Source organism: Protobothrops mucrosquamatus, unplaced genomic scaffold (genome assembly GCF_001527695.2).
Source record: "Protobothrops mucrosquamatus isolate PMUCROS unplaced genomic scaffold, P.Mucros_1.0 scaffold_177, whole genome shotgun sequence".
In the NCBI taxonomy this organism is placed as follows: domain Eukaryota; kingdom Metazoa; phylum Chordata; class Lepidosauria; order Squamata; family Viperidae; genus Protobothrops; species Protobothrops mucrosquamatus.
Window position 1 is genome coordinate 4237346 of NW_015386253.1, and position 72089 is coordinate 4309434.

Below are 72089 nucleotides of genomic sequence, written 5' to 3' on the forward strand. Positions count from 1 at the left end.
AGACACAAAGTCAGCTGGATGACCTTGGCTCAGTCACTTTCTCCCGGGCGCTAAGAAGGAAGCAATGACAAACTACTTCTGAAATCTTGCCACGAAAACTGCAGAGACTTCTCCAGGCAGTCACCAGGAGTAAACATTGGCTCAAAGGCACTACATGTATGTATGTAACTCAAAGTAATTCTTAAATGAAACATCAGGCCAAAGGCCATGAGAGGCATAGCATAGAACTAGGAACATCGTCTTGCCCAATTAATTACGAGCTTGAGTTCTCAGTGCGCAATATTGTTTAACTCCCAGAATTGATTAAATGAATTTACTTGCATTTATCATCTTATGAAAATTACAAAATCATGTGATAATAGATAAAATAGCTGTAATTGGTGGATTATGCCAAGGGATCCCGGGCATTATTTGTCAGCTGCAAGTCTGATCATATATCCAAGAAGAAAACAATTGCAACCAGTCTTGAATAATTATTATTTGAGATGTTTGTTGTTCTATTAAAGATCCTGAAACCTGAAGTTGCATTATCCTTCTGCTGATTTACAACAGGATATTCAATCTCATTAATTTTGATTTGGGAATATGGGCAATCTTTGCTTTTCTTTCTTTAAGAGAAATCTGTTGGGAAATCTATTATGGCCAGGCTGTATAGGGGTGTCAAAAAGTCAAGATAGCAGTTTCATGTCATCAAAGCCCAGCTTTTTAAAAAATGTGCATTGCTGAAATAACCCAAAGCTAAAAAATAGTACAACACGAGGCTCATGTGAGGCAGCTAAGCCTTGTATAAGGCATTTCATGCCAAAGCATCATCACAATTCTCCTTCTCAGGCAGTAATGCCATTGTCCTCAATGAGGTGCTTTGTGTGACCCAATGTCTTTCACTAAAGTGTTTCAATCTCTTCTGTGTAGTGAAGTTGCTGGACATCAGACTCAAGAGTGACACAAGTGAAGCAACACCATACTTCATTTCTTTTGCTGTTAGAAGGAAAGCAGCATTGCTTCATGAAGTATCTTTTGCACAAAGCTTTTGGACCCTTGCACAAGCCAAGTTTCCTTTTTTTACTATGTAGTATCCTTTTCTCCCAGGAGAGGCACTGTAGTTTTTACAGAGATTAGATTAGTGGTCAAGCCTCCACTGTGTTTTCTGATTAAAACACTTATTCATATTCTAAGGCACAGAATAGGAAAAACTTTAATAAGTACCGCAGTTGTCTGATCACTTCTAATGTTACTAGCCATTGTGGTCTGTAAACCATGAGATATAACTTAGTTTTGTGTACGAAATCACAAACTGAACTATGCTTACATTGGCTAAGACAGAATCAAACCATATTACCTCTTAAAATCTTATGTGAATCAAAAGATTGTGTAAGATGTAATCTGAATATTTGTTTTGATTTAGCATGTTATGTGAACAATGCCAGGATTATGGTAACTATTTCTGAAAGTTTAGCATGTCATATAAAGAACCATTGTGGCTAACTAATCAAATCACAGATTAACACAATGTGATTCCAAATCATTCCCCCAAACACAAATCAGAGATTCAGGTTTCCCAGTGTTAAAAGGGAAAAGAAGAAATATGAGTATTTTTTTTGTCTCTTTCTTACGTAACAGAGAAATCCTAAAGCGAATGTGCTAACTTTGTAACCATGCTACAGAAAAGGGAACTGACTTATGGTCATTTGATGAAGCCACCCTATCTGAGATGTAAATTGATATATAATACAGGTATATTCTTATACCTTCTATATTTCTATAAAAAAAGTAAATTCTTGGGGGAAATTCACATTTAAAACAGGCATGTTTCCTCTGAACTACTTTTGTACTTTCTCTGTTTCTATACCTTCTCAATTGGGTTTCCTTCCTACAAGTGCTTTTAAAATGTAGGCTTCATTGTTTATGAAACTGATAGGTTTATGGATACTACTTCCATCAATTCCAAAATTAGGACATGATTAAGTACCTTGGAGAACACCCTAGTTGTATTTATCGCAGTTACCATCACAACCACAAATAGCTGCCACTTAATGTAGGGTAATTCCATATGGAGGTTTCCTTGTCTTACAAATCAAAGATGTAGTGAACCTATTTCATCCTTTAATAGAAAAAATATTTTATATTGGCTTAATTCCTACATTACACTAAGCAATAAAATTGATTGTAGTTTAACTTGCTGTACTAATTAAGTCACTGTAGGCTGCAAACTGTGGTAAAATAAAGCATGGTTTAGTAGCATTACCACCAACTATGTTTGCCTGATATGCTGCATTATAAATCTCACTGTACTGCACAAAATTGTCCTTAACATGAATATCATAAGGTACATAATCTAAAGTGCAGCATACAGAGTAAAACCATGAAAGATGACAGTATTTTAATGGTTGAGCAACAAATTGAGACTGAACTCTCCTTTACAGATACAGTAGATACTCATATGGAAGGAGAAATGAAATTCTTCAATTTCAGAAGTTCAGTTCTCCATGATTTCAGGTAGAGGTTTGTCTGATCCTAGGTGGAAAATGGCCAGATTGAACCTACACCTTCTATATGAGAAATGCATTCTCAGCGACTGAGGTACACTTTGTGCTAGAGGACATAGGAGTGGAAAATGATATTTTGTGCCCCAATGACTTTCATGAGGCAAACAAATGTATAATATATCTCTAGGATGTATGGACAGACATGATGTAAAAAGGTAGAAAAGACACTCTAGATCAGGGGTGTCAAACTGCCGGCTCATGGGCTGGACGAATCACATGGAAGCCGCACCCACCCCATTGCTGGCAATGGCAAAACCAGCCCAATAAGTTGCGCAACGTCACGTGACTTCGCGAGTTTGACATGCCTGCTCTAGATCATGCTGAAAAATGTTTGCTGCAAAAGTATGAAGAAAAACGATACAAATGTTCTACAGAGTAAAGTATATGTACCAAATCCCCACAAAAGCCTAATGAGGGGTCTGGATTAAAAGTTTTCCAAAACAAATAGTGACCATGAATGCTTTCAAGGAACATGTGACCACAATTCAGTGCTAAAGCAATTATGCAACATTTTAACTAATTTTAATTCCCAACTTCATAATATTTTTATTTTTAACCCAGTGATCCTCTACATGGGGCTCCCTTTGAGGAGCACCCGGAGGCTTCAAATGGTCCAAAATGCGGCCGCGCGGGCGGTGTTGGGAGGGACTCGTCGCTCCCATGTGACACCGCTGCTGCGCGAGCTGCATTGGTTACCAGTGGCCTTCCGGGTGCGCTTTAAGGTATTAGTTACCACCTTTAAAGCGCTCCATGGCATAGGACCCNTTCCGGATCTCCTTACCTTCCGTCGCGCCCTCAAGACATGGCTCTTTCAGCAAGCGGACCTGACCTAGGGTGGATTTTATATTGGGTTTTAAATATTCGGAAGACGCAACATTAAAATTCGGTTTAATTCGGTTTTAAGGGGGGGATTGCATATATGTTAATGGTTTTAAATATGTTGTGCGCCGCCCTGAGTCCCTGTTGGGAGAAGGGCGGCATATAAATTAAATTAAATAAATAAAATAAATAAATAAATAAATATGTAATTTGGTAATTACTGTGTTATGGAGATTTGCATCATGCCTTGGCAAAGAAAGATAATAAATTGGTGTTAGCAGAAGTTGTGTTCCTTTAGAGAAGAGATGATACTTCTTTGATATCAAAGCAAAGGAAATGGTGGGAAGTTCCAATTCCCAAAGAGATACTGTACTACTAAAACTTGAGATCAGGGATCACAAGTAAGGAGCACAATGTAAAGATCCAATTCTAATGGTAGAACAGAAAGAAAACAAGCCAATACTTCCTAGTCAGCCCACTTTATTTTGGATCTTCTGAATGATGAAATACATCTATTAGATCACTATTATGGTCTAATTAAGAGATACCTTAACAGCAAAAATGGGATTGTCATGTAATTATCCAATATTTTCACTTCTGTTACCATATGATTTTAGGCAGCCATTCTAACATTATATAACAATTCAGAAGTTTATAAGCCAGTTGTGTATATGCCAGATAGAAGAACCAACAATGAATTTCTTTTTATAATTTTGGTAACAAATAATAAGGCATGTGGATGAAAGTAAATTGAAAAAATTATAAGCAAAAGAACTGATCCATGGTAACAGAAACTGATTATGTCATAATGTTGCACAGAGATTTCCTGCATGGACTGGTGATATCACAGGAGCCCAGTTAAAGTGAGACTATCTCTGAAATTGTTTTGAAAACAGTTACCAAGTAATCATCCCAACAATATATTGTGCAAGTACATTCCACCCTATCAGTACCAACACTCTGTCTTCTTTGGTGCTATAAAATTAGTGTAAATGAAGTTGAATATAACTCTGATCAAAAAGAAAAGCATGAACTAATTAGCTATGAAGTATACTTGGTACCTAATATAATCAATAGAGCACCCCAAATTATGCCCTTTTTATCAATCAACTTTTAAATCATTCAAGAATAGATTGAAAATATTCAAATATTAAATTTAGTACCGGGTCAATGTATCATTCTAAGCCATTGTTTGGTTTTAAACATAGTTTCTTAATTAAATTACAGTGGCAGTGTTCATATCCTAAGCCATGGCTTCCTTAACCTGAGTATGATGGCTGACTGAAATGACAACTTATTAAGCTTTAAATCACAGTTTTCAAAACATACTGGCTGGATTTGTGCAGCTTTCTTCATACAAGTTCTTCTCCCCGCAATAAATAAAGAGGAAAAGGCACCTACCCTATTCTTCTAACCTCTTGTGAGTTATAAGTTTCAGAAAATGAAAATGAGGAATATAACTCAAGAAGAATAAAAGATTAGCTTTTCAGCCCACCGCCATGACCTGACTGAAACTTGGCTTTCTGCTAACTGATTTTAAGCCTGAATGAGCATTGTGATTTCATAGGATTGTGATAGGGAAAGCATAGCCCAGAGTGAACATAGCCACCTTTTCCCCTTACTCTTTTTCTGCCAGGCCTGCTTTTTTATGGCTGCTTCTCCCTCCCTCCCTCCCTCTCACTTCCTGCCTAGTGGGCTGCCAGCACAAGAGACAGTTTGTTTTGATCCAAGTCATAAATGATTACTAGGAGAATGATTCTGCAATTTGGTCAAGGGCCACATGGCCCAGATTTCCCATCTATTTGGGCCAAGAAAACATCAGGAGATTCCTATCACAGGTCTCTCGTCATGTCTAATCCAACTTTTTTTTTTTAATGGCACAAAGGCTAAGCCAATTGCAGTTTAGTCAATTAATCATAGTTAAGCAAATATTTAATGTAGTAAGAGAGTTCAGCCTTTGCAATATTTAAAAAATAAGTTGCCTGATGTAGGACATAATTTTGGCTCATTGTACTGGATGCAAGAAGTTGTAACACCAACATTAATGGAATATTTCAAACATAGCCTACTTACTTCCAATCACCTATTGCCAGAAAACTGAAGAGACTGAAGCCTGCTCTTATTACAACAGAAGTAGCCATCTTTTTTACTCATCCTCCTTTAACAATTTTTCCCCATTTCAAGTGGAAAGAACACTCTGAAGCATACACAAATTTAGCCTGGTCTAATGGGTTGAACCAAACCAGTATCAATGACTATACCACTTCATTTGCACATTAACATGTACTTTAGTTTGCGTCTTAATGCATTGTGTTATTTCAGCAAGTATGATCTATGCTTCAATGTGTTCTTTGAACATTGACAACTGACAACGGTTTACTTAAAATTGGGTTAATGAGTTGTGAGCTTAATGAGCTAAGTTTCCAAATGAGCGTGCCAAGTAAATACAATCCAATAATGTTAAATAGGAGATTTTCTAGCTTCATCCCAGCTTTATCAATCAAATGTCTTATTTTCCTGTCTGATCGCAGACGGCTTCTGTATTCAAGGAAGCATTTGCTTGTTCCTCCAATTTACAATATTTAGTTAGTTCAATGGCAGTGGAACCAGAATTGCTATCACTAAGTGATACAGTCATAAAGCATAATGTCACATGACCCTGTTATATAACAAGAGCAATTCTGGCTCTCCCAGCTAAAATTTTTAAGTGAGGATTACATGGGTTGTTAAGTGAGAACCTCATATAACTGGGACTTCTGATTCCTGCTTGTTTCCTCATTGTGTTTGTTTGATTGGAAGTTGCAATCATGTAGCTGCAATCATGTGATTCTAACCCTAGCTTTTGGGCCAGGCATCCAAAAGCTAGGTTCAGAATCACATGAAAATGGAAACACTGCAATCGTTAGAATTCTCAGAATATATTGTAAATCCTCTAGTTCAGAGAATTCCAACCTTTTGGGCACCAGGGACCACTTCCGTGGAGAGAGTTTTTTCTGCAGCCCGGAGGGTGTGTGGTTTTGTGTGCTGCCTGCATCTCATGGATGGGGCTTTGCTTGTTTGTGCAAACCAGTTGCTGGCTTGCCACGGCCTGGTACTGCTCCACGGACTGCGGGTTGGGGACCCCTGCTCTAGTTCAGTGCCATCACAAGGTAAGGAACACTTAATGTTTGTAAACTCAGGACCACATGTACAAAAATATTTTGTTCAGCAGCAGAGTATTTCAAAATGTATGAGCAAAATATATGTGTACGAACAGGTATCTTTCATGGGTATCTTAATTTTGGCATCCAATGTGCTTATCTAATATTAGAGTTCAGACTCTCTCTCTCTCTCTCTTCATTCTATCTATCATCTATTTCCTGCCTTTATTATTTTACAAATAACTCAAGATACAAACATATCCAATATACCTTCCTCCACCTATGTTCCCCACAACAATAACCCTTTGAGGTGTGTTGGGCTGAGATAGAGTGACTGGCCCAAAGTCACTTAGGTGGCTTTCATTTTGATGAGTTACAATTTATTTAACAATGAATTAAAAGAACTACTATTAGTTGTGATTGCACAACATATTACATCACAATTTAAGATTCACAACCCACAAAAGAGGCTCGTAATCAACAAACTAAACTACAGGCTTACTGACATACTATGTTTCTACAACTGTGACTACACTCACCGAGGTTTAACAAAAGTAATGTTTTGAGTTTAAAAATAATAATGAATTATAAACTAATTATACTGGCTAGGTACACACATTATGTTAGGCTAAGATGTAGTAAGCTAGTACTAGCTCACTGTTGTATCAACAAAGCTATCATGTGAAATCAAGACACTGCTTATATATGAGGCTAGCCACACTTCTGGAATCTGCCTGACAATAAACATTTTAAAGTCTTGCCAAGAAAAGCTTTATGATCCTGAATGATAAATCTGAAAATTGGTAGTTTAATCCAAAAATTATGGAATTGTACTTAAAATAAAAACAGAATCTTCAGGACTGTATCAATAGAAGAGGACTAGGCAAGTGCTAGGCTTATTTTCATGAATGTAAAATATGGATGTCCAACTTTTTGGCTTTCTTGGACTGCATTGAGTAAAGAGGAATTGTCTTGAACATATATAAAATACATAATATGGTAACTATTGCTAAAAATAATATAATAAAATTTTACAATCTTGTAAGGCTGCATTGCCAACTGTCCAGGGGCTACAGATTGGACATACCTGATATAAAACTTGGTTTAAACTGAATAATGTAAGAAAGTAATCTTGAACTTCAACTGTCCAACAACTTATTAGCAAAAGCTTATTTTTGAGGCTTTCGAAATTTGCTTTGGAGAAAAACTCTTGGCACACGTATGTTTTCTTTTTTGTTCGAAGTTTCTCGAAACACATATTCATTGACTATTTCCTCATATCCCTCAGACAGGAAAAGTTCTGCCAAAAACGCTATAGAAAAAGAAGGAAGAATATTTTTAAGAAACTTGTGTTAAAGTACAAAGATGAAATGATACAAATCCTGAATAGGCAGGTTATTCTTCTCAAAACAAAAAATGAGAAACAGTTTTGTTGATGGTTTTAAAAAAAGATATAGGCAGCAATGCAGAAAATGAAGCAACATCCAAAGTCAGATTTTCCTTCCATTTGCCCAAGAAAGCTGCTAAGTATGGATTGTTCCTTTATGATGTACTTAAGATATATCTTTTGAATAACAATCTATCATTAACTACCAATATAATTTTTTTTAATAAAGTAGTATTTGGGAAAACCTGGAGATTATTCAAGGCAGCAGGGCTCAGCTTTGAAGGTATCTCAATAGAAGTTTTTACTGAAATGTGGGCAACTGTCAAATCCCTTTGCCGCTGATTATAAAATAGAAATATCTTTAGTCGTTATAAATAAAATAAAATAACCCACTAGAGATATTTTTTATTTTATAACCCAGCCGCAAAGGGATTTTATTTCATCAGGATTTTATTTATTTATTAAATTTCTAGGCTACCCATCTCCCCTGCAAGGTGACTCTAGGCATCTTACAAATTATTATTATATGAGGCTGCCTTCACATTCCTTTCCTTCTGTCACTGTTTGACGGTCAGAGTCAATAACATTTTTATTTCTCTGAAAAGAAATGGGAGCAGGTTGAGCTACTTGGGGTTTCCCTAGGCACCTGCCCGGCCATGGTCAGCAAGAAGAAGCTTTTTAGTACAAATTAGTTTTTAGTATAATTTAGTCCACTGTTTCTCAATCTCAGCAACTTTCAGATATGTGGACTTCAAATCCCATTCGTCTGAGAGTTGGAATCAGCATATCTGAAATTTGCAAAGATTGAGAAACGCTGATTTAGTCAGACTCTCATTGCTTTCAAGAATACAAGGAAGTATTATCTTAGGAAGAAATCCTTAAATCCCAAATTGCTGAAATTGGATATAAAAGGAATGTTGGAGGACATACAGTTTCTTTAGGTTTATACTTTATAGTGACTATTATTAAATTTGGAGTTACACAAACTTACACTAGAAAAGGATTATATACATATCAAAATGAATGTTAACAGTTATTAAATAACATTCTGATGTTGAGGCTGCTATTTGCAGCTTTTTGATGTTTAAACATATCTAGCTTCCTTTATTGTTGAACAAATGATTTTTTTCCCCATCAGTATGCTTGTACTGTAGAAAACCTTTCAGTTCAAATACCTGGGGATTATTTATAGATTACTATAAATACACTGTATTTTTGTTCTGACAGATTTTTGTTTTGTAAACTTTTCCCGCTTTTCAGTATTTGTTGGGTGCTTCCCATGCTGATATCTATATTGTATAGTATCTTAATTAAGATCTCACCATCAGAAAAAAAGTATGACCTGGTTCCATCTTGTCGTACGTAGAAGTTTTCTCCCAGCTTGCAAGCAGATTTAAACCTCAGCATTGCATGGTCATGAAGGCCATAATCTCTGAATAGGACATATTTACCTGGTTTTAAAACCTAAGAACAATATGAAACATATTATACTCGACTTAATTAATACACACAAAACCATGTAATGATAAAAGTGGAACATTTTGTGCCACTTTAGCTCGGTCCTGTTAAGCAGATTTGACACAATTTCATTTCATTATAAAAGAGTTTTAAAATTTTGACTTTTACTCAAAATATCATTCCATGTTAATTATAATAACACTAGAAAATTAATTCCATAGTTGTCATAAAACACATTTCATAGCTTAAATCAGTTTCCATTATTTGCTTGAACCTGGGAATAACCACCTTAGTTTGCATTTAAGACATTCTGAGTCATATTCCTGGGAATTAATCCACTTTCTACTTATTACAAGATAGAAAAATACACCAAGTGTTGTTCCTGAAGCAAAGTATATGTAATCCTCAGTTAACGACTGCCCTATTTAGCAAGTGTTTGAAGTTAGACAGCACTGAAAAGTCACTTTTTGACCAGTCCTCGACCACTGCAGCATCCATGGTCACGTAATTGCCATTTGTCAGAGAGCTTCTGACAAGCAAGTCAACATGTAAACTGGCAGAAAAATCACATGTCACAATCACTGGATGTCTCGCTTAACTACCATATCACTTACTAATGTAATTGCCAGTCCAATTATAGTCATTAAGCAAGGTTCATCTGTATGAATTACCTTTCTATTAAATCTTATTTGGAAAAGACAAACCTGATACAGCATTCCTTTTACTTCAGACTATTTATAGCTTCCTTTAGTCCTCGCAGATAAATACACAAACAATAAAGACCATCTCTTTGAAAGTTGCTGCAAGTCTGAATCATACAAGGATTGCTGACATATAAAATGTATTGTGTAAATTAGAGCGCAGATTCTGTATTACATCTTTTCATAGCAGAAATACATGCTCATGGTAAAAACCATGTTATTATAGCCATGCAGACTTGCCTTATAAATATTGTGCAAAACTAAACACATCTTCTCAGGATGAATGGCAGAAAGTACAAATATTAACATAACCACATCCACCGACTCTAATGGTACATTTTCCACAAGATCATCTTTGGTCAGGTCACACAGGAATACTTTGCATCTTTTGGCATCATATAGAGAATTTTGCTGTGAAATGAACATATGGTACAACCTTATCTAAGTTTATATTTTGAAACCTGAAGCTAGCACAGTAAATCATACAGAAGGATAGAACACTGAATAATACAGAATAGCTTGGCTATCTTGGGAATTCTGGGAGCTGAAATCTGTCTACTTACAGTTGCCAAGTTTAGAAAATACTGGTTTAGATAGTGGATATTTTGAAACTGTTTATTATAATCTCCCTCAGTGTTGAACTGAAGACAACCAAGCAGAAAAGCAGGTAATTAAATATGAATCACAACCTTTCCCACGCTAGTATCTTTAGGTCACCTTTTCAGTTTCAGAAACTTTAAAATGCATGGACTTCAAATCCACACTTCTTAAAATTGCTGACATTATTTTGTTTATGTACATTCAGAAGAAATGTTTCACCTCGTTATAAAACAGAAAAAGCAGACCTGATTATTAATATTATACATAAAATTGTACATATGTATTTCTTCCAGCATTAGGGTATGGATCTTTTATTGTATTGTGTAATTGTTTTTACTATAGTGATTCAGCATCATAAGTGGTCTTACAAATTTTTAAAATAAGTAATTTAGATGCTGTTTCATAATCTTCTGAGTAATATTTAACCGCTAAGCATAAAACTCAAATTCCAGGCTAAGATAATTTAAACCAATTTAATGATATCAAAACAATGCCATTTTTGCTTTTTCATTTCTTTTTAAAGAAGCTTATATTTCAAATGTATGTATTCACTTAATGGAAGAAAAAAATGACAAATATTTTACAAACCTTTACATATTCCACTGCTCGGGGAGAGAAGTCACAGGCATAAGCAAAAACATTCAAATCTTCTTCTAGAAGTGGAAATAAACAGTTCCCAACACCACAACCGGCTTCTAGAATTGTCAATTTTTGATCTTCAAACTGAAGAGGTGAGAAAATAATAATTGTAATTGTCTGATCCTTTCAAATAGCATGAATTAATTTTTGGACTAACATCATTAGCTTTTAAAATCAAAGTTATTATAGCAAATCTCCATTTACTGGATCCCACACAATAGATTATTATCACCACAAAGATGTATTTCCAGATTAATGAACGAAAATAAAAGGTTTGATTGTACTCCCATTAAATAGTGGTTTTATGGCAAAGCAAGAAAACCTTCATTTAAAAGCAAATAAAACTAACACCGATTGTGATTCAAGTCATACAATTTATACAAATGTTGCATCTTAATACATACAACAGATGGAATCATCTTCTAGTGAATCAGAAGCATAAGATCAGTCAAAGATAGTTTCTTGAAATTAAAGATATAAAACAGAATTCATGATACTTTTTGTATTCTATATGAAAATGAGTTATAACTTAATTATGGAAGTTACTTTATCAAGAAACTGGACAAAATTGCCCAGAATCCATCTAATTCTTTTGCTATGTCGCTCTTGAATAGAGACCAACATTACCACTTAGCTGATCCTTACTGTTTCTGATAGTGACAAAATACTAAGAATATAGTTCAGGAACTCCATTTGTTCACTAAATGGATACTTGTTTCATACAGCACAACTCCACTCACATCTTTTGGGAATTGGGACCAGATTCACCTCTGGAAAAATGAATCATCTTCAATCAAATTGATTGAAAAAGATAAAATTGCAACTTTTCTGAATTCTACAATCATAATTCCACTCATGATTTATAATAATGATATCTCTTGTTGCTGCAGGTGTGAAGAGCATGGAGCCCTCTGGATGTTACTGAACGAGATCTCCCAACTATTCTATTTTGTGTGACAAATTGGTGAGGATGGTAGGATTTCCAATTTGTCAACAGCTGGAGAACTGATAGCTTCCCAATTCAGCTTTAGAAATTCAGGATACAATATATGTAGCAGTTCTCATCCAACATTATAGATTTTTATTATTTGATAGCATTTCCAGCTTAATGCTCTCTGAGAATCACAACTACATCCCCAGATGTCCAATTATAAATAATTTTCCTAAAATAAAGTTTAGTAGTCATCTTGATAGGAAAAGAATTATTCTCCATCATTGTAATTTTTTTCTATGTTTCTATTTTTACAGTCTTATATTGCAGATGATAGACATGGTCACTACTATTGTTTGGCATAAATCAAGCATCTTTAAATTAAGTTGTATCATTTTGTTTTATAATTCTATGACCTGTTATTTTTCCAAGGGTATGAATAATTAAATCCTAAAATATGTATATGTAGTAAAAGTTTCTTTGTAGAGCAAGGAACTGATTGTCAATATTAAAATTTCCATCTCAAATTTTATCATGGAATCTGCAAAACAAGCATACTGTACCAGTCTAGCCTGAATTTTACAGAATGCATAACATAATAAGATCAGCTTTCAATTCAGAGATTTTTCTATAGCAGTTCTTTATTGCCCTCTGGTGCCAGAAAATGTGAAACTCACTTTACGGCAGGCTTTTAATTCTTCAAACTCTCTTGTTGTCCAGTGTCTGTCCTTAAAAAAATTGGTACTGTTCCTTTTGTAGAATAGATCCCAGTTCTTTTGTGCTTCTTTCTCAAGTTTCTGCTTCTTGAAATCAGATACTAAGACCTGATTTTGAGCTAATTGTTTTGCTTCTTCAGGACCTAGAATTCTTGTCTTCTGCTCTGTTTTTTGGAAAGACTCATCTTCACAAGCAATTATTACCTCATCAGTATGTGGAATAGATGAGTGACTTTTCAGAATTTCCGATTTAATCATCTTAATTACTGGACATAGCAGATTCAAAGCTGCATTAATCCTTAATTAAATAATTGCCCATATCACATATCATGCAAGAACTAGATGCAAAAACACAATAAAGTAAGGTTACTATTTCGCAATTTTATCTGGGTATGTTGACAATAGATCATTTCTCTTACTTTCAACTTCTAAAAGCACACTTTAATTAATCTATTAAGAGCATGCTCTGCATGCACTGGCAGGTCACAAAGAGAAATAATGTAACCAGTTAACAGTTCTTCATTACAGTACATTACAGTACAGTACAAATATTAATTTGATTTTTATGGCACCTTAAGCCCAGATGTAATTTGACTTTAGTTTGATGTGTAAACCCAACCACAACTTAATTAATGCCACAATTTATTTGTTGGATGGGTTTATAACACACACTAACCCATTAGTCAATAACTGATTGCCCCAAAACCATAATAGAATTTATTCTTCCATTTACTCTTCCCTCAGTAAACCATATGATACATATAGCAAACCAAGAAGTAGGTTCAATAGCACAAAAAGCCATACCAGCTTAAGCTGGATTTGTAAAACATGCATAACAGAACCCTAAACTAAAAACATAGGCTGGATTGATGTTATAAATATTATTGGCTGGTTTATCATACAAATACAATTTTAGTGTAGTATTCAATCTTATTACAGAGCTATGAAGAGCTACGACTCTCCATCCTAATCACAATTTGAGACAATGGCTTGCTATGTACCACCAAATACCAGAAGGCTCAGTTTGATCATGGTTATTGGGAATTCTAGAACTGGTTTCAATTCACATAGAAGGGGTCAAGCTGCAGAAGAATGATCTAGACCAGTGTTTCTTAAACTTTTTTCTCTCAGGACTTCATATCATATTACTTTTAAAAATTATAGAGGATACCCAAACAGCTTTTATTTGTATGGGTTATATTTATCAATATTTATTAAAACAATGCCGCTACCACTTCTCGTAGCTGTTATTGTATTGTTTTTCAACATAGGCTGAGAATAATTTTGAATCTGAGGATGCCTGAGATGGCCTAGGGCAGGGATAGGCATGGCTGGCTCAGGAATTCTGGGAATTGAAGTCCACAAGAGCCAAGGTTGCCTACCCCTGGCCTAAAGGAACCGCCAGGGTCCACACATACTGATCTAAACAATCCTAAACTAGATAAACTATTAATCTGACTGCATTTGGTTGAGTTATTCTGGGCTCAGAAGCAGAGGCAGTCCTTCAAAGGGAGGCCTCTATGTTAGTTCTGGGTAGAGACTACCAGTCTAGACCAGGTCTTTTCAACCAGTGGTACGGGTGCCATCTGTGGTACATTGGCACCTGGCAGGTGGTACGTGACCATCCTAGAAAAGTAGCGGGGGAGGAGAATGAGCTGAACCGGTGGCAATACTGCACAAGCCTGAGCAAGAGATGGCTGGAGCTGCAAGGCTGTCAGGGCTCAGCGGAAGCGCCAGGATCAGTGCCGCTTTCCAGCTGATTGGCGCTTCGGGGCTGTCAGGACTCAGTGGAAGCACCAGGATCAGCGCCAGGCTCCAGCTGGAAAGCAGCACTGATCCTGGCGCTTCTGCTGAGCCCAGAAGAAGCGCCGATCAACTGGAATGTTGCAGCATCTCCAGGGTTTTGTGATTTACATTCAGATGCTTGGCAACTGATTCATATTTATGATGGTCACAGTGTCACAGGGTCATGTGAAGTGATCAAAACCTGTTGCAACCACCCAGCAGATGGGGGGAATAAAAACCAAACAACCCCCAACCCCACTGCCAATCCTCAACAGAAATGCTCACAACAATGAAAATCTCGGACAGGAGGAAGAGCGCCGCCAGGCAGATGTCTTGCTCGGCTGTGGCTTGGGGGGCACTTTTTTCAGGGCCATTGTAACTTTAAACAGTCACTAAGTGAACTGTTGTAAGTCAAGGACTATATCACTTTTTTCCTCTTTTTTTGGTCAAGTTTTTGACACCTTGCTAGGCGACTGGTGGTACTCGGATGTTGCCATATCCTAAAAGTGGTACAATGGGTGAAAACGTTGAAAAGCCCTGGTCCAGACTACAGGTACTCAACAATTTACATAGTTGAGCTGAAAATTTCTGTTGCTAAATGAGGCACTTACATTAGTTTTGCCCTGTTTTATTACTTTTCTTGCGACAATTATTAAGTGAGTCATTTCAGTCCTTAAGTTAGTAACATGGTTAAGGGAATCTGGGTTCCCCATTGATTTTGCTTGTCAGAAAGTTGCAAAAGGTGATCACATGACCCTGGAACACTGCAACCTTCATAAATATGAGTTGCCAAGTGTCTGAATTTTGCTCACATAACTGTGGGGATGCTGCAATGGTCGTAAGTGTAAAAAACAATAAGAAGTCACTTTTTTCAGTGCCATTTTAACTTCAAATGGTTACTAAAACGACTGTTTTAAGTCAAGGACTACAAATACCAACATTTTGAAAAAAGGCAATAACCAACCACTTACGTTCTGTAGCCAAAACAAGAATTCAAAGATCAATCTGAAGTTACCAAGAGACGAATTCTCCTGGTAGGAACCTTCACCTGTTTTTTGCTTAAAATCAATTAAATAGAAAAACTATTAATCTGACAGCACCTCAATACACCTTTTTACACTCCTGTTTTCCAAGAAAACAAAACATACAAGTATCCTAAGGTGATCGATTTTTGTTCAGCTCCGAGGAAGGGCGTATCAGGCAGAAAGATCCAATTAGGGATCTGGATTAAATTTCCGCGTCCTGAGGGTTGCTATCAATTCAAGAACCCTTTGCGGATCGGGCCAAATGCAACAGTCTCATGCGGTGGTAGGCTTTCCCTAGTGTTTTCTTTCTTTCTTTCTTTCTTTCTTTCTTTCTACCTACCTACCTACCTACCTGTTTGGGGCCGGTAAGGCCTCCCTCGTCCCGCCACCCGCACACCCTTCTTCCCCGTCAAAAGTTTCCCGGATCTCCCTGCCCAAAAACCACGAGGACGCCTTACGCTACTGCCAAGCCGCGTGGTCCCCTCTCGATCGGCTCCCCCGGACGGGGAGCGTTTTCCCAGTTGCACGCTGCTCCGATCCCGGAAGAGAAGGCGGCCAGGCGGGGCGGGGCGGCTGCGGGTGTTCTTGTTCTCGGCGGGCGCCGCAGTAGCCATGAACGGCGTGGCGAACCCGCTGCTGGACAAGGAGGAGCACCCTCTGCAGCTGGGCGAAAGCTTCGAGCGGCACCCTAAAGCCTCCTTCCACACCATTCGCTGTGAGTGCCCGGCAGAGGCGGCGCTTACGGGCCAGGCCGGCGACCCCCAAAGCATCGGCTTGATTAAGCTGGCTTGGCCCCGTGTCAAAAGAGGGCCCTAACCGCGCTAGCCTATGGCTGCCTAACCGAAAATTGAGTTCAGGGTGACTTACTCCCAGGTAAGTGGGTAGAGCAGCCTTCCCCAGCCTGGTCCACTCCTAAGGTTTGGATTACAACCTCCCATCATCCTCAGCCAAGCGGTAGCCGCGTGCTGGGGTTTACCTGGGAGCGCACTATGTTGGGGTAGGCATACCTACACTTCTGTGGGAGTAAGCCCAATTGAACTCGCTTTCTGATACAAGGTTGATTTTAGTATTTAGAGAATTGTTTGCTTGCTTGCTTGCTTATTAGATTTATGTCCTTGCCCATCTCGTCTAAAGGTGACTCTAGGCAGCTTACAATAAATAAAATAAATATTAACACTAACATTTATTTAAATTGATAAAGATGGGAAGGAAAGTTAACAGATGTACACAGGGAGGAGATGGGGGTCTTACCTCATTAACCGCCTCCAGAATGACACGTTGGAGCCCAGATCAGTTGTCAGAGCCAGGTTTTCAGGCCCTTTCCAAAGGCCAAAGGGATGGGTGCAGATCTCACCTGGGGGTGGGGCTAATGTTCTAGAGATTTTAATAGCTAATTTCCACAAAAAGGCTTAATAGGGTTGGATAGTTTGTGGATCCCTCTGTTGTGAGAATTGAGCCAATTGTATTCTTGTGGTAATGAGGCCACTATGTTAAACCACAATATGGTTGATTTAGAGCAGTGGTGGCGAACCTATGGCACGGGTGCCAGAGGCGGCACTCAGAGCCCTCTCTGTGGGCACGCGCGCATCGCCCCAGTCCTAGGCCTTCAGCTGGGTTTTATAAAACCTTTTCGCTTTAGGCCTCCACCACTGTGTGCAAAAAAAAAAAAAAAAAGGGTTCAATCAATCAGTCAATTTCAACTTCTTACGGGAAAAAAAAAGATCTTGCAAAGTTGGAATTGATTGATTGAACTTTTTAGTCCCACCCAGTCTGCCGTTACCACCGCAGCCACGCCCAGCCAATGGGCCACACCCATCTAATGAGCCACGCCCAGCCAGTGGGCCACACCCACCCGGCACCCAACGATGCATAAGTGGGTTTTGGGTTGCAGTTTGGGCACTCGGTCTCTAAAAGGTTCGCCATCACTGATTTAGAGTAATATATTTTAAAAAAACATACCCTTTCAAAACATTCTGGACAAATGTGTGATGTGAATGTAGCAGTTGTTTTTATTTACTTAGGTTTAGTGTGCTGTGTGACTCTAAGTTAGGGGTGTTAAACTGCCGGCCCGCCGGTTGCATCATGTGGAGGCTGCACCCACCCCAGCTCCCGCAATGGTGGCAATACATCACAACACAGTCACGTGACTCAGCAAGTTTGACACCCGTAATCTAAGTGATGTGGTTAATTGACAGTTTAGTATTATGCAAACCCAGGCAATTAGATTAAATCAGTTAACCATGATTGTTAGTTATGGATTAGCATTTTAGGCAAATCTAGCCCTACTTTATCTGTCCCTTCTGTAAAGAGTTTCACCTCTAGACATTTAGTTGCTGAGATTTTTCCTAACCAGAAAAATAAATGAGGAAAACTTCATTTCCTCAGTTTCCAAGCATAAAAGGAATTTATGCAATTTTCAGTTTCATTTTCCAATTCCTCACCAATAAGTTTGAAGCGTATGAGTGAGCTGCTCAGTTAAAAAGAAATGAAAACTAGCAACGAATACCACAAGCCAATCAGTTTTCCCTCCAGATGTTCAACAGAAGAGATTCAAAAAGTGGGACTCCTCCTATATCCCACCTTCTGAATTGCCAATGCCTCTATAGCAGTGGTGGCGAACCTTTTAGAGACCGAGTGCCCAAACTGCAACCCAAAACCCACTTATTTATCTCTGGGTGCCAGGTGGGCGTGCCCCACTAGGTGGGTGTGGCTGTGGTCATGGCAGACTGGGTGTGGCCAAGGTGGGTGTGGTCTCCCCGATGTTGCTCGGGGGAGAGACACCTGTGGGGGCCGGGCAGGGTTGGGGGAGATCCAGGGGCTCTCTGGCAGGTTTGGCGGTGGGCAGGAGGCTCGTCCTGCGGGGTGAGGCGAGGTAAGGCAGGGGTGCCATTGTCGCAGGGCAAGGCGAGGCAGGGGCTGGGGCGGCTGCTGCCTGACACCATCGGCCCACACACACAGAGGCCAGCGAGCACACGGGGGCTGACTGTCCGTCAGCAGCCACAGCCTGCCAGCCCCTCAACCGGCGCACTCGGGGGCTCCGCAGCCCACCACCAGCACTTCAGAGAAGCCGCTTCTGAGCTGGATGGCTGGCCAACAGCTGAGGAGGCGATGCAGTGGGTCGTGCCCAGGAAAAGGAGCGTATGCGAGGCCAGGAGGGATGGGACGGGGGGGGAGGGAAACCAGCCATGCTGGGATGCATCTGGGCACATGGCACCTTGGCAATTTAGCGGGCAGCTGGTTGAAGAGGGACGATTGCCATCTCCAGGGCATAGCACGCATGCCCACAGAGAGGGTTCTGAGTGCCACCTCTGGCACGTATGCCATAGGTTCGCCACCACTGCTCTATAGTGACAAAAATCATTTCAATTAATATTCCATGCAGAAAGGAGAAAAAATATTCTCTCTCACCACCATCTGTGGTTTAATTACATGTTAAGTACATACTTGCCATTTGTGCTGAAAATTCTTATGAGACAAACACCCCCCTGCTGTTGATGCTCAGTTTCTTCTATTTGTGTTAAAAGCCTCTGCTATCTATCTGTACAGAATCTGTAAACATGATTATAGATTGTAATGTACAGCAGACCATCCATCCAGTGATAGGCAGGGGCCATGCTTGAGGCCAAAGGTGAGTGAACTAAACATTTCATGAAGGCTGCTTATTGGACAGTTGTTTTATGGAGATCTTGAAACTGACCAGGAAGGAAGCATTTGCAAATCATTTCCATAATCATGCTTAAAAGGCCTGCAGTAATCTTAACTCCAGATGGTTTTTAATTTGCTTCTGTTCCTTCTCTAGCATACATTGAGCAAGAGTTTGCTTGCACCCAGAAAAAGTGTGGTGACATAAAAGCAAAGCCAATTTTAAAAAGCTGCCCACAAACTCCAGTACTGCAAAAAAGAAAGAAAGAAAGAAAGAAGGAAGGAAGGAAGGAAGGAAGGAAGGAAGGAAGGAAGGAAAAAAAGAAAGAAAGAAAGAAAGAAAGAAAGAAAGAGAAAGAAGCAAGCTTATTGTAGGGCTGAGTTAGAAGAGTTTTTAACTCAGCCCTACATAGCCCTGATTTCATTAGATCCATAATCCAGGATTTCTACAAAAGGTATATCTGGAGGGATCTTCAAACAAGAACTCAATTTCTGAGGCAGTTTACAATTATTTTGAGTATCATCACATAAGAAATATAACATGGCCCAGAGGACAGATTTTGCATAACAGGCAAATGACATATGTGGGCATTCATGTGTAATAAATACTCGCCTCTCTAATTATTCTATTAAAACCAAATTTTATTATATAATTATATAATTATATATTGCATAATGTCATGTCATATCCAGAGACTTGATTTGAAATAAGAATACCCATATATGTGCTGTCTTGAGCTCTCAGAGAAAATGTCAAGATAAAAATTATAAATACGTTTTAGGACATTGATTAATATCTGTTTGGAGCACCAGTAAAGAATTGTGCCTTTTGTGGTTGCTGTCAGTGCAAAATGTGCATCCAGTTGTCACCTCAGGCTGCAAATAGTAGACTGCATATTATGCTTATTATATATAATGGTGGTTGTATTACATCAAGTTACTATTAAAGGAATATGCCAGGCCTATGCTGACAATCATTCTTGGAATTATTGAAAAGACAAGGACTACAATAGAAACCTTTTGTTTCATAGCTAGAATCAGTGTTTGTTGCATTCTTAATAATTTTTTGTGCTCCCAAAGTAAGGTAGAGAGTATTATCTGAAAATAATAATTTCTAGAAAAAAGTTGGTTCAGTTGGCCACTTATAGAGTTGCCATTTAAAACAAAAACTGGCCTTATAAATGGACTTCAAAAAAAAAAAAGATGGGTCAAGAAAATTTTAAAAAATTAAGGCTTTTCATTTTTATTTTTTTATAGCAGATAATAGCTTTTTGAAAAAATGAAGTATGCTGTGTTAGAATTTTTTGTGTTATTGGCTAACAAAGAATGGCAGACCTAATTGCAGAAGAACATTATAATTTGGTAATTCAATTTAATTCCTGTCTGCACATTCACTCTACTAAGCTGGCTCCAAAATTATTTGAATGCCAATGAAAACAATAAAATAAAATTAAAGTAGTAATGAGATTGTTTCTAAATAAATACTCATCAAGCATCCTTTATAATCTGATGTATGTTTAATATCAGTTATTGTATCCTCTAGATGATTTTAAACCAGCATCTATAGATACGTCTTGTGAAGGCGAGCTTCAAGTTGGTAAAGGAGATGAAGTCACAATTACATTACCACATATTCCTGTAAGTTTCCCATATCTCACATAGCAGATTTGCTTTCTGTGTCAAGGTTCTTATAAGCTTTGCTCTGAACTTTTCATATGTAGCCAAGGGGAACATGATATATTTCATAAAAACAATTTGTGGGAACTCAGACTTGCTTAAGAAAACACCATTTTTAACAACTGTCTGTTGAATATGCTGTGCATGCTTTGAGAAAGATTGCAAAGAAATACTTTGGCCTGAGTATAAATACTATAGTCTATAAATAACTTTTTACTATATCATTGAAATAAGCACTTCTGATTTCCAGGCAAGCTTGAAGAAAGATGCTGCTGCATTAGTTTAATGCATCTTTATATAGGGCTTACAGTATTTTTTTCAGGTTTGTGTGGAATCTATATAAAGATTAGTGTGTGTGCTTGTGAGATTTGTAACACTCTGATGCTTCAGAGCATACACACCTGCAATAATCAACCTGAGACAAATATGTCTGAATCCTTTTTAGTTTCTGGCAACTTTCTATATAGATATTATATTTAAAATATTGGATCATTGTTTTCATTGCCTAATATTATTTTGACTATGTATGAATCCTAATGTGCATTGAAGGATTCATAAAATAATACTTCTGAATTCTCTAGAACTACAGTGAGGGAAAAAAGTATTTGATCCGCTGCTGATTTTGTACGTTTGCCCACTGACAAAAAATTGATCAGTCTATAATTTTAATGGTAGGTTTATTTTAACAGTGAGAGACAGAATAACAACACAAAATCCAGAAAAACGCATTTAAAAAAAGTTATAAATTGATTTGCATTTTAATGAGTGAAATAAGTATTTGACCCCTTCACAAAACATGACTTAGTACTTGTTGGCAAAATCCTTGTTGGCAGTCACAGAAGTCAGATGTTTCTTGTAGTTGGCCACCAGGTTTGCACACATCTCAGGAGGGATTTTATCCCACTCCTCTTTGCAGTTCCTCTCCAAGTCATTAAGGTTTCAAGGCTGACGTCTGGCAGCTTGAACCTTCAGCTCCCTCCACAGATTTTCTATGGGATTAAGGTCTGGAGACTGGCTAGGCTACTCCAGGACCTTAATGTACTTCTTCTTGAGCCACTCCTTTGTTGCCTTGGCCGTGTGTTTTGGGTCATTGCCATACTGGAATCCATGACCCATTTTCAATGCCCTGACTGAGGGAAGGAGGTTCTCACCCAAGATTTGACGGTACATGGCCCAGTCCATCGTCCCTTTGATGTGGTGAAGTTGTTCTGTCCCCTTAGCAGAAAAACACCCCCAAAGCATAATATTTCCACCTCCATGTTTGATGGTGGGGATGGTATTCTTGGGTCATAAGCAGCATTCCTCCTCCAAACACAGTGAGATGAGTTGATGCCAAAGAGCTCGATTTTGGTCTCATCTGACTACAACACTTTCACCCAGTTCTCTGAATCATTCAGATGTTCATTGGCAAACTTCAGGCCTGTACATGTGCTTCTTGAGCAGGAGGACTTAGCAGGCACTGCAGGATTTCAGTCCTTCATGGCGTAGAGTGTTACCTATTGTTTTCTTGGTGATTGTGGTCCCAGCTGCCTTGAGATCATTGACAAGATCCTCCCGTGTAGTTCTGGGATGATACCTCACTGCTCTCAAGATGATTGAAACTCCACGAGGTGAGATTTTGCATGGAGCCCCAGAGCAATGAAGATTGACAGTTATTTTGTGTTTCTTCCATTTGCGAATAATCGCACGAACTGTTGTCACCTTCTCACCAAGCTGCTTGACGATAGTCTTGTAACCCATTCTAGCCTTGTGTAGGCCTACAATCTTATCCCTGACATCCTTGGACAGCTCTTTGGTCTTGGCCAAGGTGGAGAGTTTGGAATCTGATTGATTGCTTCAGTGGACAGGCGTCCTTTATACAGGTAACAAGCTGAGATTAGGAGCACTCCCTTTAAGAGAGTGCTCCTAATCTCAGCTTGTTACCTGTATAAAAGACACCTGGGAGCCAGAAATCTTGCTGATTGATGGGGGATCAAATATTTATTTCACTCAATAAAATGCAAATCAATTTATAACTTTTTTGAAATGCATTTTTCTGGATTTTTTTGTTATTCTTTCTCTCACTGTTAAAATAAACCTACCACTAAAATTATAGACTGATCGTTTCTTTGATAGTAGGCAAATGTACAAAATCAGCAGAGGACCAAATAATTTTTCTCCTCGCTGTATGTTAAATTCTGTAAATCTATTGATATTGAATATAAATAATATTGATGATATATTTGTTCCAGATATTGAATCATAACTAAACTTTCTGTTTGATTTCTTTATAAATTATATTCTTAACTATAAATAAAATATTTTGTTGCATCGCCTATCTGCATAGCGATAGAATATTTAATATGGTGTTTATAGTCACAAAGTTAGCCATATCAGTCTGCTGTAGCAAAATCAGCAAATGTTTCTCTACTGGTTTATGACCATTGTCTCTTCTAATTTCAGATGTTTCTTCTTTGTAGCAGGCGTAGTATACAGACAATTTTTCTTTGGAAAATTAGCAAATGAATAAATCATTTTTGTAAATAGCAAGTTCTATATACTAATTTTGCCAAAGTATATATGATTTCTTTCTTGCATCTAAAAATATAGCAATGACTATCATAGAACAAAATGTTAAGAAAATACAGATTAAAGCATAATCTTCTGAGTTGGATTTGAGACATTGATTATGCTATTTATTATATCTGTTTTTCTTACATATGCATAACTACTTGTTTAGATTTAAATATATTTTTTACTTTTCTTGAATATCAGGGTTCTACGCCTCCAATGACTGTATTCAAAGGAAACAAAAGGCCTTACCAAAAAGATTGTGTACTTATTATCAACCATGATACTGGGGAATATGTGCTTGAAAAGCTAAGCAGCAGCATCCAAGTCAAAAAGACAAGGTAACACAGGCTCAAACATGTGAGGCCAATATGGATCAGCATATAGTATAATTCTTTCTGAAATAACTGTTCTTCTATCACCTGCTTTTATCTTGACTATATAAAATAATAAACATTAAATATCAGAATGGTGGAAAGAAAACTAGTCTAGTACATAGCCTGTAACCTCCATTCTTAAATGAAATGGCTATTCCAAGTATATCCAATATGCTTTCTCTCCATATTAGAACTTTAATCATCACTGATCTTATCAGTCATTAATAAAGTTAGCAGCAGGGATGACCTAGGTGATATTTTAAATTTTTAAAAATTAATTCTTGGGAAAGTTTAGCTAGTACTTAATTTTCCTTCTTCAGTTGAAAGAATGGGTATTTAGCAGTTCCATAAATGGTACATTGGTATTATTTATTTACACAATTCTAATTTAAGATTTATTAAGATCAGAGAAAATGAGAGAATAGAACTTAGATTTTATTTATTTGTTTGTCTGTTTATATTTCATATTTCTAAGCTGCCCATTTCTCTCAAAGACTGTACCAATCCTAATTCCATAATTCCCCCAAGCTATGAAGAAGGATTAGAATTGGAAGAACTCTGCATAGCCACAAAGGAGAAGCAATATGAGGGAACAGAAGTAGGAAAAGCGGACCCAATTACTCTTACAGAAATCTCCACACACACAAATTCACCACTAGTTGTATTTTAATTATAACTTGCAGAATAGCCAACAAAATCAACAATTTTGGAACAGGCAGGAGTTGGGCAGAGACAGCCTTATTAGATATATTAGCTATAAAGGTTCTTTGTCTGAAAGGGAGGACCCAAGATTATACTGGACTTCTTTCCTATATGAAAACAAGAGTAAGGGTTTCTTAAAATAAATAATGTGACTCAAAATAAATTAAGTTTATGATAAGGTATGGAAAGCAATTACATATTATACATGTTATCTGTTTTAATATTTCCTTTCAGAGCTGAAGGCAGCAGTAAAATCCAAGCACGGATAGAACAGCAATCTGCTCGAGCTGCACAATCTTCCACCCAGTTCAGAGCTCCAATAAAGCCTGCAGCTGGACCTAAAACATCCCCACTGAAAGACAATCCTTCACCAGAGCCTCAATTGGATGATATTAAGAGAGGTAGAACACTTATTATAGCCTGCCTACTATCTGAGATGGGAAGAAAATCTATTACTCCCCCCTGTAAGTTTTCTTCAGTATATTTTTCCAATGGCAGGAGTACAGCTTATAACATTCACCAGCCAGTCACCTCACAATTATACTAGTTGAAACCAAATGTAATTTAATTAAAATTACATTTAATTAAATTACATTTAATTTAATTAAAATTGCATTCTTTGACCAAGTGACAAAATTTGTGGATCAAAGGAATGCTGTGGATATAATTTACTTGGACTTCAGTAAGGCATTTGATAAAATAGATCACAACCTACTACTCGCTAAGATAGAAAAATGTGGGTTAGACAGCATCACCAAAAGATGGATTTGTCGCTGGCTGATCGGCCGTACTCAGCGTGTGGTCCTCAATGGAACTGCATCTACATGGAGGGGAGTGTGTAGTGGGGTGCCCCAGGGCTCTGTTCGGGGCCCAGTGCTCTTCAACATCTTCATCAATGATTTGGATGAGATGATAGATAGGGAACTCATCAGATTAGTAAACAACACCAAGCTGGCAGGAATAGCCAACACTCCAGAAGACAGGCTTAGGATACAGGAGGACCTGGACAGACTTGAACACTGGGCGCTATCTAACAAAATTAAATTCAATGATGAAAAAAGTAAGGTTCTACATTTAGGCAAGAAAAACCAAATGTACAGGTATAGTATAGGGGGTACCTTGCTCAATAGTAGTAACTGTGAGAGGGATCTCGGAGTCCTAGTGGATAATCACTTAAATATGAGCCAGCAGTGTGCTGCAGCTGCCAAAAAAGCCAATACAGTGCTAGGCTGCATTAACACAGGGATAGAATCAAGATCACGTGAAGTATTAATACCACTTTACAATGCCTTGGTAAGGCCACACTTGGAATACTGCATCCAGTTTTGGTCACCACGAAGTAAAAAAGATGCTGAGACTCTAGAAAGAGTACAGAGAAGAGCAACAAAGATGATTAGGGGACTGGAAGCTAAAACATATAAGGAACAGTTGCTGGAATTGGGTATGTCTAGTTTAACGAAAAGAAGGACGAGGGGGGACATGATAGCAGTGTTCCAATATCTCAGGGACTGCCACAAAGAAGAGGGAGTCAAGCTATTCTTCAAGGCGCCTGAAGGCAGGACAAGAAGCAACGGATGGAAACTGATCAAGGAGAGAAGCAACTTAGAACTAAGGAGAAACTTCCTGACAATTAGAACAATTAACCAATGGAACAACCTGCCTCCAGAAGCGGTGAATGCCCCAACACTGGAAGTTTTTAAGAAGAGACTGGACAGCCATTTGTCCGAAATGGTGTAGGGCAGTGGAGGCGAACCTATGGCATGCGTGCCAGAGGCGGCACGCAGAGCCCTCTCTGTGGGCACACAGGCCATGCCCTGGAGATGGCAACCGTCCCTCTTCAACCAGCTGCGCGCTAATTCACCAAGGTTCCACATGGCCGGATGCATCCCATGCACTCGCTGGCCTCTGTCTGGTCGATGGTGTCAGGCAGCCGCCGCCCCTGCCACACCTTGCCCTGTGACAATGGCACCCCCGCACTGCCTCGCCTCACTCCACAGGATGAGCCTCCTGCCCACCTCCCCACCTGGCAGAGACCCCCTGGATCTCCCCCAACCCTGCCTGGCCCCACAGGTGTCCCTTCCCATGAGCAACATCAAGGTGATCAAGCCCACCTTGGCCACTCCCATCCAATCTGCCAGGACCACCACAGCCATGCCCACCCAGCAGGCCACCCCCACCTAGCACCCGGCAAAAATAAGTGGGTTTTGGGTTGCAGTTTGGGCACTCGGTCTCTAAAAGGTTCGCCATCACTGGTGTAGGGTTCCTGCCTGAGCAGGGGGTTGGATTCAATGACCTCCAAGGTCCCTTCCAACATCATCATCATCATTATTATTATTATTACTACTACTACTACTACTACTACTACTACTACTACTACTACTACTACTATAAAACTGTTGCATCTTTTAAAACCATGGACTATCTGGGGTGGGCTAAATAATTGAGAGCCAGTGGGGCATTATATTTAAGTTAAAATTAGAATTTCAATCCTAGGGCAAAATCAACCATATAGAGAATTAGAATTGCAGGGGTGGGTGCTATCTAAATGACTTTGAATTTCTTAAGAAAACTCAGGCTATATTTTTTAATGAATAAATAAAATTTAAAAAATGACTCTCCTATTTTTACTCCAGAGCTAAGAGCTGAGGTTGAAATTATTGAGCAGATGAGTAGCAGTAGTGGCAGCAGTTCATCTGATTCTGAGAGTTCCTCTGGGAGCGGTGATGAAACTTCCAGCAGTGATGGGGGTGAAACTGCACATCCTTCTCCTTCTCAGCAGTGTAACAACAAGAATGTGGTTGCCAATGGTACTGGCAGGGCACAAGGCAACAATCAACTCATGAATACTCTCAGTAAGTATTTTCACTAAGTAGCTGTCATACAACATAAATGCAACCTGGAAATTACAAGAACTATAGACCAAGATTTCATGAGAGCATCATGCTTAGGAAGGCTGCTCTAAGTACAAGTTGCCCTCATTCCTGGGGGATAACAGTACTGAAATAACAAGATTTTTCATCTTCGGGAATTGGGGTTGAGTCTGTGGCTGACCTCCTCCCATAAGAGTTGTCTATGTACTGATCTTTATTTGCTCCTCTTTCATGCCCAATTGAAATGCATCCCATTGGGTCAGCTCAATCAGGAGGGCTCCATGTGGTTCCCTTTGGGTAACTAGCCTCTTTCAAGTGACTTACTGTGGGAACAGTCTGCAATCAGCACTAGCATTCAGAAGGCCCATAAGATGGTGATGCTGCCTACAACTTGCTTGCGTTAATTTCTGTCAGGCTACTGGATATTAATGCTGCCCACACACAACTTATGGAAATCAGTAATTCATAAATTATATGTGAACAGGATGAGCACATTCAAGAAGTTGTTCCACAGAGATCCTGCAAAAACTGCAGGCAGTGGAGAAGCCAGCATAAACCATATGGTATAAGAAGGGCAGCTCCCATCATCAGCCAGGAAAGCAATTTGAAAGGAGCTAAAAGTCAGAAAGAAGCTACTTAGAGCCTCACAATCAAGCTGCAACTAAGTGAAAAGGAAGAAGTGGTATAGGCATCTTGCTTAAGTGATATAATTCTTTCAAAAATATATTTTATGCATCCACAAAAGCTTGTCTGCTTTTTTGACATGTGTAACATTTGCACCTTTTTGCAAATACAAAAATATTTGTAGGCTTGGTTTCTATAATTGTGGATATAAGACTGCAGATAACAAGTGACATTTGGACTCACAGACACCCTTGTTTTCTGTTGAGTCCTTGCTGCTCTCTGAATTGGTTCTTTGCTTGCAGATGTTTCTTTACCTAGTTAAGTAATAGCAATAGCATTTAAACTTGTATACCATCATTTAGTGCTTTACAGCACTTTCTAGATAGTTTACAATATATTATTTGCATATTGCCCAAACAATCTGGATCCTCATTTTACCAACCTAGAAGAATGGAAGGCTCAGTCAGCCCCATCAGGCTCAAACTCCAGGCTGTGGGCAGAGTTTGCCTACAATATTTCATTTTAACCACTGCTCCGTTGGGACTCTTTCTCATAAGATCATCGGTTCCTTGACTAGGATATTATTTCTGCTTGATTGGAGAGAATGTGTTCTGGTCTTTTTGTTTCCTCCTTAGTTTTTATTTACCATCTCTCTTGAATTATTTGTAAATGTGATTCTCTGTATATATCTTTAATGGCTGATTTGTCTAAATGCTAAGCTTCCAGGAATTCCCTAGATATTTTGGATTTAGCTTGCTCTAGGATGCTCACAGTTTCTCAGTCAAAGCTATGATTGAATCTGTCCACATGACATTAAGGAGTATCTTTTAACTACTAGTTGGTCTTCATGGATGCACTCTGCTGGTCTTCTTGTTGGTCCATTATAATGGTTGTTATTTCTGCAAGCAAACAAGCAAACTCAACACCCAAGGACTTCACAATTCAACCTTAAGCTAAATGTATTCCCTTCTGTTGGAAATACTTATTTTTCTTTTCCAAGGTGTACTTTATTTTTCCCTTTATACACTTAATAGTTAATCTTTATGTCATGATTTTTTATAGATAGTAGTGACTTGCATTTTTCAGCATGACCTCATAACTTAGGGCAGTTGTTATTGGTCTGACTGATTCAGATCTAGTCTAAAGAAACTGATACTAACAGTACATGCAGTTGTTTTAGTTCATATTTGTTCAAAGTCCCATTACTGGATCAAGTCTGTGATGGAGCAAATAAAAAACCTAAAACTTTAGTTGTACACAAGTTTATTAAAGAAAATTATGAGCTTGTGATTTGCATAGGAATCATTGCAACATTTGGGCTTCTTATGAATCATGCCAAAGAACACTAGGAACAGAGAAATAATAGAACTCTGGTCTTAAATATACATACCAGAAACTAATCCACTTGGAGTAAACTCTTTAATGATCTTATAAAATTGCTGCCTATTTTTTCTCTCTATGTCTCTCATAGCTAACATTTCATAATTCATCAATGTAGAACTTAATTCAAAATTAAGACAATTCTCTTTTTTTTAACAACAGGAAATGACTTGCAGTTGAGTGAATCTGGGAGTGACAGCGATGATTAAATTAGGTTTGCTGCTTTTGTTTCCTGTTATATAAAAATGCAGATTTAATGAAGAGTAATACAAAAGTGGTAACTGACTTACTAGAACCCATCTATATAAATAGAATTGTTAACATTATGTGACCTGAAGAGAAATGTTCTTGGAACAGAACTGTCCTCTGTTTATTCTATGTATAAATTAAGTCTGTTGTAGTATAATTGTTTAACTTTTTTTCAGTAGGTGTGAATAATTTTAATCTAAAACTGAAATCTATCTTCAGACATGTAATATACCATCCTGTAAAAGATAATAATCTTGATGTATTCTAATCAGGTTCTTGCTTGAGTCCCTTGAAAATTTAAAGCAAAAGTTATTTATAAGGTAGATGTCAATCATTTAAAAAACAAATACATACTTGGATATTCAATGAGATATTAGAATAAGAATGATAGTACCTAGACTTCATAAGTTTAAGGCAGGAGCACAAAATTATACAAGTGGATATTTGTGGTGAATAAAAATTCCCTTGTGACAAGGAAAGTTTAATCATCTAGAAAAAAAAAACTATCTCACCCTGCTCCTATTTTTTTCAGGCTCTCTTGAAAATATTTTATACTATAAACACTTGGCAAAGGTATATATAAACAGGCTAGCTAACAGAGGTTCTCAAAGACTAGTTGTGAACTTAGCTCTAAGGATTTATTAGGGCTTTTTTTATTTTTGCAGGAAATTTATATAGTCATTTATGCACAAATGGCTATTTGTGTGCAAATAAAAAAAACAAACAAATGCCATATTATTACTTACGCAAATATTTCAGATTGTGCATATGTGTCTGCTATCCTAGTATTGAAGAAGCCAGTATTATTTAGTGCTCCATACTCCCAGGTACAATTAAATTAACGTTGCGTGTCTGAGATATATAACATTTCTTTGGATAGAAATGATAATTGTAAGATTTTCTTGTTTACTAATATTTAGTGCATATAGCATAGAATGATAAAGTCTGAAACTTCAGATGATATAAAAGAAATACTTTTTCATATTGATCTTGGAACAATTGCTAGCCAATCTTGTTCCTAACAAGATTTTTGTTTCAAACACTGATAAGTCTCATCTGTCAAGCGGCTTTGGTTAGAAGAAGAGACAACCCTTCACATATTGTTTCCTAATGAAGTATTTTAAACTTCATACATGCTTTGTACTAAATACAGCTAACCCATTTATACAATAATTTGAAATAAAAAGTAGAAAATTAATGCAGAAAAATTCTTTCACCAATAAAATATTATTTCTTGAGAATTTCATGAGTTAAAAGTACCAAATTGTTTTTTAAGTTTAATTTAGTTTATCTATAGTTATGCTCCCATATTTTCAAATTATTAATATACAAAATATTTTGAGCAATTTACTTGTATGGTAGCTTGTTAGCAACCTTAGTAAGAAACATATCCAACGATTTCCTACAATTTAGGGTGCATATTATCAAGATAGGTTTTAAGGTAATGAATATTATCTAAAATATGTGACTTCATTTTAATTTTATTATTGTTTAAAAAGGGGGGTTAAGCAGACAAAGATTATTATTGTTGTTGTTACTGGAATAAAAGTGCCTTGTGTTTAAATCAGATCTAGTTTTCCTCTCAAAAGTTCTACTACTTTGTCCCACACAAGCAGCAGAGTGGCTTATATGCCAGTGCAAAAGCATGGACTCAGTAGGCTGAAAAAAATGACCTCATACCTAGTGACAAGTGAGAAACAAAGTATTACAAGGCAAACCAGGCAGAATAAATATTTGTGTCTCTTTGGCTTCACATAGCAGTAGTAGCTGTTGTGAAGAGTTTGAAATTGACTTGCATAAGTCAGTGATCTGAATGCCATAATAGCTTTCAGTTGTTGTATGAATTTTTGGCAGACTCCTTGTCTAGAGCTAACAAACAAATGGGGGGAGATAAGCAGTGCTATACATTTTGGGAGGCAAGATAATCATCTTCTTTTAGAGGGAGGGAGAACAATAAACTTTAAATTTACCATCAGGGCTATGAACCATTCATGACTGTTCAAATTCAGAATGAAGGGGATGTTCATTTTTGTTTTGAGTGGCAAGTTGTATGCCATTAAGGCTGCAATGAAATCTCAGAACAGGATTCATTTTTCCCCATAGTGTTGCAAGATGAGGTCATGGTACTTGACAAAAGCAAGATAAATTGTTCTGGTTAATAAATATATAAATATTAATATGGCTTCAACGCTGCAGTCTGTATGTACTTATATGTACTTCTTCAAAAGTCAGCTTAATTAGGGCCTTTTTAAAAATGAACTTTATCATGGAATTTCAATTATTTTATAGAGGCATGCAAATAGTAACCTGAAGGAAAAGAATACTTCAACAGGGCTGAAGTGTTTCCAAACTATTCATGGTCTATAACGCTTGCACAGGAGATACTCTTTTGATTCCTAAAGAGAATTCTTTTGATTCATGTGGCCATATGTGATTTAAAAGCATGACTATTGAGACAACTGAAGCGTTTAACAGTTCAAGTATTAAAGGAATAAAAATAGGAATGAAATGGAATCTAAGAAGTATAATACATTATTTTTGATGCAATTTTGCCTCAGATGTACTTGTATCATCAATCTATATTTGTTTATATTTCTGTAATTTAGATTATATTATTTGTAACATTTTGTAGTTTTTCTTTTAAAATTTATTTAAATAAAAGAATAAGCTTTAGCAGCATAAACACTGTAACAGAGTTTTCTCTCTTGTTAGAACTCATCTGACCTGTTTGAACTTAGTACTCTTTATACTGTTTTACACAATACAATTATACAGTACTGGGTTGAATACCTTAACCATAGTGAAGAATTGTTACTCAGTATTATTTACACATGAATGCACAATCTTAGATATACATGTGGTCCTGACCCAGAAACACAAGAATTGTTACAGGTTTGTAGTGTGCACATCACAGATTTAACAATATAGTTGTATTGGTCTTTGATCAAGTTGGCATGATTAACTCATTCACAAATATCAGCATTTTCCATAAATATCAGAAAGCTAGGATAATTAGTATACAGCATAAGAATGGAGACAGGGATTGGAAGCATTAGAGACATCCACAGCATCCATTTAGCTGGCTGTGCAAACGTAGTCCATAGTAGTTGACATACTGTGAAACAAACTAGGTTTCGGTACAGAAATCTAGCTATAGACTGGAAAAATATTCCTGAATTATCAAAGAGAAATCTTGTTCTGTATTTTGCCCACCATTAGTATTAAAATCCGATGTCCATAAAGTTTTCACTTTTTGGAGGCGCAGTGGTTAGAATGCAGTATTGTAGGCTAACTCTGCCCACTGCCAACAGTTCGATCCTAACTGGCTCAAGGTTAACTCAGTCTTCCATCCTTCTGAGGTTGATAAAAGGAGGACCCAGATTGTTGGGGGCAATATGCTGATTCAAATACGCTTCTGTGACAAAGAGGCCCAACGTTAACTCAGCCTTCCATCCTTCCAAAGTTGGTAAAATGAGGACCCAGATTGTTGGGCAATATGCTGACTCTGTAAATTGCTTAGAGAGGGCTATAAAGCACTATGAAGCAGTATATAAGTTTAAGTGCTATTGCTATTAAAGTTTTTTTGCAACTGAATTGTATAACACTACCTAAATACAAAATGTAATGAGCTGTTGAAGCTTTGCCCCAAGGTTGCTTGCAATCAGCCATACCCTGTCAGGTATTGTGATTCTGTTAATCTTTGATGATTTATTTTTACTGCAGGAGTATTTGACTTGCCCACCTGAGAGTGAGCAGTTAATCCTGATGAATCCAAGGACCAGACACCCATAAAAATTTTAGGAGTCCTATGGTCTGTTTACCATTATAACATGGTTAACAAGGTACAACATTTTCCCCTTCCCTAAATGGTGCAAAAGGAAAGGTGATATGGTATGGAATTGGAAAAAACATGCTTTCAATGAAGTAAAACATGTAATTCAATAAACTATGTAAGTTCCAGATCAAGGGAATCTTTTAAAACTGACAGCAGGAGTCATAGAGCAGAGCTCCCCAACCTTTCCAGGATGGTGGCCCGGAGGGAGGGAGGAGCAGGGAAATGTGCGCAGTGCGCACACAGCAGTGATGCTAGCACCCATGCGCAAGTGGGCCGCTAATGCCTGTGTGATGCTGGCGGTGGTGCTAGCACCCCCACGCATGCACAAACGCTGCTAGCGCGAGTGAGGATCGTGCATGCACATGTGTGCGTACTTGTCAGCCATTCCCATGGCCCAGTGGCCAAGAGGCCACGGACCGGTACCAGGCCACGGCCCACAGGTTGAGGACCCCTGTCATAGAGGATAACCATACAAGGGATCTGGCAAACCAACTCAAATCAGAAAAAGTGGCCTATAGAGTTTTGTTGCAGCTAGTTCAGAAGTATTCCATACTTCAATATGGTATGAAGTGGTATATAAGTCTAAGTGCTATTGTTGTTCATATAATCAATTTATGCAAAATCCTTCGGGGTATGGTGTGGTTACATATATTCATAAAGGTAACTGTCAAATATCAATCTATAACTATAAAGCCATTTGACGGGAAGAATGTGCAAGTCATCTGAAATAACTAGTTATAATCAGTTGGTGCTCAAAACTAATTGATGGGCAAAAATGTTTTGGTGGGAAAAAAGGAACAAGAGCCAAAAATTTAATAGCTCTATTCACACAAAAATTGAGCTGTAATGGTTGTACAAACCATTTAAATTGTCACAAATGGATTTAATTTTAGCTTCAGACTAATGCCTTCCAGTTAACTGTGTCACGTAAGCAATGTTGAGAGAATGAAGCATTAATCACCTCTCTGCTTTTGAAACGTATCCCTAGAAAGGCAGCACAAAATGAGACTACTCTACACTTTCTTTTCCTTCTCCCTATTTAGTGTAGCCTCATATGTCTTGGAAAAACATACGTTACAAGGGAGTGGAGGTGAATAAGCCACCATCTATCCACGTTTATCCACAATCTTACTAAATCTTATTGGGTCACTGAATTATCCATTCATGAGGCAAAGGAGCAGGCCACATCAATTCCCAGTCTCTGAATCTCACTGCATCATCAACAATGGAACAGCATCTTTCAGGGGCACAATACACATTTTCGCTCCTGAGACCTCATCACTACTCTCTTATCTCCCATTATTTGATCCTGAAACAACCACCTAATGATAAGATCTGCTTGCTTCACCAAAAATGTGGTTTCTCTAAAAATCAATGACCCATTAGACTGCAAATAACAGCTGTATCTGAAAAATTGAATATTGGAGTTTATCAGCCTCTCAACAAGGAGAAATTGTTTTTATTTTAAAAATGTTTGGTGCCAAAAATAAATTAATGTGCATATTTTATAAAAATTAATGCATTGTTAATCTTGACACTCCATGCAATCAATATTTAGAGCTATTATGAAAATATAGCAGAGAAAAAAGTACTCTTTAGATAATCTGCATGTAATGAGAGTAATGGGAAATTGAGTTTTATTCAACCAACTTTCTCAGTTACTAAAGCTAAAAAAAATGTACACGCATCTGTGAACTGCACTTGGTTCTTTTGGTTCCAGAGATAATAAGCACACTAGTAAATAAAAGGATTTTGAGCTTTATTGTTAGTTCAAGCAACAGAATTAAAAGCATACATAACAAGCAAGATAACACCCAAATCTCTTAAAGGCTGCCAGGAGTTCCTTAACAATGACAGTACATATGCTTTCAACAGTACTCAGTTCCATTGCAGAAGCTCCCCAATTAACAACAATCCTAAAGGTTTTATCAAAACTTGGCACTGTGATTTCATGGCCCTATGTTCAGGAGACTGGAATACTTGACCTTGACTGATTGGCACATGAATCTAGGATGGGAATCAAAAGTCTGAAATTTTCGCAGCAAGAGAAGCTTTGAAACTACATGAAGATTTCTCCCCCTTCTCCTTTGTTCAGCAAGCAAGAGTGGAAAAGAAGAAGGCTAGTTCCAAATTAGTCTATTCTTAATATGAAGGAGAAATCAAAATATCTCAGTAACTTTTCAAAATAACAATGCTCTTCCCACATTGCCACTACATTTCACCTCTGACATATTGTAATTTCTCCCCATATTTTTTCTTTGCATGATTTCCAAGTCTCCAAGTAATAAATGGTACATTTTCATAGAATCATTTAACTTTAACATATAGAATACATATCTAGATAGCTGTTAGAAAAATAAGTACTGGATGCTATGCCAAATTCAAAATATTGATCATAGTTGGGCTCCATTCTGAAAACACTTTGCAAGCAGCCCTACACTTATGACCATAACTGAGCCCAACATTTATGTTACTAAGCAAAACATTTGTTAAGTGAGTTTTACCACATTTTACAATCTTTCTTGCCACAGTCATTAAGTGAATCAATGAAGTTGTTTAAGTTAGTAAGATGACTATTAAGTGAATCTGGCTTCTCCATTGACTGCTTTACAGAAGATTGCAAAAGGTGATCACATGACCCTGGGACACTGCAACAATCCTAAATATGAGTCAGTGGCCAAGTGTCTGAATTTTGCTAATTTTTCTACAGGGAAGCTGCAATGGTCATGTGAAAAATGGTCATAAGTCACTTTTTTTCAGTGCCGCTTTAAATGACCACTAAACAAATTGTTGTAAGTTAAGGACTACTTGTATTAAATTTCTCCAGCAACATCTGGAGATATAGTGGTCTTGTTTGGTTTTCTAAAACTGAATGCAAGATGAACAAACAGCATTCTTGCTTAATGACACCTGTTCCTCCCTAGCTGATAGCAGATGGATGGTCCCAATTACTGCTAGGACATCAGCAATTGTGTTCAAGGACTAATGCTCATGTACTGGTAAATTAGAAAAAATACAGCTATTTTAACAATCAGTTATTGAGTCATACTCATGCTAGGTATCTTTGTGACCCCAATTATCTGTAAAAGCTACTGTAATCCAAAATATACACGACAGCTTCAAGGAAAATTTTTCTAGAAAATAGAAGATAGAAAATAGATGGAAACAATAACAAATTTATTACTAGTACTTCTTTCCTAGTTTACCATCTGATTTTCTATATTAGCCTTTCTTTTCTGTGGATGTAAATCCACGCTGATCTTTTAAGGTATTAAAGTATTATTCTTTGGGCTAGCCATCCCTTTCACTTGGCAAAAGTAGCTCTTGAAAAATATATTGCTGTCCCTTTATTACATAGGACAACCTAACGTTCTCTTCTATAATCTGGGTGCCGAATACCTGGAATCATTTATAGACAAATCAGACCTGAGAAAAATCCAGTCATACTATACTATACCATAAATCTACACCTATACTATAAATCTACAGGCCCAGAGATATAGCCCAATTGCTTTTTGAGTGCCCATGGTTAGATATTTGTACATTAAAGCCAAAGTGAGGGCATCAAAATAATTTGCAAAGGAGAGGGCAAATATAGTTTACCAATTGTTTTTTCAACCAATTAATATTTTCTAGAGGCACCCCTCGAAGAGTGGGCTTGTTATTAACGTCTTCCAGGAATATGACAGGTCCCCAAGTTACCATTTATATAGTGATAAAGTGAGCAACCTTTTGTTATAAATAAGCTTTTCATTTCACCAAAGCAGAGACTTAAATTGACCTCAACATCTTTTTTTCTGTTTTAGAGTCACTTATCCATCCCTACATTGGGTGTTGTTTTAACTATGATTGGGTTGATTTCTTCCATATATTGTAGTACATATCACCAACTGCTTTTTTCAATAGGACATACCGTACTTCTGCACTTTTGAACAGTTGTAACCAAAACTCTATAGGCCACTTTTTCTGATTAGAGTTTTCCACAGATCCCTTGTATGGTTATCTTCTATGACTCCTGCTGTCAGTTACACATTTTACTTGATTGAAAGCATCTTCTTTCCAATTCCATACCATACTACGAAAAAGTGCTGCTGAGTTTAGTTCATTACATTTTGTATTTAGGTAAAGATAGTGTTATATAATTCAGCTGCAAAAAACCTTTAATAGCAATAGCACTTAAACTTATATACCGCTCTATAGTGCTTTACAGCCTTCTCTAAGCAATTTACAGAGTCAGCATATTGCCCCCAACTATCTGGGTTCTCATTTTATTGACCTTGCAAGGATGGAAGACTGACTTAACCTTAAGCCAGTCAGGATCAAACTCCTGGCAGTGAGCTGAATTAGCTTGCAATACTGCATTCTAAGCACTGCGCCCCCACAGCTCCTAATGCCATTTATTTCCCTTATAACTTTTGAAAATCAAATGCTGCAAAGCTGGGAAGAAGAAAATGTATAGATGTTTAGTATTGAACTGCTTACCTAATCAAAAGTTGTTATAAAATGTTTCAGTTAGACCATATTAATCTATGGAGTCTGTATCAAATATTGTCTTAAATATATTTTATTTTCCGTTTTATTTATCATGTGCTATGCTGAGGGACAAATGAAATCCAATAAACTTCTATAATCCATGTAGAGTTTAAATATATGAAGCTACTGCCCCTTCTTTCTGATCACCTGCATTTATTATCAGTGAGAACTTTCCTCTTTCTTCACTTCAAAATACATTGAACTTTCCTCTCATTGTTTGGGACTTTATTTTATCCAGTCAGTGGTCTTACTTTCCTGATTCCCTCTTACTGCTGCCATAAGCAGAGGCACCTGTAACTTAATTTTTCTTTCTTCTAGGCCCAGCCTCTCCTCCCTTTTCTGTCTCCCTCTTCCAAGAGCCTACACTATTGCAGGACAGGGGTGAGATTATAGTATAATTCACTGTTTGAATTTGGAACTCCTTGCCATTGCAAAGAAGTGGCATTTTTGTCAAAGGTGTCTTTTTTATTCCTTCCTTTCTTTTAAAACCAAAAAAAGAAAGGGCCAACAATTTTACTGGGAACCAGTTTGGTGTAGTGATTAAAGGTATCTGGCTAGAAATTGAGTTCGGATTTGTCTTTTTTCAGAGCATCCAACACACATTATGGGGAAATTGCCAGCCCAATGTAATTGCCAGCCCAATGTTGTCAAAAGAATGTGAGAATAGACAATGTTGATTTTACTTCTGACATATCTCTAAATTAGATCAATTTACTGAGAACCCATGAAAGTAAACTATAAGTTTACAGATACCTTAAAGCTCACAAAGCAAGAACTTAGCAAACTTCATTTCTTCTTGTTTTGTCTAAAATTTCCTCAAATGCATTACTAAAGACAAAAAACACATTAATCAACCAGTTTTCTTTACATACTATATAAAATTTCTAGGCACTGCTGCTGCCTGTGGTAGGACATGCTTATTTAATTTTATACAGCTTTAAGTTTGGAAGGTAACATATCTGTTTTTGGCACACCTTTTTAAAGAAGTTTCATGAAATTGGATTCTCTTTTCTGAGAACTCTCTCCCTCTTTAGCCACTTAAGAGGCTTGGGAACATTTCTCTCTGTACCTTATATACAAGATATAGGAGGTTATAACACTGATAGTTGCCCTATCAGCATTATAACCTTCTTCACAGATATTCCCTGTGCTGGGCTCAGCAATGCCAGCAAAGAACTGAGCATACAGCAAGGGACTCCTTTCATTAAATGGCCCTCATCCCACCTGTGAGACATTGAGCACCAGGTCCTGTAAACCTTGGCTGCTAAATCCCGGCCTGATAACCATTCCTCTTAATTAATCCACTGCCTCTCTAATGGAATGACATGAAGACATCTGTTCTTGGCAACCAGGTATCTGTACTGTATAGTCAGTATACACCAGTGGAGGCGAACCTATGGCACGCGTGCCAGAGGCGGCACTCAGAGCCCTCTCTGTGGGCACACAGGCCATGCCCTGGAGATGGCAACCGTCCCTCTTCAACCAGCCGCCCGCTAATTCACCAAGGTTCCACATGGCCGGATGCATCCCATGCACTCACTGGCCTCTGTCTGGTCGATGGTGTCAGGCAGCCGCCGCCCCTGCCACACCTTGCCCTGTGACAATGGCACCCCCGCACTGCCTCGCCTCACCCCGCAGGATGAGCCTCCTGCCCACCTCCCCACCTGGCAGAGACCCCTGGATCTCCCCCAACCCTGCCTGGCCCCACAGGTGTCCCTTCCCATGAGCAACATCAAGGTGATCACGCCCACCTTGGCCACTCCCATCCAATCTGCCAGGACCACCACAGCCACGCCCACCCAGCGGGCCACCCCCACCTAGCACCCGGCAAAAATAAGTGGGTTTTGGGTTGCAGTTTGGGCACTCGGTCTCTAAAAGGTTCGCCATCACTGGTATACACCCATCAAATAAGGATACTTCTGTAGTGGCGTTAGGCAATCTCAAATATTGGTTAATCAAGATGTCTTTAGATCAGAGGTCACCAACCTTTCTCAGTTGGCGGAACAGAGGGAAAGGGAGGGGCATTTTATGTGCATGCGTACATGCACGAATGGGGCCGGGAGCACGTGCGTGATGCAAACAGTGGCACTAGTGCCTACATGATACTTGCTAGCCCTGCCCCATTCTTGGGTGGTGCAGTGCCCTGTTTTTGCGCCCCAAGGTGTGGCGCCACATTTTCGTGCCCTGTGGTGTGGCAGCATCCAATTTTCACACCCCGAGATGCAGTGGCATCCTATTTTTGCACCCTGAGGTGTGGCAGCATCCCATTTTTGCACCCCACAGCATGGCGTCCCATTTTCACGCCCTGCGGTGCTGCTAGCACAAGTGGGGGGGTGCACACACATGTGTGCACTGGCCAGCCTGTCCCACGGCCCAGTGGCCAGCAGGTCATGGCCTGGTAGTGGGCCGTGGCCCACAGGTTGGGGACCGCTGCTTTAGATAATTCCCCCAATTTAACTCTTTCCCAGTTAAATAAAGGCTACTAGCTCCTTGATTCCACATTGTTATTAACCACTGGCTTAGCCTCTCTCCAGGTTTCTGCCTCTTATTATTAGCTAAGTTAGCTAACTCCTGCTGAATATAATCTCTGATAGCCCGTGTTGTTTGAGCAGCCTGTAGATTGCCAGGTGACCCCCTCCAATTTATTAGTGACCAAAGATTGTGCTTTATATACCCTTTCTTTGCCTGTTTATGGTGCTTTAATTTTGGAAACAACACAGCCATGATTACAGCTTGCTCCTTTGCTGAACACCCCCCCCCCCCGCTTTTGAAGTGGTGTTCTCAAGAGGGACTGCTAATCTTTATAAACAATAATTTATTCAGGTTGCTGCTGCACCTTTTTATGAGTAGCTTCAAACTGCTCCCAGATATCATGGAGTTCAGTGAGAAAGGCCCAGCTTAGTCTACCCACTGGCTTCTGCCACAGTCACAGTAACGGGTCTGTGATAATTTGTCACAGCCAACTCGCATAGCCAATTCACCATGGGACAAAAGGAGGAACAAAATAAAATGTGAATGACAAAAATTAAAATGTTTTTAAATTATTTAAATAATTAAATTGAATTTTTAAATTGTCCCATGGCAAATTGTCCCGTGGCGAGTTGGCAGCGGCAAGTTGGTTATGGTGAATTGGCAGTAGACAATTGGCTGTGACGAGTTGTCCCATTCCGACAGTAACTGCATGTTTTGGGAATTGAATCTCCCAGTTGTGCCAACTCTTGCTGGCATGACACAAAGGGGGTTATTTGAGCCTCTGGCCCCAAACGCTTGTGCTGGGTCAACGAAGGATATAATTATGGCTACTAGCACCTTGCCTAATAGATATTCTTTTCCAGAATTAGGGCATTGTCACTGGATTATACCTTCATCCCAATTATATTTTGCCAAATGTCAGGGCAGTGATCAGTTGCCTAGGCAATTGATTGTTTTGGATCCAAAGACAATGAACACTCCCTTAAATAAAAGGATTTTAAGCTTTATTTTAGTTCAAGCAGACTTAAAATCATAACATAAAAAGCAAACATAACAAGCAAGGTAATGCCCAACTTTTTTACAAGCTTCCAGGAGCTCCTTAATAACAACAATAAAGATACCCCATGGGTAGCCAGTATTCACAGTACCTAGTGCTATACTCCATGCAGAATTCCCCCCCATAAAACAGTTTTTTTAAATCAAAACCTGGCACCATGATTTCATGGCCTTGCTATGTTCAGGAAATTGCACATGACTCTGTGGTGGGAATTGCTAGCTAGTCTAAGTTTTTTACAGAGGACAAAGCTTTAGAGTTACGTGAAGGTTCCTCCCCCTTCTCCTTTATTCAAAGCAAGAATGAAAAACAAGCAGGTTAGCTCAGAATGAACTCTAAACTTCTAGACTTATTCTTAATATGAAGTAGAAATAAAAACAGCTACTCCTTAAAATAATGATTCTTCCACATTGCTATTACATTAAGCAACAGAAATTCTGGTCCCAGTTATGGTCGTAAGTTGAGAATTACCTATCCTCAAACATCCAGTTCCAATGATGGTGATATGTGTGGGAAATCCAAGCTATTGTTGCACAGTAACAAGTAACCAGCTGCAGACACTGTATTATTCTTTTTGGTAAGTCAGTTTATCTGAGGTCTAGAAAGAGGTAGGATAATCTGAGGGCAATCAAACACAGCAATCATTTTATGATATTGTCATGAAGATGATCCATGAATGGCAAGGGAACAAGTGTTGATTCAGAGTAAAACCTACTGCATAAAGCCTTGTCTGTATTACTCTGCATATGCTGTAATTGATTTGATGCAAGGAACTTTAAAATCAAACAGAAAACAAATATATTTATAATGCAATTTCCTGCTTAAAAATGATCCAACTACAGTAAAAAAATTAGGAAAAATTAAATAACAATTAAAACTACACAAAAGTAATAAAATAGTATAAACCATGCAGTATTTACAGTATAGTAAATATACCATTACCACATTCTAAATATATTGCCCAAACTTCGATGATCATAACTTGCATTCTCCAGACAGGATCTCTGAGTGAAGCTATGAACAGGATGCAAAGATCTGACAGATTGAATATGTTATCATTGGCACCAGAAAAATTCTTGGACAAGGGGGAAAACTGTAGGCTACAGCTATATGAACTCACAGCTTATAAGTTGCTTATCCCTGAGAAAAATATGGAAATGAAAATAAGGAAAACATTTTTTAAAAACCCATTGCTGAATATCTGTTTATTCAAGAAAACAGATATTAGCAAATATAACCTGAGGCCAAAATCCCGAAGTGACAGGTAAAATATTTGGTTGCTGATATATTCAAAGAGTTTAGGGCTGTGTAAATGTGGGCATCTCTAGATTTCAATCTATAAACTACAGTAAATATAGTCCCAGACTGAAGGATAAAGCCACAGTGCCATTTTTTTAATAGCAATCTTTTTCTGACTACTATATTCATTTGGTGAAATGGAGATATAATAATAATAATAATATAGAAGAAGAAGAAGAAGAAGAAGAAGAAGGAGAAGAAGGAGGAGAAGAAGAAGAAGAAGAAGAAGAAGAAGAAGAAGAAGAAGAAGAAGAAGAAGAAGAAGAAGAAGTAGTAGTAGTAGTAGTAGTAGTAGTAGGTGGAAGGCAACTTGGAGGTCATCTAGTGTCCAACCCCTGCTCAGGCAGGAAACCCTATACCATTTCAAACAAATGGCAGTCCAATCTCTTCTTAAAGACTTCCAGTGTTGGAGCATTCACAGCTTCTGGAGGCAGGTTGTTCCACTGATAAATTGTTCTAACTGTCAGGAAGTTTCTCCTTAGTTCTAGGTTGCTTCTCTCCTTGATTAGTTTCCATCCATTGCTTCTTGTCCTGCCTTCAGGTGCTTTGGGGAATAGCTTGACTCCCTCTTCTTTGTGGCAGTCCCTGAGATATTGGAACACTGCTATCATGTCCCCCCTCGTCCTTCTCTTCATTAGACTAGACATTCCCAATTCCAGCAACTGTTCTTTGTATGTTTTAGCCTCCAGTCCCCTGATCATCTTTGTTGCTCTTCTCTTTCTAGAGTCTCAACATCTTTTTTACATTGTGGTGACCAAAACTGGATGTAGTATTCCAAGTGTGGCCTTACCAAGGCATTGTAAAGTGGTATTAACACTTCACGTGATCTTGATTCTATCCCTCTGTTAATGCAGCCTAGCACTGTGTTGGCTTTTTTGGCAGCTGCAGCACACTGCTGGCTCATATTTAAGTGATTGTTCACTAGGACTCCGAGATCCCTCCTACAGTTACTGCTATTGAGCAAGGTACCTCCTAAACTATACCTGTGCATTTGGTTTTTCTTGCCTAAATGTAGAACCTTACTGTTTTCACCATTGAATTTCATTTTATTAAATAGTGTCCAATGTTCAAGTCTGTCAAGATCCTTCTGTATCTTAAGCCTGTCTTCTGGAGTATTGGCTATTCCTGCCAGCTTGGTGTCGTCTGTAAATTTGATGAGTTCCCCATCTATCCCCTCATCCAAATCATTGATGAAGATGCTGAAGAGTACTGGGCCCAGAATAGAGCCCTGGGGCACCCCACTACACACTTCCCTCCATGTAGATGCAGTTCCATTGAGGACCACATGCGGAGTACGGCTGGTCAGCCAGCTACGAATCCATCTGGTGATGATGCTGTCTAACTCACATTTCTTTATCTCATCAAGGAGTAGGTTGTAATCTAGTTTATCAAATGCCTTACTGAAGTCCAAATAAATTATATCCACAGCATTCCTCTGGTCCACTAATTTTGTCACCTGGTCAAAGAATGCGATAAGATTTGTCTGGCATGATCTGTTTTTGACAAACCCATGTTGGGTTTTGGTAATGACTTTGCTTGCCTCTAGGTGTTCAATGATTGCTGTTTGATTATCTTTTCCATAATCCTCCCAGGTATTGAGGTCAGGCTGATAGGGGTGTCATTTCCTGGATCCATTTTTTTTTCTTTTTTGAAGATGGGAACCACATCAGCTCTTTTCCAGTCCTCTGGCAGTTCCCCAGTGCTCCAGGATCTTTGGAAGATATAGTTCAGTGGTTCTGAGATCACATCTGCCAGTTCCTTGAGAACCTTGGGGTGTAATCCATCTGGTCCTGGTGATTTGAACTCATCTAGGCTGGACAGGTGCTCACTTACCATTTTCTTGCCTATCTTAACTTGTGTTTCTAATCTGTTTTTTATGATACTGTTTTTAATAGGTTGGGCTGTTTTTTCCCTTTGTGTAAAGACGGATGAGTTAAAAATGAGTTAAATAGTTCTGCTTTCTCCCTGTTGCTTGTCATCTTCTTGCCACTTTCTCCCATTAATGGGCCAGTCATTTCCTTGACTTTTTTCTTGTTTTTTACATGTTGAAAGAAGCTTTTTTTGTTATTTTTGACTTTTGTTGCAAGCCTTAATTCATTTTGAGCCTTAGCTTTCCTCACTTCATCTTTGCAGGCTCGGGCTATTTGCTGATATTCTGCCTTAGTTATGTGTCCTTCTTTCCACTTGTTATACTTGTCCTTTTTGTCAAAGGACAAGTATAACAAAGAACCAAGTGAAAGTTCTACAGATAAACATTGAAAAAATAGTCCACAAATTGATTATAGATAAATGGCAGCTCTATAATCTGTAACACAGTACTATGTAAAGCAAGGGTGCAAATTCCACTAAAATTAATAGAACTGCGCTTTCCCCCGATGCGTATGGAAACTAGTGACACTAGACTTAGTTCATTTGATTATATACTGTGTTTCCCTGAAAATAAGACCCAATTGGAAAATACGCCTTAGCATGATTTTCAGGACACTAGTAATATAAGCCCCACCCCCAAAATAAGCCCCAGTTAAGATCATCAGCCAGATGAATGCATTTAGTTCCGTATTTCCCCGGAAATAAGACATAACCAGAAAATAAGACCTAATGCGTCTTTTGGAGCAAAATGTAATATAAGACCCGGTCTTATTTTCCAGGAAACACAGGTACATTGAAAATTTTGTAAAATATCCTGCAGCATAAGCTCTAACCCAGCGGCCCCCAACCTTTGGGCACCCAGGACCGGTTCCGTAGAGAGAGGTTTTTCCATGGACCGCAGGGGGCGTGTGGTTTCACATGTTGCCTGCATCCTGCAGATACGGCTTCACTTGTTTGCGCAGCCTGGTTTCTAGCATGCCACGGCCCGGTGCCAGTCCTCAGACAGATGGTTTGTAAATATGATTCATGGCTTAGAGTGATTCATAATTCAAGATAATAATGGGTTATTCAGCAAACCATGTTCAACAAACCATGATTTAGTATGATATGCAAATCTACCTGAAAGGATGTTTAAAATAAATAGACTTCCATTTGTTGCTTTGAGGAAAGATAAATAAAATTATTTTTGTTAATATTATTAGATAATCCCTAACCTGCCTAGAATTCAAATGTTGACCTGCAGGAACTGAGCTGCTCTGTCTAGAAAATGAGGCTTGAAAAGAACATAACTACAAAGTCCCAATCTAATTTAGAAAGTGTCCTCTGCCTGAGCAGCAGTCCATCCCAAGCTCTGTTTAAATATAATAAAGGATAACAAGAGCAGGCAGAGGCCTTCAACAGTTAAGCACCATGACAAGTGACTGAGCCCAGGACACTGAGACAAACTTCATCAGCATAACTTTATATGTAATTAATATGATATATATTTTTTCTAAATTTTTAGCTACAGAAATCATTTGCCAGAAACAAATATATACAATTTGTTTGCTGTTCTTTCTATTTTGATAATGTGTTTCTGCTTTCTTTGGCTTAAAATCATACAGAAATTTGTTTAGCTTATATGTAAGTTACAACAGTTAAAGTCAGATAGCCAACCAACCTGGTTTGTGGAAACTTCTAGGTTCATCTTGTCACCTGACTGTATCGTTGGTTTGTTGAAAGAGGTCACTGCACAGATTTATTTTATAAATCCTAATACAGTAAAGTAAATCATGGAACAGTAGGATTCAAGAAAAAATTCACAGTATGAACTAGTACACACACTCTTAATAGTCTGCAAGCTTCAAACTGTACAGGTAATCAACAGAAAAGTTGCAATATAATGAAGAACATTCATTCACATTCTTTTTTTCCCTGATGATGAAGAACAAAGACATTTTAACCTGGCTAGATTAGCAAGTAGATGAATTAGGTCTTCCCACAACACTAATAATTTCATTAATAAATTGGTTCTGATGCTGAGACTAAAGAGAAAATTAGTATAAAATTATCCTTTGCTGTGAAGGCTGCTTCTTTGTCCTAATGAGAAAAAAATTAGCACAAAGATAGTGTGGTGCTGTGGTAGTTTACTTTAGTAGATATAAACCAAAACCCAGTTATCCTCAAGCTTCAACTCAGAATTGTATTCCAATAATTCCTGTTGTGTTGTAGCAGAGCCAGAAATGAATTGACTGTGTTATTCACAAAGATGGTGGCATGTGATTAAACAAATGCACTACCAATCCAGAATTGTTGCAGGTGCCCTGTGGAGGTGACCTCTGTTTCCAAGTATTTTTGGGAAGAGAGCAAATAGCATATCAGAAGGGCTGGAGATGTCATAGTGCCCTATGTGTTGCTGAGCAACGGGGGAAGAGGAGGTTCAAGAATCATTACATTAATAAAACTCTATCTAGAAGAAGGCCAAATACATGAAATCACAGACAGGTTTCTGACCATATTAAGATGCAAAAATTCCAAGAAAGACAGTTAAAAAAAAATCCCTTCATTACAGTTCTGAACAGTCTAAAATTATTTCTGCCTAGTAACAGTGCCCAGTTATAGAGATTGTCTTAATGTTTAATTCATTCAGTAGTTTATCACAGTGATTAATGTAAAAAAGGACATAAAACATATCATAACATACAATAAACACTTACTTTACAAATCATCATGATCATACTTTGATAGCTAAAAGGAACATAGCTTGTGTGCCTTCAGATCACACAAGATCTTGAGGAGGGTGGGGGAGAGATTGAATAGCAAATCCTCTTCTTTTACTGGAAGTTATAGTTTTTCACTTACACATATTCCCTCCCAATTTAGTAATCATTAAATGCTAGTCAAATAGAGACTTCTGCATAAAAGACTTAAGGCCAGACTGCACATATTTTTCAAGACTAGAATTAAAAAAATATTTTACACTACTTAAGAGTGTAACTAAAAAGCAATCTTATATTTTTAGTTTTGAAATTCATCAAGGGCAGACCTTAATATTTGAAAATGCAAATCTCACTTTGGTTGGATTTGATAAGATCCAGAATGCTCACTGTGATTTTGCAAGGCTCTAATCATGCACGTGATTGTTTTGAAATAAAAGCAGCCCAACTTGGTTTTTATTTTGGAGCAAAAATCGGCGTAGAGAAAAAGGGTTGTCATGCAAATATTGGCAAGGGCCTTTAGAACCTAGATATCCGGTTTTATGCATGCGTGCTGGCAGAATATTTCAAGAATTACTATCCTGCGAGTTGGTAGGAGGGGCCTTCAAGCAGGTGGAGAGGTGGATGTGGCTCGCGAGCTTAACAGAAAGACTCGGGTTTGAGAAGAAACGGGTGGATCCTTTAAAATCCAAGTAGGATCCGGCAAAATCCAGCTTTTACCCACACCCGTTAATTGACCCCCACACAGAATTTAGCGCAGCTGCCCTGAGCCTATATTAGGCGGCCACTGAAGAGGAAAAGGCGGCAGCAGCAGGAGGAGGCGGGGAAGAAACAGCGAGCGAGCGACAGACAGACAGACAGAGCCAAGCAGCCTTCTACACCCAGTATGTAAACAATATATGGAAGTTATCAAGTAATGTTAAGCCAATAAGCGGCAACAATCACTCAGGGTGCAAAGGAGGCCCCTGGCCTGAAGCACCCCCGCCCCCAGTAACCCTTCCTTTTCCCTGCCCACAGAAGGGCCGACTGCCCGTTTTCCTAGCGGGCGAGGGGAGCAGAATCGGATACAGTCACACGCCGACGAGGAAGGAGGAGGCTGAAGGCAGCCGCCAGTACAGAAGAGGATGGATTTCCAGCAGCTGGCTGACGTTGCGGATAAATGGTGCTCCAACACCCCCTTCGAGCTTATTGCCACGGAGGAGACCGAGAGGAGGATGGATTTCTACGCAGACCCGGGCGTTTCTTTTTATGTGTTATGCCCGGAGAACGGATGCGAAGACAATTTTGTAAGTAGAGGAAGAGGAGGTGGGTGAACGAGCGAGCGGGAACCAGCGTTTTTTTTTTGGCCGGGGCAAAAGGCTGGAGCGGGGAGGCTGCTCGCGGTTTTTGATTTCTTTCAAGTCCCATTCCTCTTTTCCCCGCTTTTTGCGGAGATGGCGGAGGAGAGACGTTTTTCCTTTATTCCCCCCCCCCCCCATACCGGGTGGGAGGGAAGATGGAAGAACCTTCCATGGGTTAGAAGAGGGACCGCTGCCCTGTTTACTCTGGATCATTTTTGGGGTGTCTAGGAAGGCATAATTCCACACTCTCCCTCCTCCCCCCGCCCCCCAGAACACAGTGGAAATGTCACCTGCCTTTTTTATTCATGTTGGCCCTAGAAGGTTAAATGGTGAAGTGTGTGTTTTGGTATAGTATACATCATGGCCTATTGTGTCAGCTTAACATAACCGTTTACTGTGATTTCTCCCACTCCCTCATCCATTCAGCATGTGAAAAACAACATTTCTTGTTTGCTAAGGACTGTTACTTCTCTCAGAAGATATCCTAAATTCTGGTTAGCATTTGTCTCCCCTCAGGGCTGTTCTTTCAAAGTACCAGAGGAGGGTCTCGGGTTATGTAGAGTGCATTGTTTTCACCAGTACGTAACTTGAGCTTTGGAAGTAGAAGCATATCTGGGTTACCTTGAGAAAAGGAATTTCAGATATTGACTGAGTTCACCATAGTTTGGCTAAGGAAACCATATTTTATTCTGGTTTTCTAAACCTTGGCCACTTGAAAATATGTGGACTTCTGCTCCCAGAGTTCCTCAGCATGACTGAATGAGGAATTCTGGGAATTGAAGTCCACATATTGTCAAGTTGTCAAGATTAAGAAACACTGGTTTACTCTGTTAACCAAGTACTTTATTACCCTGTTCCATAACATTTTCAATCATGGCCTTGGTTTGTTTAACAGTCTGGGCCAAACTACTTGGTTAGCTGTTACTGGTTTAGTATGTTATGGAAGCATCAATAGGCAGTATGATTAGTTATCAAGAATACTGAATATTATCTGAAGAGCTAAGAGTTCCCAGGTGTTACTCAATGCATGATTTTCTCCATTTGCAGTTATCATAGCACAAGCATGGCCTAGCAACCTCCTTTTTCTATTTTCATCTGATGCCTGGCACATAACTGTGGTAGCTTAAAGTTTAAGCTATTCTTGAATATCAAAATAAGAGTTTTCTCCCTAAACAGGTTTTGCCATGGATACAATCTGACTCATTTTACTAACAATTGGTCAATGACTTCTACAGAGTGTGATCAGCCTGGCACTTATTGACCACTTTAGATTAGCATGAATTTACCGCCTCCACTTCAAATCCTGGGTACTGTTTTCAAGTGTCTGCTTTTGATAGGGAGCAAGTCTAGGCCTTTCAAATTCAGCTCACCCTATTTGATCACTAGGTCTCAAACTGATCCTTGGGGCAGAGAACTGGATCAGCCTGAAAAGCAGCTGATCGGTGATTGTAATGGGATCTCGTACAGTAGACCAAAGAAAGAGAAAACTCACATTTCCTATGCCTTACATGGCACAATTCTTGCCATGCCTGTTTTCACACTACTTTTGAATGGAGTTTAATGGTGGTTAGGTCACTTTGAATGTAGCTGCCTATAATATTTGAGCAAGGCCAGAGACGTTTTGCCAGAAAGCTAAACCTCCGCAGTCTAGTCATCTTATTAAAACTTATCTCTTTTTCCAGCTCTAGACCACATTAAGATGAAGATGGTAAATATCCTCCCCACACATACATCAGTTGGTGACTTGGTGACTTTTGGTGGAGAGGGAGGGAAACAATGTATATTCCCTCTCCCCCCCCCAAGATTTTTTCTGAAGGAACCTGTGTGGGAGAATGCTTTTGATTTTATGCCTTTAGTATTCTAAACAATAAATGGTTTTAGGATGGGACATGCCTTCCTCAACCATGTCTGCTTGCCTGTAGAGCATGACACAGGCAGGAGATAGCTACTTTCTGCCAACAGCATGTCTTAGTTTGCCAAAGTAGCAAGTGTCTCACCCTTTCTCTTACAATAATAGAGGTAAAAAGCAAACCTATAGCAGAAAAAGGCAAGTTACCGTATATTTTGCTCCATAGCTGCTAATCTACGCATTAACCCAAATTCTCCAGTCAAATTAGAAAGTTAAAATATAAAACCCATATTAAGCTAACTCAGGATCACAAAATAATTGCAAAGTTCGATTCCCCAGAACTCTTCTTTAGGGAGGGGTAAAAAGGAAAGAGTTGCTGTTCTGGTCATTAGTCTGCCTTTAATTTCAGTTGCATGTTCCACTTCAGAAGCTAAGTATAAACTTTATAATAAAAACCATTAAGGGCTGAATTAGAAAACAGACTTTAAAAATTCCAAAGGTGCTTTTTCAAAGCTTGGATGAGAAGCGAAACGTTTTCACGAAAAAAACAAAGCCCAGTGGCCTTTTTGAAAAAGCACCTTTGAGATAACCATGACCTGGAGTCTTGACAATTGAAAATCTCTGTAGACTTTGAAAACTGGCCACCTAGAGATTGCTGCAGAAATAAATGCAATAGGAATCCACTGTATGTCTTTTTTATATTTAAGTTTTTCCTGCTACCTTGAATGACAGTGGAGTGGCCAGTTTTGAAGGGTGTATTACAATACCTAGAGCAGGGGTAGGCAGCCTTGGCTCTTTTATGACTCAGGAATTCTGGGAGTTGAAGTCCACGAGTCATAAAAGAGCCAAGGTTGCCTACCCCTGATCTAGAAGGTTGCAAGTTCTTGGTATAAATCAATGTAGGTCTTCAGATTTAGATGCAGTCTAACAAATCCACTATATTGACAATATGGGGTTGGTTTTTTTTAGAAAAGTCACTATCTTTTTGTCCAATGTACCTTACATGATTGTTGTGTGGATGTATATTACCTATGACTTATGGGCCACATCTGGCCTGTCCACTTATTGGATATAATTGCCAGAAAATCTCCAAAGGTGGTTCAGGAATTTTAGTCTTTAATGTAAAAAGATATGAAGATTATTACATGACATGAGCTATTGTCTTTTAAAAATGTTTCTAATTTTAACTGTAGTTAAATCAAATTTAAATTTTGTTGCATACCATTGCTTGCTTATTGAAATGCAACTATTGACATGGGAATAAAAAGGCCAAGTCTGGTTCTAAGATTAAAGGAAATTGTGTACCAAATTTTATTGAAACAAATGCAGATTAATTAAAGAAGTGTAAAAAGGAAAACCTAATAGTTAAATACTCATTATGTAACAGATAGTGGAAAAATAATTAAAGAATTTGACTGGCTCTGACTTGTTGACATTTAGTATAATTTGTGGCCTTGCAAATTAATTTAACATAGTGTTAGAATTCTTAAATCCTAAAAAGAGATTTATCTGTGGAATTGAGTATTACTGTGAAAAAAAAAATGCTATGACAAAATTCTCAATGATATTGGGCCTTTTGAAAAGTAATGGAGCAGAGCTTATATAGAATTTGATATAATAATAGTGTCATCATAGCATGATTTTATCTAGTGAGTGCTTCTTAGTGAGCTTCTGTTTGGAAATATGCAACTAGTTAACTGAAATTACTCTAGTTGAATTCTACAAGAGCCGAGGGTGTTATGCTTCTCTGGGGTAGCTTGATTCTTAAATAAAAACATCAGAATCTGGGAGAAGCAGTGAGTCAGTGGGGTTAGGAGGGATAGAGCTTTTTAGAGGCCTTAGTGGATTCACAGTGGTGTTTGGATTTTTTTTTCCTTTTGAGAAGGTTTGGGTTAGTGCAGTAGTACCTTTTTCAATGGAGTTTGGCATGAAACTGCTCTGTTTAGTTAAGTATACAGTTTTGTTTTTAACTGAAGGGAAAAAAATTAACCTTGCTTACTCTTTTTTAGCTGCTATGGTGAAGCAAAACTACCCTCCTTTTTTCTCTCTCTCTGTTAGTTAGCAGCCTTATGTATTTAACTGTGGGTACTGTTACTTCAATAAGAGCACTACTTTTCTCTCTTAATATAAAATCAGCACCTAACTGTTTTTGGCTGTTCTTGAAAATTTCATGTAGGGTTGACCTTAACTGCTATTCAGATAGGCCTTGAGGAAATCTCAGGGCTATAGAATTAGATAGGAAAGCCAGAAAACACTCTGGGCAAGAGCGAAATGACCATTTTACCTTCATTTAAAGAGAGTGATTTAAATACTTTTTGTTTCAATGCTGAATACATTGAATTTTCTTGTCCAAGGCTTTACTAACTTTCAACTAATTCTGTGACTAGTTCTACACATATTAACCTAGTGCTATTTCAATAATATACCATTAAATTTTCCATTCTTTCAGCATCTGTGAATGTGTTTAACCCTTGTACATTTATCACTTATCTTCCCATCTCATTCACTGTTAGCTTGCAGATTTTCATCCATCTTTTCATAATCCATGATGCTTTCCTTTCTTTTTTCTGTTGTCAGAACTTGAGTGCTAAGTTCCTAGGTCAGTGGTGGCGAACCTATGGCACGTGTGCCAGAGGCGGCACTCAGAGCCCTCTCTGTGGGCATGTGTGCCATGCCCGAGATGGCAACCGTCCCTCTTCAACCAGCTGCCCATTAACTCACCAAGGACCCACATGGCCGGATGTATCCCAGCACGGCTGGTTTCCCTCCCCCCCCATCCCATACCTCCTGGCTTCACATGCTCTCCTTTTTCTGGCCACGACCCATGCATCGCCTCCTCAGCTGTTGGCCGTCCGTCCAGCTCAGAGGCGGCTTCTCTGAACTGCTGGTGGCGGGCTGCGGAGCCCCAGAATGTGCCGGTCGAGGGGCTGGCAGGCTGGGGCTGCTAACGGACACTGTCGGCCCCCATGCACTAGCTGGCCTCTGTGTGTGGGGGCTGATGGTGTCAGGCAGCAGCCACCCTGGCCCCTGCCTCGCCTTGCCCTGTGACAATGGCACCCCTGCCCTGCCTCGCCTTGCCTCGTCTCACCCCGCAGGATGAGCCTCCTGCCCCACCTGCCAGATCCACCTGGATCTCCCCCAATGCTGCCCGGCCCCCACAGGTGTCCCTCCCCACGAGCAACTTCAAGGTGACCACGCCTACCTTGGCCACACCCACCCAGTCTGCCATGACCACCACAGCCACGCCCACTCAGTAGGCCACGCCCACCTGGCACCTGGCGATACATAAGTGGGTTTTGGGTTGCAGTTTGGGCACTCAGTCTCTAAAAGGTTCGCCACCACTGTCCTAGGTTATTAAGGGACAAGTCTTGAACTGCAGCTTAATTTCAGGATGAGATTCTGGCTATTAATCACAGCTTTTGATTTAGAAAAAGTATTGAACTTGTCCTATATCAAACTAAGATGTCTACTTATACCACGGGTCGGCAACCCGCGGCTCCGGAGCCGCATGCGGCTCTTTCAGCCGTCTCCTGCGGCTCCCAGCCACGTGCAGTGCCCTCCCCCAAAAAAGTAGGACTCAAAAAGTTGAACCAATCAATTCAAACTTCTCACGAAAGAAGTTTGAATTGATTGGTTCAACTTCTTTGGTTTGTAGGACGCTGTTCGCCATGGGCTCAACATAGACGGGAGGGGGGGAAGACAGCTCCGGAGGGAGACAGCCCTGTAGCAAGAAGCCGGCGGTCCGAGCGGAGCGGCATGGAAGACCTACCGGTCAGTGTGGGAAGCTCCAGTGTTGCCGGTGAGCAAGGCTTGGCCTCCGCGGCCCTGTTCCGCACCCCCACGACCAGCTGGATTGGCTTTCACGGTTCCAGCCCGGGGACGCCAGCAGCATAGAAAGCGGTTTGGCGGCGCTGCCGTGGGCGGGGTGTCCTTGCAGCAGACAACTTGGGCCCGGATATTTCCTGTGGCTCGCGGCCGGAGACACCGGTGGCGCACGGCCCGGACTGTCTGCGTTGCCATGGGACCACCCCCCTGCGGTGCCAGCTAATGCGGCATGTTTCCAGCAGCGAAAAAGGGGCCTGAGCGGCGGCGGAACAAGATGCTGGGCAGCACGAACTGAGCACGTTCTTGATAAGCAACAAGCCAAGGCCCCACATCCCTCCTGCCGCCGCTTAGTTCGTGCTGCCCAGCGTCTTGCAATCGGTTGGAGAAAACAGGTGGATAGGATTGCAGCCAACGATAGTAGGACGTTAGAGCCGCGAACTCTGGTCTCCACCCGGGCGGGCAGGTGAGTGAAACCCCGAAAGCTTTTGTGTTCCTTTGCAAAGAGAAGATGCCGGGGGAGGGAAAGACAGTTCCGGGGGGAGGCAGCCACGCAGCCAGAAGCCGGCGGTCCCAGCGGAGCGGCACGGAAGACCTACTGGTTGGTGTGGGAGGCTCCAGCGTTGCTGGTGAGCAAGGCCTGGTGTCCGCAGCCCAGTTCCGCACCCCGATGACCAGCTGGACCAGCTTTCACTGCTTCTTTGCAAACAAACGCAAAAGGTTTCAGGGTTTTTCTTGCCGCTTAATTTGTGCTGCCCAGCGTCTGCCTGCCTGCCTGCCTGCTTGCAGACCTCCGTGCTCCTTCCCCGAAGCATGCAATTGCTCAGAGCCTGTCCCAAAAGGTGCTGCTTCCCTGGCAGGAGCCGAGTTTGCAAGCCTCGTTGGCAAGCCGGGAAAACCGAAGGTCCGGAGGGTTCCCTCCTGCTGCGGAGCTGCAGTGCCTGGCTGTGGGCTGAGGGGGGAGGGGTGGGGGGTATCCGGGGCCTAAAAGGTCCTCCAGGACAGGCTCGGGGCTGGCCCTCTTTCCCCGGGTGCAGGAGAAGGGGAGGCGCAGGCTCTCCACCTGGGCGGGCAGGCGAGCAAAACCCCGAAACCTTTTGCGTTTGTTTGCAAAGAAGCAATGAAGCCGGTCCAGCTAGTCGTCGGGGTGCAGAACTGGCCTGTGGACACCTGCCCGCCCGGGTGGAAAGCCTGCGCCTCCCCTTCTCCTGCACCCGGGGAAAGAGGGCCGGGCCCGACGGACAGGACCTCCTGAAAAATCCGGGGCCCATGGGGGGTGGGGGAAGGGGGAGTCGGGTGCCGGTCCGTGACGTCGAGGCGTCGTCCTCCCTTGGGAGGCCTGGAAGCCAAAAGGGCCGAACGGTTGAGCCGAGGACGGTCCCTTCGTCGTGGAAAACCCTGCCCGAGACTCGTTAACGTACGAAGCCCCTTCCTCGTCGGAGGTCTGCAAGCAGGCAGGCAGGCAGGCAGACGCTGGGCAGCACAAATTAAGCGGCAAGCAAAACCCTGAAACCTTTTGCGTTTGTTTGCAAAGAAACAGTGAAAGCCGGTCCAGCTGGTCGTCGGGGCACGGAACTGGGCTGCAGACGCCAGGCCTTGCTCACTGGCAATGCTGGAGCCTCCCACACCAACCAGTAGGTCTTCTGTGCCGCTCCGCTAGGACCGCTGGCTTCTGGCTGCGTGGCTGCCTCCCTCCGGAGCTGTCTTCCCCCCCCACACCATGCGCCACCGGCGTCTTCTCTTTGCAAAGGAACGCAAAAGGTTTTGGGGTTTTGCTCGCCTGCCCGCCCGGGTGGAGACCAGAGTTGGTGGCTCTAACGTCCTACTATCGTTGGCTGCAATCCTATCCACCTGTTTTGTGCAACTGATTGCAAGCCAAGCGCTGCCTGGTTCTGAATTAATAGCTTGGGGGGGGAGTGTGAAGCCCACTGAACTGCGTGATCCCAATGACCGAGCTGACTTTGCAGGAGCCTCCATCGGATTGGAACTTTCCTTTCCGATTGAACTTAGTTAAGGCAGGGCCGTTCTTAGCGTGGTGTTCACATGTTAGTTAGTGGGGCTGACTAGTTCTCTGGCAAGGGTGCCGCGCTCCGGCCTTCCTCCCAAGCGCCGTCCTCGGAGGGGTAGTTCAAGGCACCACTTTCAGCCGGCTCCTTTGGCGCGGCCCCAATTCTGCTCCGGGGAAATGAGGGCTGGGCGGAGTGGGGCAGCGCTGCCTATCTCAGTCACGTGGAGGGCCGTATAAACACCACCAGATGGCTCCGCAGTTACCGCCGGGGGAGATGAGCAGGCGGTTGCTCCCGCGGTCACCTTCCCGCTGCTATGGAAGATAGCCTGGTCCGCACCTTTGGGGGCCTCAGCCTCCAGCAGCCCTGCCGTGCCCAAGGCAAGCCCCCCCCCCACTCGCCGCTTCAGCAAAGGGTGGAGAGCAGTCTTTTCCGAGGGGAGGTGAAGCCAGGACGGCAGAGCCGTCCATAACAGAGCTGGATGTGTCGCCTTAGGCTCCACTCTTCAATCAAGCCCCGTTGCGTGTGTGTGCGTGTGTGCGCATGCGCGCGTGCATGCGCACATTTTGCGGCTCCCAGGTTTTTTTTTTTGTGAGGGAAATGGGTCCAAGTGGCTCTTTCACCATTTTAGGTTGCTGACCCCTGACTTATACCATCCTACAGTAGGGGGGAAGGAAGGAATTCATGGCTTTAGTTTCAGTTTAGTTTATGAACCTTTAAATAAATGTCCTAATATACAATTTAGATGGGGTGATGGTGGTATAATTTATGCCCTTGTTTATATCTGGGAATCCAGAAGATTCACTCTAACCCTTTAAAATATCCAGTTCTGCATGTTGCTGTTTTTCTTCCTCTTTCAAGTGTAGATTAATTACTATTTTTCTTTTTCAGCTTTCTACAGAACTATAATGAAACCTTTTCCAATGTGAATTTTTATTCATTCATCCGTCAATGGGCTTTACAAAGCATAAAAAGACAATCCCTGTCTGAGAATCTTACAATCTAAAATTCAATAGATTGGGGAAAATAAACTGAGAAAGGAAAAGGCAATGAAAGATTAAACAACAACAACAAAAAGCAAACTATCTTTATTTTACTTGCACATATTTAGTTCTACTGGTTTTCTTGGTGTAGATGAGCCATCAGTGATTGTTTTATTGAACAGATGTTATTCTATTCACTCCTAATGTCTCTAGACACCTTATAAACATAATAGCAATAGCACTTAGACTTATATACTGCTTCACAGTTCTTTACAGCCCTCTCTAAGAGGTTTACAGAGTCAGCATATTGCCCCCAACAATCAGGGTCCTCATTTTACTGACCTCGGAAGGATGGAAGGCTGAGTCAATCTTGAGCCGCTGAGACTCAACTGCCAAACTGCTGGCAGTCAGCAGAAGTAGCCTCCAATACTGTATTCTAACCACTGCACCACCAGTTAACTCAATAAAATTTTAATCCACCAATAGGCAAACAATATGAATTCTAGAAAATCTGCTTAAAATATTTAAGCTCCATTGTGAACTGGATGGCAAATGCATAATACTGTATAGGCCCTATCACAAGAAATAATGATAGTAGGATGTAATAGAATAATCCAACCTTGTAATTTTTATCGTTCCTTCTGCTCCTCTATTTTTATACAAACCGTTATCAGTTGAAATATAATATTTATTGCACACACACTTTTTGCCAAGCTAGACTACTGAACAATGCAACTAAAATGTTCCATTTGCTGTCGTCTGGAAGGTTTCTTGAGTGTTGAAACTGCTCCCACAGAGGTCTTGTTTTTTTGAAGTGATGCCAGGTGTTGAAAAAGCTTGGCCTCTCTCATGATGCATGCTAATAAGTCCTCCCTTGATTTTCCAGACATTAAGTGATATAGTGTCTGAACTTTTATTAGATTGATCAGCCCATAGAGAATGCGGACACACTGAGAGGCACTGTTGGCACTTGCTCTCTAACTCTAGGATTCAGTGGTTCATAGTCTGCCAAAGCTTGGCTTGATCATCTTTGGTTAGATTTATTTTTTTGGATGATCATTTAGACAACAGTGATAAGAGTACTCACACTAGAGCAGCGGTTCTCAACCTTCCTAATGCCGCGAGACCCCATGCACCCACGTGACCACACGCACAAACCCACATGACCCACACGTGACCCACACATGCACCCATGTGACCACACGTGACCCACACGCACGACCACACGTGACCCAGGAGCATAGAGATGGCTCTCCTGCTCGAGCTTGAGCAACCCCCTCAGCCGGCCGAATCTCGCCGCTGGGAAGGAGAGGAGAGAAAAGAATGGGAGAGGGGACAGGAGAGGGGGAGAAAGGGGGGTAGAATTTAGAAAAGAAAAGGAAAGAAAAAGAAACTTTTGTGTGGAGCCGGCAATCGCGGAGCAAGATGCCCGTTTGGTGCGGAGGCAGGCAAGCCCAGGCGCTCCTGGGTGGCCATGGCAAGCAGCAGCGAGGACACAGGCTGACCACCGGCTGGACCACCAGCTGGCCCAGCCCAAGGGAGGTAAGCATCCACCGGGCCACACGCGCGCCAGCAACCCTCCCTGCACCCACCGCTGCTCCGCTAGCCTTACCTTGGCCACCGCACGTTCGCTGAGGCGGCAGGCCCAGGCGCTCCTGGGCGGCCATGGCAAGCAGCAGCGAGGACGCAGGCCGACCACCAGCTGGGCCACCAGCTGGCCCAGCCCAAGGGAGGTAAGCACCCGCCGGGCCCCATGCGTGCCAGCAACCCTCCCTGCACCCACCGCTGCTCCGCTAGCCTTACCTTGGCTACCGCACGTTCGGTGCGGCGGCAGGCCCAGGCGCTCCTGGGCGGCCATTGCAAGCGGCAGCGAGGACGCAGGCCGACCACTGGCTGGGCCACCAGCTGGCCCAGCCCAAGGGAGGTAAGCACCCGCCAGGCCCCACGCACGCCAGCAACCCTCCCTGCACCCGCCGCTGCTCCGCTAGCCTTACCTTGGCCACCGCATGTTCGGTGCAGCGGCAGGCCCAGGCGCTCCTGGGCGGCCATGGCAAGCGGCAGTGAGGACGCAGGCCGACCACCGGCTGGGCCACCAGCTGGCCCAGCCCAAGGGAGGTAAGCACCCGCCAGGCCCCACGCACGCCAGCAACCCTCCCTGCACCCGCCGCTGCTCCGCTAGCCTTACCTTGGCCACCGCACGTTCGGTGTGGCGGCAGGCCAGCAGGCCCAGGTGCTCCTGGGCAACCATGGCACATGGCAGCGAGGGCGCAGGGCGACCACCGGCTGGGCCACCAGCTGGCCCAGCCCAAGGGAGGTAAGGCACCTGCTGGGCCCCACGCGCGCCAGCAACCCTCCCTGTGCCCACCGGCCTCCCCCTCCCACCCCTGCCCTCTTTTACTTACATTTAGGAGTTGCTCAGGAGGGAGGGGTGGAAACGTCCAGAAAGCTCGCCTTAGCTGCAGACAGCTTGCAGCACCGTTTGCAGACTGGGACTTTTGGCGGGGTCAGCAGGGCAGAGACAGCCTGGACAATTCCTATTGGCTTTTGAAAGCCAATAGAATTAGACTCTTTTAAAGAGAGTCTATTCTATTGGCTTTCAAAAGCCAATAGATTCTATTGGCTTTCGAATGCCAATAGAATAGAGTCTCTTGAACAGAGTCTATTCTATTGGCTTTCAAAAGCTAATAGAATAAGAGGGAGTAGCACAGCTAAGGAAAAGGGGAAAAAATGGCGGAAAAAAAATGGTGGACTGCGTTGTTTGGCGACCCCCGTGAAATGGTCGTTCGACCCCAAATGGGGTCACGACCCACAGGTTGAGAACCGCTGCTCCTATTTTTTTTTCCCTTTTCCTTAGCTGTGCTACTCCCTCTTATTTTATTGGCTTTTGAAAGCCAATAGAATAGACTCTATTCAAGAGACTCTATTCTATTGGCGTTCGAAAGCCAATAGAATCTATTGGCTTTTGAAAGCCAATAGAATAGACTCTCTTTAAAAGAGTCTAATTCTATTGGCTTTCAAAAGCCAATAGGAATTGTCCAGGCTGTCTCTGTCCTGCTGAGCCCGCCAAAAGTCCCAGTCTGCAAACGGTGCTGCAAGTTGTCTGCAGCTAAGGCGAGCTTTCTGGATGTTTCCACCCCTCCCTGCTGAGCAACTCCTAAATGTAAGTAAAAGAGGGCCAGGGGTGGGAGGTGGGAGGCCGGCGGGCGCAGCGAGGGTTGCTGGCATGTGTGGGGCCCAGCGGGTGCCTTACCTCCCTTGGGCTGGGCCAGCTGGTGGCCCAGCTGGTGGTCGCCCTGCGCACTCGCTGCCGCGTGCTGTAGCCGCCCAGGAGCGCCTCGGCCTGCCGGCCTGCCGCCACACTGAACGTGCAGTGGCCAAGGTAAGGCTAGCGGAGCAGCGGCAGGTGCAGGGAGGGTTGCTGGCGTGCGTGGGGCCCAGCGGGTGCCTTACCTCCCTTGGGCTGGGCCAGTTGGTGGCCCAGCCGGTGGTCGCCCTGCGCCTTCGCTGCCACATGCCATGGCCACCCAGGAGCACCTGGGCCTGCCGGCCTGCTGCCGCACCGAACGTGCAGTGGCGAAGGTAAGGCTAGCGGAGCAGCGGCAGGTGCAGGGAGGGTTGCTGGCGCGCGTGGGGCCCGGCGGGTGCTTACCTCCCTTGGGCTGGGCCAGCTGGTGGCCCAGCCAGTGGTCGGCCTGCGTCCTCGCTGCCGCTTGCCATGGCCGCCCAGGAGTGCCTGGGCCTGCTGGCCTGTCGCCGCACCGAACGTGTGGTGGCCAAGGTAAGGCTAGCGGAACAGCGGCTGGCGCAGGGAGGGTTGCTGGCGCGTGTGGGGCCCAGTGGGTGCTTACCTCCCTTGGGCTGGGCCAGCTGGTGGCACAGTCCGTGGTCGACCTGCGTCCTCACTGCCGCTTGCCATGGCCGCCCAGGAGCGCCTGGGCCTGCCGCCGCACCGAACGTGCAGTGGCCAAGGTAAGGCTAGCGGAGCAGCAGCGGGCGCAGGGAGGGTTGCTGGCGCGCGTGGGGCCCGGCGGGTGCTTACCTCCCTTGGACTGGGCCAGCTGGTGGCACAGCCGGTGGTCGGCCTGCGTCCTCGCTGCCGCTTGCCATGGCCGCCCAGCAGCGCCTGGGCTTGCCTGCCTCCACACCAAACGGGCGTCTTGCTCCGCGATTGCCAGCTTTGCACAAAAGTTTCTTTTTCTTTCCTTTTCTTTTCTAAATTCTACCCCCCTTTCTCCCCCTCTCCTGTCCCCTCTCCCATTCTTTTCTCTCTCCTTCCCGGCGGCGAGATTCGGCCGGCTGAGGGGGTCGCCCTAGCTCAAGCAGGAGAGCCATCTCTATGCTCCTGGGTCACGTGTGGTCGTGCGTGTGGGTCACGTGTGGTCACGGTGCGTTCGTGTGGGTCACGTGTGATCACGTGGGTGCGTGCGTGTGGGTCACGTGGGTACGTGTGTGGTCACGGGGTCGCGGCATTAGGAAGGTTGAGAACCGCTGCACTAGAGCATCTTAAAATCTGAGCTGTTATTTGATGTATTGATACAAGATCTGAAAAAACATTGTTAAATTGTATTTCTTAGTGTTTGGAAACCATAATGTGCAAAAATTCCTAGCCAGCATATCAAATCATTCAACATATTTGAAGGTGCTAGCTTAGGAAGTATGATCTTATTGAAATACTTAATCTACAGGTTGACTAAACAAGTTCATTTTTTTAAACTTGGGTTGAGTCTTTGAAAATGTGTGCCTTTAAGATCTATCTCCATTGGTGCCCTTCAAATTTATTGCCATGCATGGCATTTTAGATTTTTTTTAAAAAATGATTTGCAATTGCAAGTTCAAACTAAGATCATGGAGCTTTCCTAAAAAAAATAAAAAATATGGCAATTGTAGCCCAATGTTTGAAGCATGAATAATTGCTAAAAATTAACAAAAAGGAATGACAATTAGAGTGTTATGATGAGTGGAATAGTCAATCATCTTCTGATAAATTGGTGCTTTGTAACTAATAATGGTCCACAATCAGTTTTGTTGTGAATAGACAAAATCTCTTAGCACGTCACTGGCTTAGGAGGGTTTTTTTTCCCCTGCACCACACTTGTTCTACCTGCAATTGTAATTTAATTAAGTATTCCAGTTAATTGCATTACTCATTACTTAAAGTTGATTTGCACTTTTTGCTTAATGGGGACTAAATGGAAAGGCCAAGAGAAATATCAAACTCTTACAACTTGTTCACTCAGGACAGGCATTCAACTGCTAAGAACAGAAGGAGCATCAGCAGGTTCAAGAGGCTCTGGGGTTTGGCTGAGAGTCCTTGGCAGTTGCTTGACAGTGCCAATGTTGTGCATTGAACCTGGTCGTTTCCTGTCCATCTGCTATGTTATGGACAAGGAAAGAGTTTGCATGTTGCATAGGCAGTGCTTTTTTTGAAGAAGAAAAAAAAAAGGTGCCGGAACTCACACACGTCATACAACCCGCCTTGCCTACCCTACAAGGTTCCATCCAAAAAAGGTGCCGGAACTCCATTCTATGACAAAAAAAGCCCTGTGCATAAGTGAAAGGTATACATTCTCTTATCACACAATAGTCTACATGTGCAGAAATATCTTTTTTGCATTTCCTGTGTGTATATAGCAGCTGTTATGCATGGAAAAGGTAGGACTTAAATGTAATTATAATATAGTAATAGTAAACTAGAGAAGGTTGGATTTGGGGATGGGGGATTCATAGTGCCAGGGTTTTAACTTCTTTCTTCATGATACTCTCCGTAGATCATATTAGAACCTATGACCTTACAGGTATGGCTGAACAACAGCTTCCAGCATCCTTTACTATTGGCCATGCTGACTAGAGTTGCTGGGACCTGTTGTTCAGCAACATCTAGAGCATCAGAATATCATCTTCCTCTTTCAGAGTTTCAAATAACATTTTATGTTGTCATTTTTCATTTCTGGTTCATCACCCTTGCTTTGTCTTTCAGCATGTCTGGAGTGAAAGTGAGGACTGCTTACCTTTTCTGCAGTTGGCTCAGGACTACATTTCTTCTTGTGGTAAAAAGACACTACATGAAATTCTGGAAAAAGTCTTCAAATCATTTAGACCTGTAAGTGCACATTTTCTTTTCCAATAGTTTAGATCCAGTACACTAGGTGAACATGATATATTTCTTCTACTTCTTAAGCTGTCTGGCAAAACACACAAAAATAAATGTTTATTTTCAACAGCATCAGTTTATTTTCTCCATCTCTGGTCTTCCATTTTGCAGACTCCCTGCTGGGGCAGAGATGAACCATACTGACTCCCCAGCCAAGTGGGAAATTGTGAAGTTGGGTAAATGTTGGGTCTGAAGAACTACAGACAGGATGTCTATATTGGTTTCTATAGTGAAACTATTTTCTACTATTTTAATGGAATTTCATAACATAGGTATATTGACTTTCACCAGAAGAAATAGATGAACAAACACTGTTTTTCCTCGTAAACTGAGAAAAAATGTACATGCTGAATCATTTAAAAAAGTTTACTTCATTTTTTTATCCTTCCATACTTCTAAAAACAGTCAAAGTAGATTAACAAAATAATTTTCTAGCTCTTTGTGGTTTATTTATTCCAAAATAATAAAATCTTTTCCAGGTACAAATAGCATGGAAGGTAAGTAGTCTTATAATTCCTCAAATGATCCTACCTATGTTAGTAGATTGGTGTGAGACAAACAAATGCAGGAAAATAAACTTTGGCCCAGAATGTGTAACTTTTAGATACGATTTTATGATTCAAAATCATGTAAATTATTGAAAATAGTACTTAAGCAAGACTTCAAAGACTTGTCAATATAAACATAACTATAAGCACATTTACTTGAAAGTGTTTTTTATGTAAATAAAAACAGCAGCTTCATTTAAAAAGAACAAGAAACATTGGGCTGCCTAATCTGTCATTCATACAAAAGAAGCCAAGACTGAGAAATAAACAACACTAATTTTTATTATTCATTTTTCAATCATGACTTCTTTTTTTTATATGAATGAATTCAACACACACATTTTGTGTATAATTGGCCCAATGTAGTCATGAATTTTTGCAATCAAGTTTTGAATTGCAAATTACTTCACAAATATAAGTTAAATGTTGATTTCAGAATATTTACATATTCTAATTTTCATGGAAAACTTAAAAATTCAAGTAGGATATAGTTATAGCTATCAGTAGAACAATGGATTAACTTTTTGTTCCCCAGCTCAAAATATATGTAGCTATTTTATACAGATTTAGAGTATTAGACTAATATAGTTTTAATTTGATAATTTCAATGGTTTTTCAGGGATATTTATTTTCAGGGATGTTTCCATATGGAGGTTTTCTGATGCTGTCATTGAAAAGACATTTGTGCATATATTCAGTCTCTTTCTTCAATTGAATTTTAATTTAAAAGTATAGAATCAAAAAAGTTACAGTGTTGGGCTTTCTATTTTTTATAACTGTACTTTTAAACATATATTCCATCTTTTTTCTTATATTTCAAGCAAACTTCAGTGCTTATAATTTGAAGGCCAATTATACATCTTTCATCTGGAAATGCTCATATTTCTCTTGATATCTGAAGCCTCTTCAGATTTACCAATAATTCAGCAGCAATAGGTTTCTAAGTCTGTTGCATTTTTTCATATGGAGATTTTTAAAATGTCCTTGAATGTACAAATTAAGAACAAACAAGTGTGTTTGCAGACTTAAGTATTTTACTTAGAATGTCTGTTCAGAGAACTAGAATTGGCTGCAGCTTCTGAATTAACAAATATTTTAAAATTCTTCGTAATGGGTAAAATTCCTTGAGTGAGATGAAGCATACTGATAAAATTATGCTGTGACTAGTCACTTACCAAATTATCTGTTTTCTTGCAAACATCCCTCAACCATGCCATCTTTGCCTTCTTTCTCGGCTAACTTTTTCTGAAACAGATAGTTACAGAGTTAGATTTTAGAAGCCTTGATTAACTAATAGATGTTGAAATTTTGCAAGCAAGTTCATGGGTTCTTTTTGATGTTTTTCCGCCACTTGTGACTTAGCCAGTCTTTCATCTTTCTATTCAAAAGAGTTCCAAAACTGGTCAAAATAGTTTTCATTTTCATTTTATTAAAAGCTAGATTCAGAGAGAGAAAGGCTATTTGTCTGGAAGTGCCTTCAAATAGAATCTAGTCTAGTTTTGCTTCCTATAAATGAAAAGTGTTAAATCAGTGTCTGCAAGCCACTTACTTGACACTTCTTTTCATTTTAAATTGAAATATATCATTCCACAAATATTTTTTCAGGTATGTTCTTGAGTATAAATTATACTTCTCATGTCATTATTTCATATTACACTTATAGTTTATTTCTTCCTTCTTTACAAATAGCTATTGGGGCTTCCAGATGTAGATGATGCCTTTGAAGAATATCATGCAGATGTGGAAGAAGACGAGGCCGAAGCTGATCCCCAGCAGATGGGTGTCAGTCAGCAGTAATATTCAGAGGAATTAAAATATATATTATCTTACCAGGTGGGGTCTTATGCTTCTGCATTAGCATTTTTGAATTAGCACATCCTACTGGAAAACCTGACACCCAAACCCAAAGTTTAAAAATAAAACAGCAATATTATTTTTGAAAGTCTGTGATGAGCTTTGCTAAGATGTGGTGTGAATTAACTCCTGCTTCAGTTAATATTTTATGATGTTGTCTTGGTAGCATTCTGCCATTGTTAACTTAGATTTTTTTTTCTCTCACGGACTTGTCTTTTTTTGTTGTTGATATTATTATCATTTTTGTTTGTATAGAAGGATTAACATTTCACTGATCTTAATGTGATTTGAATGTTGAACAGGTTAGTGTGTTAAATATTTGCAGGCCCTTACCAAGGACCATCCATGCAGAGAATAAATGCAATCAGCACTTTTGGTTTCCCCTCTCTTTTTCTCTCTCTCTCTTTCTCTCTCTCTCTCTGTGTGTGCTTTCTCACTTTTGTTTTTAAAGAAGTATTACAGATTAAGGATCATGTTTCAAACTGATAGCATGCCATCAAACAATGCATTCCCAAGTCTCCCTAACTTTTGTTGGAAATATTTAAACAGGGATTTATTATTTTTATTAAAATCTGTAACAGAGGCACTATCTCCAGCTCCAAAATTGTATGTGTCCTTTTTTTTCAACTCTTGCAGTTTACAATGATCATGATTGCTGAAAAGTGAAAGTGGTTTCCCAAATTCCTGCCATGCCCAACCCTTCTTAATATGCTAGACTTAAACTCTGCAGTGCTTAGCTCACCGACAACATCAAAGTTGCCCACGTTACCAGTTCCTAAAAGCCTTGGGAGATGCCATACACCTTTATCCATCTCCTGAAAACATTTTCCTTTCCTTCCTATATTTTGGTTTAACACTGATATATTATTATAACTCAGGCCATGTTTCCTCATAGTTGGCTTCTAAATTATTTGCAACCTTTGTTAAAAATTCATGCTCACAGTAACAGTCTACGTACAACATTTACAATGTAAATGTTGATTGCAGTTCCAAGAATTATTATGGACTCTAGCTAGAAAATACTGAAAGTTGCAATAACACTAATGCATAGCACTAATGAAGGCTGTACCAACTATAGTTGGGACTAACACATGGATGGAGACAAATATTAGTGTCGGTAGGAGAGAACAGGCATTATATCCAATGTCTAATCATATTTACTTAATTTTGGCCAGAATATCAATAGATAATTAAATTAAGTTATTTAATTATTGCAGAAGGATCCTTATAGATTAAACAGTTCATGAATATTATGCAGGTTTTTGTTAAAATAAATTTTTTCTGAAAATTTTAATTTAAAGGCAAGAGGCAAAACAGAACTGACATCGATCTGTTTTATATATTTTTGTTATCAAATACGTACTCAAATCTTGCTTTTGTTGTTGTTGTTGTTAGTTGCGAAGTCGTGTCCGACCCATCATGACCCCATGGACAACGTTCCTCCAGGTCTTCCTGTCCTCTACCATCTTCTGGAGTCCATTTAAGCTCACGCCTACTGCTTCAGTGACTCCACCCAGCCACCTCATTCTCTGTCATCCCCTTCTTCTCTTGCCCTCAATCTTTCCCAGCATTAGGCCCTTCTCCAGTGAGTCCTTCCTTCTCATTAGGTGGCCAAAGTACTTGAGTTTCAACTTCAGGATCTGGCCTTCTAAAGAGCAGTCAAATCTTGCTTTAACAAAGAACAAAGTAAATTAAAAATACAGACTTACTCCTTATCTTCTAAATATATATATACAAGAAGTGGCAGTGAGTAAAAATTATCTTTTGTGACTGCTTTGCATGAGGAAACTATTATTGGTTTGCCTTTTAGTAAATATCAGGCTTGGAGAAATCTTAATATAGAACTTTTCAGTATCTAATGTCAGGACCAGACAGCAAACTTCCTGGGAATTCTTCTGTTAATATTCATAATATTTAATATTCCTCTGACTGATTTTATTTTGTTAACATAATTCTAATTTATCCCTATATAATGATTAGAAAATATAAATAGTGCATGGATGCAACCAAGATTTTTTCTTCAGAAATGTTTCTGCTTGCCTATGGAAAAAAAATGCAAACTTGAGAGTGTCTTGGGAGTAATGTCATCATTAAAAGGGTAAAAGGGTGTTTTGTGACCAAACATGCTGATTTTATGGGAGCTCTACAGTGTGTTTTCAAGTTCCAAATGTAATCATTGGCCCAAAAAGGATGCCAGATTATCCCTCCCAGGTCCACTCACTTCCTACAGAGTAGAAAATCTATAAATCAATAGCGGATTTGGGAGTTCTCTACAGAGCTGATGTTGAACTACATGTAGTACATAACCAATGCAATATTTCATGGATGATAGTGTAATTGGCACCACTCCATGCATTGCATCGCTTTCTTGTATTGTGACACTTTTTAGAAGCAGCTCTTCTATTTGTCACTGTCTTTCTGATTCTTCCATAGCTAATCAAATGTGTCATCCCTCAATGTTTAAATGGTGGTTGTCCACTGCCTCTTGGTCGGCTCCTTACCTTTCATCTTCTAATATATAAAAGGGGCTTCCCTCTTGGATGGCAGCATAAACCCAGCTATATATCTAGGCAGCTCCTAACCAACAGTTTCATCTGTTTTCTAAGACCTGGGTTTGATTTCTGCATTTCAGTTGGTCTAATTGATACCCCATGTCAATGTTACATTCATAATCCCTGTTTATATCACTTGGTTCAAAGTTCTTGAATATGTGATGTCAGCATTTACAAAATGTAAACAATTTTTAAAGTTGTATCTCTGTAGCTTTCTCAGTAAATTAATTTACCAACAATTAAAAGCAGTTTTCCATATTAAAAAAGGACAAAAATATTTGATCAAAATTTTATCCATGAATTCACCTCTTTATCCAGATATAACCCACAGCTGGGTTCCTAAATAAAATAAGCATAGCTGTTCATCTCTATGACTTTTCAAGAAGAAAAAGAATATTCTTAATATTTACAAAACAAAGATATATTTTAAATTCTTTAATAAAGGAATAATTTTATAATTTCTAATGATTGATATCATTGTCTCTGCCAACACTATTTTCAAAGAAAGGTTTTTGTGGATAGTATTTTCTTTTGGAATTTGTAGCTGCTGAAGATTGTTTTAAAGGTTTTTATTCTTATCCCCATTTTTTTAATATATGATTCAAAGTAGTAAACATTCCTAATTTTCCTGTCTCCTATTTTCCCCATAACAGCCACCCTGTGTGGTGGGTGAGCCGGGAGAGAATGAATGGCTCAAAATATCAAAATAAAGTATACCACACTGCTTTTTGCTCCTGTCTTCAACACTGTTTATATTCTATGTTTGGTCTCTAAAACAAAATTAGCATTGTAAATCTGCAGATGCATACAGGAAGTAAGTCTTACTTAATGCAATAAGATTTACTTCTAATTATGTTGATCATAGTTTAATAATTCAACCCATATATTCAGCTAAGAAGAAAGTCTCAGATTATGTTAAGCAAGTTTTCATCCAGGGAGCACTATTAAAATAGGAATCGTCTATGTTACCTGCTTCTATAAAAACATATACGGTACTACTGGTTGGGTTCACGTGTTGCAGTATGGTCTGTATAGCCATGGTTTGTAAACAGTAGCTTGGCTAATCCAAACTCTTAACAGCATTGTAGTTCAGCGTGATTTGTGCATCATCTCACTGTCAATTTTTGTGTGTGTGTATACACACATACACACATTTGAGACATTTAAAAAAGTTAATTCTTGTCTTTTGATCATTTGTTATTTAACAATTCAGAGTAATCAAAGTAGAGTTGAGCTTTTTGGATAATTCATTTTATTATTAACATTCACATCTGTCTGAAGTTTTGTAAACATAATGCAGTAGCTTTAAACTTCTGAAATAAAGTTTTGAATTTAAATCTGTGGGTTCTATTTAACGCTAGGAGGAGGGCACTAGAAGAAAAAGTAACATGTAATCATACTCAGTCTAGGAAGTGATATAAATTTACCTGCTAGCTGTTTTTTTAAGGACCTAGAACTACAAATTAGCCAAGTACTTTATTGACTAGTATTTGTGAATCCAATCCATGTGATTAGCTTATGTTCTGTATGCTTTATAGTTAGGCCAACTGTGCAGTCATGGCAAGTGTATCATTTGAACAAAGCCAGTATGAAAATAAGCTCTTAGCGAGCTTTCTACTTATCTGCTATATATTCTCAAAATTCAGTTATACAGTACTATCATATCTGGTCTATGAAAAACCAGATATCTATTAGACCATAGCAAAGGGAGCATCTAGATTTTTGCAGCCTCGCATACACATGACCAAAATAGAATCAAGCGTGCAAAGATAAAGATGAAACAAATAGGTTTGATAATCAGGATTGATATACTAAAAACAGGAAGCATTTTTGCCTCATTTTAATTTCTCAATAAATATATATTTACATTCATTTTAAGAATGGAAAAAAGTGACATACAGGTAGTCCTTGACTTACAAACATTATGTCCATTATGGGCATAAGTCATGACAGTCCTAAAGCAGGTCACCCAAGTGACTCACCCAATTTTACAGCCTTTTTTGTGTCAGTTGTTATGTGAATCACCATGGTTTTTAAGCAAACTCATTGTTCACTATGGGATATTTTTGCCAAAAACTGGAAGTAAATGCTTTTGGCAAAAATGTAAATCACGGTTGTGTGACTGCAGGATGGTACAAATGGCTATAAAATGTGGGCCAAGCACATGAAGTGCTGTTACATGATGGGGGGGGGCCTGTCAGAACTTAAGAACTGGGTCATTTTGGAGAATCATAACCTTGGCCACTAAACAACCGGTCCTAAGTCAAAGACTACCTGTACAGTATTTGAAAATGCTGTTGCAAAATATGTCCAGTCATTACTGAAAGATTTCCTGAGTTGTGATATTTTGTCCATCCATTGATATCAACCAATATTGCATAACAGCCTGAGCTGATCAATAAATAACCATAAGATTTTTACAAAGTGGGAAGGAAAAGAGGAGTTTGAAGGAAAGTTTTAAGAGTTTGCAGAAGAAAATTCTAATTAGGTACAATTTACAACTTTCTGTAATCTAATTCTTACTGAAAGCCAGAGCCTTTAAACTAAGCAGTGCTATCCAGGTTTTATATTTGAGCACTGCATTTATTGAAGAGAGGAGTAGATAATAGGAACATTAATTCTCTGTAACAAATATGAGCTAAGATGAATTTCTATTAGTACCAAGGCATGAGAGAATCCAGTGACCTTTCCCTACACTGATTTTGAGTTTCCACAATGTCTCAAGATATTGTAGTTAGATATCAACCAGAAGTATTTTTCGTAGCCCTTTAACTATGTTGCATTACAATTGTCATCCCGAAATAATGTAAGTAAATTAGCTAATTGTGAGAAATGATTAATATAGGAACATGGAACATTTTAAATCCCCCCCCTTCCCAAGGTGAGATCTGCCCCCACCCTTTTCTTCTGCAAGAGCCTGAAGACCTGGCTCTGCCAGTTGGCCTGGGAACCCAATGGGGGAGTTCTCTACTGGAGGTGGCTGCTGGATTGATGGCATGCCCCCACCTCTGCGTTTCCTGCTTCACCCCAGACCATCTTCTTATAGCACTATTTTTTCATTGTTCATTTCATTGTTTATTTTATTGTTTCATTATTTTGCTATTGTTATGTTTACATTTCTTTTCATTTCTCTGTTTCTATTGTTGTAAGCTGCCCAGAATAACCTCATGGCGAGATAGGCAGCAAATAAATCTAACAATTTTTAAAATGTTTTATTGTATATTGTTTATTAGAATATTGAACTTTCAAAGCAATTTCATATGCACGCAACAATTCAACAGATAAATAAAGATAATTGGTGGAGAATCTGAAAGATACACGACAAGAAAATAGTGCAGAGGGAGAAGAAAATCCTTTGATTCAGTTACCCTACTGAACAACCATATCTGTCTACTTGTCTAAACTTGG

At 40.1% G+C, this 72089-nt stretch overlaps 3 protein-coding genes across 4 annotated transcripts in view; 2 read left to right on the forward strand and 1 right to left on the reverse strand.

Annotated features, from left to right (window-relative positions):
* Nucleotides 1–7533: 7533 nt before the first annotated feature.
* On the reverse strand, nucleotides 7534–15860 carry METTL6 (methyltransferase like 6). The gene is made up of 6 exons (XM_015823166.1): nucleotides 15694–15860; nucleotides 12899–13275; nucleotides 11240–11374; nucleotides 10292–10462; nucleotides 9215–9356; nucleotides 7534–7817 (listed from the first exon to the last, which is right to left on the reverse strand). The coding sequence occupies exons 2-6, from the start codon at nucleotides 13193–13195 to the stop codon at nucleotides 7675–7677; spliced, it is 888 nt and encodes a 295-aa protein (XP_015678652.1). The 5' UTR covers nucleotides 13196–13275; nucleotides 15694–15860; the 3' UTR covers nucleotides 7534–7674.
* Nucleotides 15861–16283: 423 nt separating this feature from the next.
* EAF1 (ELL associated factor 1) lies at nucleotides 16284–32537 on the forward strand. The gene is made up of 6 exons (XM_015823155.1): nucleotides 16284–16462; nucleotides 20933–21027; nucleotides 23821–23957; nucleotides 24930–25096; nucleotides 27329–27547; nucleotides 29732–32537. Exons 1-6 carry the CDS (start codon nucleotides 16360–16362, stop codon nucleotides 29776–29778), a joined length of 768 nt encoding a protein of 255 aa, XP_015678641.1. The 5' UTR covers nucleotides 16284–16359; the 3' UTR covers nucleotides 29779–32537.
* Nucleotides 32538–48390: 15853 nt separating this feature from the next.
* MTURN (maturin, neural progenitor differentiation regulator homolog) overlaps nucleotides 48391–72089 on the forward strand; it is a 26647-nt gene continuing 2948 nt past the window's right edge. For both annotated transcript variants that reach the window (XM_015823183.2, XM_015823191.2), the window contains exons 1-4: nucleotides 48391–48460; nucleotides 48594–48862; nucleotides 63554–63676; nucleotides 65965–66108. In XM_015823183.2, coding sequence (XP_015678669.1) covers nucleotides 48701–48862; nucleotides 63554–63676; nucleotides 65965–66072 — 393 coding nt within the window. In that variant the 5' untranslated portion in view covers nucleotides 48391–48460; nucleotides 48594–48700 and the 3' untranslated portion in view covers nucleotides 66073–66108. The remainder of the gene's footprint in view (nucleotides 48461–48593; nucleotides 48863–63553; nucleotides 63677–65964; nucleotides 66109–72089) is intronic.

Excerpts from the sequence above, each read along its gene's own strand:
- EAF1 (XM_015823155.1), top strand. The coding sequence starts at position 16,360 with ATGAACGGCGTGGCGAACCCGCTGCTGGACAAGGAGGAGCACCCTCTG. Across the intron at positions 16,463-20,932 it reads CTCCTTCCACACCATTCGCT|ATGATTTTAAACCAGCATCT; the intron begins GTGAGTGCCCGG and ends TGTATCCTCTAG. Across the intron at positions 23,958-24,929 it reads ATCCAAGTCAAAAAGACAAG|AGCTGAAGGCAGCAGTAAAA; the intron begins GTAACACAGGCT and ends ATTTCCTTTCAG.
- METTL6 (XM_015823166.1), bottom strand. The coding sequence starts at position 13,195 with ATGATTAAATCGGAAATTCTGAAAAGTCACTCATCTATTCCACATACT. Across the intron at positions 10,463-11,239 it reads GAGCAGTGGAATATGTAAAG|CAAAATTCTCTATATGATGC; the intron begins GTTTGTAAAATA and ends TTCATTTCACAG. Across the intron at positions 7,818-9,214 it reads GTCATACTTTTTTTCTGATG|CGTTTTTGGCAGAACTTTTC; the intron begins GTGAGATCTTAA and ends CTTTTTCTATAG.